At 36.5% G+C, this 60,884-nt stretch overlaps 3 protein-coding genes across 5 annotated transcripts in view; all 3 read left to right on the plus strand.

Annotated features, from left to right (window-relative positions):
• para (sodium voltage-gated channel paralytic) overlaps nt 1–6,893 on the plus strand; it is a 45,622-nt gene extending 38,729 nt beyond the window's left edge. Inside the window, exons 28-30 of the mRNA XM_018545876.1 lie at nt 3,142–3,412; nt 4,791–5,095; nt 5,381–6,893. Coding sequence (XP_018401378.1) covers nt 3,142–3,412; nt 4,791–5,095; nt 5,381–6,166 — 1,362 coding nt within the window. The 3' untranslated portion in view covers nt 6,167–6,893. The remainder of the gene's footprint in view (nt 1–3,141; nt 3,413–4,790; nt 5,096–5,380) is intronic.
• A 15,249-nt stretch (nt 6,894–22,142) lies between these two features.
• On the plus strand, nt 22,143–26,591 carry LOC108778636 (uncharacterized). The gene has a single exon (XM_018545861.1). The coding sequence runs from the start codon at nt 22,175–22,177 to the stop codon at nt 26,144–26,146; it is 3,972 nt and encodes a 1,323-aa protein (XP_018401363.1). The 5' UTR covers nt 22,143–22,174; the 3' UTR covers nt 26,147–26,591.
• Nucleotides 26,592–28,766: 2,175 nt separating this feature from the next.
• Nucleotides 28,767–54,940, plus strand: Acsl (Acyl-CoA synthetase long-chain). 3 transcript variants are annotated; one of them, XM_018545856.1, is made up of 8 exons: nt 28,767–28,929; nt 51,225–51,579; nt 51,792–52,160; nt 52,528–52,923; nt 53,158–53,470; nt 53,552–53,815; nt 53,928–54,203; nt 54,313–54,940. In XM_018545856.1, the coding sequence occupies exons 2-8, from the start codon at nt 51,229–51,231 to the stop codon at nt 54,465–54,467; spliced, it is 2,124 nt and encodes a 707-aa protein (XP_018401358.1). In that variant the 5' UTR covers nt 28,767–28,929; nt 51,225–51,228; the 3' UTR covers nt 54,468–54,940. The 3 variants fall into 3 exon arrangements, with proteins under 3 accessions (XP_018401358.1, XP_018401359.1, XP_018401357.1); XM_018545857.1 differs by lacking the exon at nt 28,767–28,929 and adding an exon at nt 34,624–34,948; XM_018545855.1 differs by lacking the exon at nt 28,767–28,929 and adding an exon at nt 45,335–45,831.
• Nucleotides 54,941–60,884: the final 5,944 nt, after the last annotated feature.

Consider the following 60,884-nt stretch of genomic DNA (forward strand, 5'->3'; position numbering starts at 1 on the left):
CATTATATAATATTATACGAGTACAATATTTCTATTGTATTGTAAATAGCTCACGGTCGAAATTATTTGAAATTAATCACACAACCGATTAATTTTGCAAAAATAATAAATAATATATATTGTAAATGTTACATTACTCTCACTTCAGGATTGCTCTGCCATGCCGATGCTCGATCCGTCCTCTTCAATCTTGCTTCTTCTTTCGAATTCTATCAAATGTTTCTTTCGGCACACACTCGCGAGAATTTTATTACAATCGTATAAGTACACATCAATCGACAATACGCGATACTTTTCACGGCACTGCCGACGCTAATCGTGCGCAACTTGTACTTGTAAACAGCGAGAATAACGTTCAGCACAGCCGGCGCGCGGATTAACATAACGACGACTCCCCGCACGGCAAAGTAAATTCGAAGATCGCGCGGCCAACTTCAGGCGTCACTTCTAGCCGCGGCGATGCTGCACCTACTGCTCCTAGTTTCACTTTCGTACATCTTCCGCGTCGTGAATAACAGGCTGTGATAAGCGCATAATTGTTTTTCAGAACAATTACGCCGCTTATAATATTGTAAGATTTATAACATATTAATAAGTCAATAAACTGTGAGATTTGAAATCAAAGAATATCCGCGAGATGCATTGTCGGGAAATATGATTATTGCTTTGTCGATCGTTGGGGTGATCCAATTTCGATCGAAGAAACCTCGCGAAATACGCGTCGTAACGTTTCACTCAAAATACAAACGACGAACTTACTAATATGTGGTTAATAAATATCAGATGCAAGATTAATCAGAGGTATAGTTACTGATTTAAACGCGTTGTATATCACCGCTTGACTCGAAATCGGTCCGTTCTATACCCGCGGCCATTTGTGAATAACCGACAAATTAGAAAGTGAAGTTGGCAACTTCCATTGAATACCAAACGCGGTGGACCGTTTCAAAAATATACAACAAATGAAATTCGAGAATTCACGCGCGATACATTCCGAATGCAGTTCCACGAAATTTAACAAATAATCATATTTATGGCTTTTCATTGCTCGACTTATTCGTTCCGATTCGTATATATCACTTCAGGCTTTCGCTCCGCGGAGACTTTAAATTATATATTCAAAGCGCGATGTAAAATTCAACGCGGATTGCACGCGACTAAAATATCGTTGTAGAAATAACTGTCGCGCCCACAGGTACCACTGCTGAACGACGATAATTTATGATTCCTGTCTACTTTCGCTTCGATAATTGCTCCAAATAAACAGATATCGTGCGAGGCTGCTTCAATACACGAATACGAAGCCGCGTCGACCGCGACACGCGTATAGGAATCGTTAATCGAAAGTTAAACGACGCACGGTTGATGTCTGTTAAGTATTGGTACAAAGTAATTGCGTTTGAAGCTTTGTCATACCAACTGCGATCGCGTTTCGAGAGATAACACGACGTGGGCGACGCGCCACAGCTGGCCAGTCCGCCCGAATGTCGGCGCGCGAATGGAATGGAAGCGTGATAGGGTAGTGACCTTACATTCGCGCCGTTACACCACGTGCCGCGGCATGTAAACAGATTCGAAGGTCGCCAACCGATCCGTCGATTGCAAATTTTAATATTGGAAAGAATATATGAAACGCGATACATACATCGAATATTTTATTCCTTGCGTTCCATATTATATATTATTTAGTTTCAACGAATAGATCGTTATACATTATTTCTCGCTTCGTCTTATAACTTGTTAGCCATCGCTTGACGATTTATTTCGTACAGCGAGAATGTTTGAAAGTCTAATGGTTTCCTACAATATAAGCTGTTATAGTCCGGGAGACGATGACACTAAAATGATCTTGATTTGTTACCGCTTGAAATCGTTATAATTCATGAGGGAAACGCGAGTATGGCAAACCTCCCGCGGTTTTAAAATTGATAATGTGTGATTAAAAAATTTGTTGCTTTTTTCGCCTAATATGTTACCTGCTGGCATATGTTTCTAGTGGTATAGTTTACATCAAAAAAACCAATCGGTAGGTGCGTTTCTGTGGATCGAAGGGGCCGTTAAACTAAAGTGGTAAATTTTAAAACTGCGGGAGTTTTGCCGTACTTACGTTTTCTTCATCTTTATTTAATAAATAATGAATTATGAAACAAATCAAGACCATTTTAGTGTCATCATCTCCCGGACTATTACTTTTAAATCTGTTCTACAATCATAGTTAATTTTTTTTTTTTATTTAACTGTAGTTGGTCAATTTTTTACGACTTGCGACTTAATTATAAAACAAGCTTTAAGTTGTAAGTTCTAAATTGTAAGAAATTAATTAATCATAATTGAATGTGAGAAGAATAATCGATTATGGGGAATCAATTTCTTTTTTTAGCTTAAGACTTAAAAAAAAAAAATTTGCTAGGTTATTTATATATTCTTTATCTTTACAATACTAACTTTTATTCAACAAGGTGTAATTTTGTAATAACAAATTTTTACTATGAAAAAGCGTAAAAATTACTTTATATTATTGTTTTCAAAAAAATGGTTATAGCATTTAAACTTATAATTACACGGTCCGCTGCAGCTTCTACCACATTATAGTAATTTTAAATATAAAATTTTCTCCGTGTAATCTCCTCTTACGGATAGGATGAGCTCTTTTAGGGTTTCTAACGTGTGTCAAATTCAGTATTCGCAAAGTGAGCTCCACCAAGGGCCTTTGCTGCAGAGTGGGCTCCTACAGAGCCTCTGTCACTTTATCTGCAAAGTGAGCTTCTTCAGGGTCTCTATTGCAGAGTGAGGTCATTCAGGCCCTCTGCGTTGAATATCACACCATTTATACATTGTGTATCCCACATAATTATTTTAAGATTTCGACAAAACTTTTGCCAAACCTGTGTATCTAGCTATACGCATTTTTAGTTACTTTAATAAAATTGTACTTTCCATATATTGTTATATACTGCTTTACTCTAAATGTTTAAATCTCGAAATATAGGCAAAACTGCAAAATTTTGGTGTTAAAAAAACCATATCCTACAATTGTAGCGACGTATAATTTGTATGACAGTTTAGTTCAATACTTAAACATATAATAAGAAAAAATGAAGACATGCATAAATCGACGTAATATTTGTTTACTGTTTACAGTGGCGGCCGCAGGCAATAGTGTTTGAAATAGTGACGGACAAAAAGTTCGATATGATAATCATGCTGTTCATCGGGCTGAACATGCTCACGATGACGATGGACCATTATCAGCAGAGCGAAACCTTCGGCAAAGTTCTGGACTATCTCAATATGATATTCATTGTGATATTCACCAGCGAGTGTCTCATGAAGATCTTCGCTCTTCGCTACCACTATTTCAAGGAGCCATGGAATCTCTTTGATTTTGTTGTTGTTATATTGTCAATATTAGGTAATGTAATGTAATGGTTGCTCCAGTCGTATGACCCGAGTGAAACAAAAGTGAAATATGAAAAAGGGCCGGGCCTGTTAGCTTTTCTTCTTGCTACTCGATTCAGAAGAATGATATTATATTCGCCTCTATAGTATACTCTTAGACTAGTATTCTATCTCACGAACGAGGACAATCGGCATGCCACGCTGTTATAGTTTTCTCTGCTATATTTTTCACGCACTTTTTAGACTATTTTTTTTTCTCAATCAAGCGGACAGGCCTAACGTTTCGCTCGTGTCTCAACGACTGATGGATATCATTACGTTACGTAGCCTTACATTGATGTTGAATTTATTTCCCACCGTGCCAATCCTGTTCCGATACCTTATTCGTGCCCTATCCAAATGTTGTTGGTGTGCAGAGTCGAATTGCCGTGCTTTCAGCGTTACTTTGTATCATGTTTAAAATGAAAATCTCGATAAAAGTAGGACAAAGTAGTTATTCAGAGTTAATGATAAATTAATTATTATTTATAAATTATGATTAATTGAAAAACTTTAAATTGAAAATAATTATCACAACGTAACGCTTTCCACGAGCCATTCGACATATTGATGTTGCAACAATCATTAATTGAAGTTTTCTGGTAAGATCGGGTCTGTATAAAATAGAAACTTTTTAGGATTTCGCTTATTACCAGAATATATAGATTTTATAGAATATTTCTATTTTCGAATGACAGTAGTGAGAAATTTTGAACATATTCAAAATTTATCTTTTATAAAGCACCGCATAAATTTAATTAAATTACGATAGAGAGAGCTTCTATATTTCAATTAATTTTCATATACGCTTTCTATGATTTAAGATTTCTAGTCGAAGTTTAAAAAAATCTAGTCTCTAAGTCCTTAGAACACGCATGAATTTTTTAATAATCTTTTATTTTCGATACAATCTCTACCGCACATATTTCCTAGAAGTGAAAAACAGAGTGTTATCAAATATGCTCGTGTTTCGCGAGAATTTATTTATTTTCTGTTGAAAAGAAAAATACGATTTTTAGATATTATTTTTTTGTATGACGTAACAGTCTGTTAGAAAAATACTAATGATTTATATAGGAAAGTACACTTGAAGTCCTATGACTTTCTGAATCGCACCCTCTTTTTACTAACTACATAATTACTAGTTATATAATTAGATTATCCAACCGCATGATCCAACCCAAACCAATTAGTCCGCGCGATGATGCATGATACTTTCATAAATTATGAATGAATTAAGTATATCATTTATGTGCCATAAGTGACGTCACCGCACCCTCGCTTAGTCCTTTATGTTAATTTGAGCTTGAAGAATCTCAGAGTTGCTGAAATATAAATTTTCATTCCGACAGGTCTGGTGCTCAGCGACATTATTGAGAAATATTTCGTGTCGCCAACTTTGCTTCGTGTAGTGAGAGTGGCAAAAGTCGGTCGTGTGCTTCGACTCGTAAAAGGTGCCAAGGGTATCCGAACCCTTCTCTTCGCCCTGGCGATGTCGTTGCCAGCCCTCTTCAACATTTGCCTACTGCTGTTTTTGGTGATGTTTATCTTCGCAATATTCGGAATGTCTTTCTTCATGCACGTCAAAGACAAGAGCGGACTGGACGACGTGTACAATTTCAAGACTTTCGGGCAGTCGATGATACTGCTATTTCAGGTAACTAAGTTATATATCGATCAATTTGAGCTTTTATATAAAAATTTTATACATTTATCATTTTAATATCATATCATAAAATCTATCTCCCAACATTAACTTAAAATCTTACAAGTGAATGGAAAAAAGTTTTTGTTAAGTTGATATTAAAACGTTAATATTAAAAGCAAGGATTTGTCGTTTTAAATTATCTATTAAGAATTCCATCATCAATTATAATTATGTAATATCGTGTAATGTATGATATAATTACAATAATGTGTAATAATGTGTATTGTGGCACAGATGTCAACCTCGGCTGGTTGGGACAGTGTTCTCGACGGTATAATAAACGAGGAGGACTGCCAGGAGCCGAACAACGAGATCGGCTACCCGGGCAACTGCGGATCCTCGACGATCGGGATCGCTTACCTGCTCTCGTATCTCGTGATCAGCTTCTTGATCGTCATCAACATGTACATCGCCGTGATCCTCGAGAATTACTCGCAGGCCACCGAGGACGTGCAGGAAGGTCTGACGGACGACGACTACGACATGTACTACGAGATTTGGCAGCAGTTTGATCCGGATGGCACGCAATACATCAGATACGACCAGCTGTCGGACTTCTTAGATGTATTGGAGCCCCCGTTGCAGATACATAAGCCCAACAAATATAAGATCGTGTCGATGGATATCCCCATATGTAAGGGAGACCTTATGTTTTGCGTGGATATCCTCGATGCCCTCACCAAGGACTTTTTCGCACGGAAGGGCAATCCGATTGAAGAGACGGGCGATCTGGGCGAGGTCCAGGCTCGGCCCGACGAGGCCGGTTACGACCCGGTCTCGTCCACTTTGTGGCGACAACGCGAGGAATACTGTGCCCGTCTTATACAGAATGCCTGGCGGAAGCACAAGCAGCAGCGTCTTGGCGGACCGAACGAGGAGAGCGACGACCCGGATACGGATCTGTGCGTCCGGCAGACCAAGGTGCTCGTCGAGAGCGACGGCTATATCACGAAGAACGGTCACCGCGTTGTCATACACAGCCGATCGCCGAGCGTCACTTCGAAAACCGCGGACGTCTGATCGCCATCGTCGTCGTCGCCGCCGCCGCCGTTGCAGCTACCGTCGTCGCTATCGCCGCCACCGCCGCCGTCCGTGCGCCGCAAATCGCTCCTCCGCAGCAGCCGCAGCAGGAGCAAGAGCAGCAGTAGCAGCAGCAGCAGCATCGTCGACGACGATTATCAATCATTATTAGCCGCTCGCACTGCTCGCGCGGAGTAGTGGCCGGGCGGGCACCTCGCGTGTGCTCCTCCATCGACAGCCTTATAGTTGTATAAAATAACATTCCTCCAACGAGTTGCCTTTAAATCAACTTTAAACAAATTATGACCGTTGGGAGAGAGGAAGAAGAGAAAGAAAGCGAGAGAAAGAGAGAGAGAGAGATACGTCGCTAGTTAAAGACAAGCGTCCGTGCACAAGGAGACTGCGACGAGATCCATAATATATCGGTTTCAGAATATCGGGAGTGTGCCACTTCTTGTCGATTGACCGTCGCCGGATATTGCGGCTTTCGAATATCGGATTTTATTTTTGTCGTGCCGTCCGGATCAACGGGAGGAGGGCGAGCAAGAAGAAGAGGAGAAGCCGAGAAGACGAAGAGGAGCAACGAGGAGGTCGAAGCGTCGCGACGTCCTCTCCAAGCCAACTTCCCCACACACCGAGACTTGTGAGGGTGTAACGTCGTGACGCGGGAATACCCGAGATCTCGTGAGATCTTTTCGCCTTTGTTCCTCGTCGTTCGAACACCATTGAAGAGCGTTGACGGCGACCCGTGCGTCGAGGCGGCGCGCGAGCGGATTAGGCAGCGCGACCTCTTGTCTACACCATCTTGTAATCACGTTAGCTCAATCTCGCGAATCTCAATATCCGCCGTTTGGATTTTTTACACCGTTTTACAGCAGTACCCAGCCTATCCATCCTCGCGACGCCTTGAACGCCTTACTGTTGTCGAGCATCGTCGCGGCGACATTCGCTTTGAAAAAATGATATGTAATCGTAGGCTAGCAGAAATGAAGGGAACACAGCGCGAAAGGACGATGGTGACAATGACGATAACGATGATAATAATGATGATGATTATGATGATGATGATGATGATGATGATGATGATGATGATGATGATGATGATGATGATGATGATGATGATGATGATGATGATGATGATGATGATGATGATGATGATGATGATATGATGATGATGATATGATGATACTGACGTGCGATGATTACTTTCGATTAATGTCGAAGAAGCGAAAAGAAAAGACGAGCGAAGAAAAGTTTGCAAGTGAAAGAGGACTCATTCTCTCGTGAAATAAAATGTACGCGCGGGTAGTAGCTAACTACATTCGCTCAGCTTACATCTCTCGCGGAACGGTGCGCGAACGCTTGATCGCGCCGCTTTGATTCCACAACCCTCTCTCCCGCCCTTTCCAGCCCCCCCTGTTTCTTCTCGTCGGAAGGGCCCGCGTGCATCAGGTACGCAAGTACTGGCCACTTCACGCGACGCGAATGTGACTCCCCGAGTGTTCGCCCTTGTGAAATACACCCTTTCAAAAATAATTCCCCCAATCCCGCGCGAAACATATCCCGGGGTTAATATCTTGTGCTTTCCAGCTATAGCGACACAATAGACGAGAGCTTAGAGTCTTGCATAACGCATAATGCATAAGAAAATTAATCACAACGGAAGTCCTTTATTTCCTCCCTTTCCATGAAATGGAAAACTCTGATTGTTTGATTTTTCATGGACCCCTTCTACAATAAGCCGATAATTATCTAAGCTGTAGATCTTAAGCCGCAAAAAATTTACCAATTGCAGTTGATTGTTCTTCTCACATTCAACTGCGATTGGTTAATTTGTTACGGTTTAAGACTTAAAGTTTAAGTAACGGCTTATTGTAGAAAGCTCATTATGCATTATACGTTGTGTAAAGGTCTGTACTCCGCCCTTAACACAGGGATTACTTCATCTTTGTTTAACATGGCAAACAACAAGGATGTAATGATTCATTATGTTACATTATGTCTATGCGTCTCTCGCTGGAAAACATCCATCGACTCACGTTTCGGCGACGAGTCCTCGCGTTTCTCTGCCGTGTTCTGGTTTTTTTTTTTTTTTTACGATCACGTATTGTCATATGTGCGAAATTTTTTCCATCCTGGTGGAGGAGATTCGTTATATCTCGTCGTTCCTCTTTTTCTTCTCTTTGATTCTTCTCTCTCACCGCGGATTTAATCTCTATCTAATACTCGCCTGTCTGTGCCTCCGCTCTTTCGCCGCCCTTCCTATACTTCCCTTTCGACCCTTCCGCATTGCGATCCAATCGCAATTAAATATCAAGAACGTGCGTATTGGCTTTAAAAAGTAATAATCAATAAAAAGATAAGAAGAGAGAAAGGCGACGTCCTTCAATTTTCTTGATGAATGGCTGAAAGGGACGGAGAGGGGGGGGGAGGGGGCGCGATTCCGCAGATTCATCATCAGCTAGATATTTACACATTTGCAAAACTTACACGCAGTCTTACACGATGTAGTATAAACGCGCTTCGGAATAAATGAATTAATACATTCTAGTGTATCGTTATTCGAATAATCGCAATCGATCGCCGCGCGCGTAAACCCGTCTCGCATCGCAAATCCCGCGACATACCGAGGATACTTTAAATAGAGTTGTTGTAATTATATTATTATTATTGTAATTATTATATATATTGTGTATATGGTGCACAGTACGGAGCTTGCGCGAATTTTGTTCGCGAATTTCGATTCGGCTGACGACTTTTTTAATTATAAAGAGATACTTAATGTTATGTAAAATAATTCGCTCCGAAATATATTGCTGTTTCAGTACCGAAGGTTTTTCACTTCTAGTTTCTGAAGTCGTGTATCTTTGTAAGCCTGGAGCAACGCAGGAAAAGTGTTATTGGAGAAGAAGGCTTCTGCGTAGAAAGAGCCCTTCTACGAGGAAAAAGTATCGTTGGATCGCACAGTATTTTTTGCTAATCAGACAAAGAAAAAAATCCTACATTGTGCCTTTGAATAACAGCAATTTAAGCAGTTTCGGTTTCCCCGTGCGATACTGCAGCGTTAAACAAAACCAATCTCGACGATCCCGAGGGACGTTATCGCGCGCATCGTCGAAATTGTTCGCTTTGTTCCCCGTCGTGAAAGCAAAACGTAACCTTCGCTTCTTGCTTCTCGGTACCGAGGTATTTTTAACGCCGTCGGCGTTCCCGCCGCGGCAGATGTCAATAAACGCAGAATTAGACGGGTTTACGCACAAGACTTCGCGCGGAATCGCGTACAGATCTACGTCGACTTACCGCTTCTCAGTGATCGTTTTTTTTCAATCGACAGTTACTACAGTGGAAAGAATACACGTTCAGTGGTTTATTTCTTTAAATTCGTGCCCATGTCAGACTAGAGATTGAGGCTGAATTTAATCAAAATCGAAAGAAAGAAACCCAAATATTACCTTCTAAATTCTTTGAAGTTGAATCTTACCCTAAGAGTGAAAACTGAACCAATCATGAAAAGGAACAATTCAATTTTCAACCTTTATAAATGAGATTTAAAAGTTAAAGTAAGTTTAGACATAAAGAAACTTTACTTTGACTTTACTTTAATTGGATTTATTCTCAATCTCAATTTCTAGTCAAACATTTAATCTAAATTTCAATTTTAACCTCTCTATCTATGTATATATTCCGATTTGGGGACATTTCCTTTATACGACATCTGTCTGAAAATTTAATTCCCTCGTTGACCCAACCAGAATATGAAATTATTATAACATCAAAATGATTATTAAAATTACTTTTTATTTAGTCAAAATTCATTTTAACGTCAAAATGACGTTATTATGAACTGTTGTTCTGCTTGGGGAAGGGATCGAGGGACAGATATAGTCTTTCAGTTTCGTCAAGACATGCTCGTGCTAATTTATGATGTATTCTTTCTATCGTGATCGTTAGCCCGCAGTCGTCGTCGCGATTCCGCCACGAAGCAAGTACCAATCATTTCGCCTTCGCGCAACCTACACCTACAGATCACTAAAGCAAATTTTGAACGTGTGTTAAAACGATTTATACACGGAGCATCAGAGTTTTATTACAACGCGTGACGACGATGACGACACTGCTGACTTTGCAACGGCCATGTTCGTAAGAGATACCAATTATATATACACGTGTATATAGGAGAGAAAGAGACAAACGTTGTATGTACGTGCAGGATGAGACGTGCAGAGCGTCCGCGCGTCTTTCTTCCTTTGACATTTTATTAGTCGCTCGAATAAAATTGCTGCTCTAAGCATTTACCCTCGAACGCTGCATTTTTCTTCGGATTCTGGCTATTATTTTCTCTAGAATGTCGATCGGAAGACAATTCTACGCGAGCGCGTCTCGCCTCGCACGCACGCACGCACGCACGCACGAGCGAACATTCGTCGTCGTATATAACGAATTAACGAGAGCGTTATCGCAGTCACGCAGCGGCGTAAGCTTAAGTAGGCGGCGAGATAAAACAAAAATATAAGAGAAAAAGATATATATATATATATACATATATGTATGCGTGTGTGTGTATTCAGTACGGATTGCGCGATCGTTATTTTTCTACGTCTGCATCTGCGATCTCCGCGTATAAAGTCGGTAGCGCGGAAGAACCCAGGTAAAACACAGTCGTCATTATGGTGCTTCCAGTAAGCGACACAATGATCCTGTCAACTTTGTTAAATATTGGCGAATAGCAAGAATGTAATAATGTTATTGTGTTACACTGTGTCATTTGTATCTCTTGCTGGAAAGCAACCAATTATAATCATAATGATCGTGATGTAAGAAGATCGGGTGAATTAATGTAAAAAAAAAGAAGGTGCAGTCGTTCCAGATAATGACGACATTTATGAGCAATCAGAAATTGGCTCTAAATTGTACAAGCCAATGTAAAGTCGCTACTAGAAATTTGTCCTAATTATATTCAGCTGTCATTATGCGTCATGTCACACCTAGTCTTCTTACGTCATGACAATATATCATAGGACGTCATTACAATGTCATTTGATACTTCAAAATGAACTTATAAGTGACAAATAAGGTCACGATGACGTCGTTATGATATTATTATGACTTGTGTGTTCTACTTGGGAAAGGAACACGGCGGGATAGACAACTGGAGGGTCAAGAGGGACAATGACAAGTGCTGTGCTGTTGTTAGCACTTGAGAGGCGACTACGTTTACTAACAGGAAGTCGACGTGTGGGAGGGTGACGATCGCTGAAATTCGAAGAGAGAGAGAGAATGAAAGAGGGAAAGAATGTTTTCTCGCTGGTCGAGAATGCGAGTGATGAGCTTCGTAATTCGCTCGGCGGCAGAGGCCTTTAAGGATGAGGACGGCGACGGACCCTGATAACGAGAACAAAGGCCGTGTTCAGTAGACGTTGTGGTGACGCAACAGTCTTGATGCAATTGAATGTGATTGGTGGATTTACGAGCGGGACGTAACGAGGATAGAGGATTTAGATGCCATCGTTATGAGTTTGTCTCGCTGCATAGTATAGTCTATTCAGTATAGTCGAACTACGGGTAGGAATACGATACGAATATACACTGTGGAATAAAAGTCTGGTTGCATTTACCTTTTGAGGACCGGATTTCTCTCCAACAAAAAAAACTTATTTTGTTCTTGAGAGTTTTTAAGATCACTGAATTTGATTCTGGCTTGAAATTACAAAATTCAAACTTCAAAAGAGTCACCTGATATTATTGTGAAACTCAGTTTTAGGAGAATCGCTTGATCGTTGAATTTAAATGTTGTCTGAAAATACTGAATTTCAAAAGAATAATCTCCAATGAAGAAGGATCTAGTATCACAGAGCTTATCATCAGAGTTTAGGTTCTATTTGCGAAGTACACTGTTAATGAGCTTCAAAAGCTCGATGACTTCGCGATAAAAAATTCCTTGAAACTGAGTTTTATATAATTATCAGATTATTTTTTCTATCTCTGAATTAAAAAATGAAAATTTTATTTTTGATCTCGGATTCGAATAAAACACGAAATTATTATATATAGGCCAAGTTTCATGAAAATCGAGCGAGCAGTTTACAAAAGGGTATGGCCTCAAAAGGAGTCGCCAGTCCACAAAGGATTAATTAGAATTCTGATCACCATATAAATACAAATAGTCGAACATTCCAATCAAGCGGATCATTTCTAGTCAAGCAGAAATTTAATTACGTTAATCAGAATTCTGATTGGTATGATCAGAATACCCTTTGTTCGTACAACCAGAACATTTTTTCAGTGTATGAGTGGAAATATACGAAATATATCTATCCATTTAAAAAAAATTAGTTTCTGATTTATAAAATTAGACATTTAATTTTATAGAATATGTGGTGTGTTTACGCTTTGAAATTTATATGCGTTTCTCAGCGACGTAAAAATAAAAAAAATATATAAAACGTCAAGGATATATTTCTATATTTTTATCTGATGTTCTTGCTGTTATTTCCGTCAATCAGATTCGATTCAAACCGACTGTTGGATCTTCTGAACGCAGCCAGTAATGACAGAGACAGTATTAATAACGATAATAATAACATTGCGATGACGATGACAACAACGACGACTAAACATCGAAGCGCAAGGATGTCGTTGCAAATGACACAAAATATTTCGAAACTAACGCGTCAGAAACAAAAGACGTTCGCTATTCCACAAACGACGAACCAGGATGAGCACCATCTGAAAATTATTGTACAAATAATTCAACATTATCCTACTGACGTCGAGTTCTCGCTTTGACGAAGCTTCTAGGCGAGCTTTGTCCGACATTAATGTCCTCGTAGCTTTTCTACGTATACCTTATAACTGCAAATTCACGAATCTCTCGTCGCGACGCGCGATTTATCCGACGATTTCACATCGCCGAGTCTGAGACTCCTAATCTGAAATCGTATTGCTTAAATTAAAAAAGAAAAAAAAAACGTACCGCTAAAATTAAACGTTAAATTTCAAGAAATATATCTATTTATGGAAAAAGAGTAAAACATAATGCAAATCGACACGAAGGGCACACGTCGTCAATTCTGAATTTTCTCGAGACACATTTTGCCGCTTTTAAGATTGCGTTTCGCCGCGGTAAACGTTGCTTTCGCTCCGCGTTGGAGGAACCGAACGATCGGAGGGAAGTATTTTTTTTTATATCGCGCGCATCTCTCTTGTAAAAATAGCTCTTCTCTCGCACGGCACGGCGCGTGCGTATTCACGCGCGTGTGGATGCTGCGCGCGCCCCGCATCTCGTTCCGTTCGGGGACGGTCATCGTTCTCCGTTGCGTTTCGTATCGCCGGCCTTCCCCCCCCTCGGTTTCCGAGCGATCGTTCGATCGGGTTTCGCGCCATCGACGTTTGTCCCTCTCGGAATCGCGGCGTCCTGAAAACGCACGACGGACGACGACGACGCGTAAAAAAGAATAGTCGAAGACCTCGCTGGATAATCGCATCGGGATAAGAGACTTGTAGCGTCTCAGAGTTTTTTTGAACATGGCCGGAGACGCTACCGCGTCTCCTGATTCTTGTACAAATACCACGAAAATATCCGATGGTCCGTCCGGCTCCCTGTTCCATACCTATACGAGACTAGTCAAAATGATGTTTTTTTTTTTTCGTTACAAAGTTTGACTATTTATCGACGTTGAGATTCAAATAATATAGTTACTTTAATTTTTTGTCGACTTTTTACGTGTGTTTCTACTTGGGCCCTTCCTCTTCAATTTGGCCTCCCCTCCGATGTTGTAATATGTGCAAATAATTCGATAATAATCAAATCGCTTGTACTCGTAACAGTATATATATTTTCGATACTACATTTTCGTCAAAATGTGGGCAATCTGTACATACCAAGGATCGATAAAGAATAATGCAAGGGAACCTGTCACGTACAAATCTACATGGCGACAGACGTTGGTTAAAATGAACCGACGTTTAATGCCAGAAGTATAGCGGCCATTATTGACCGTTTTTATTTTTTAAATAATATAATTTACCTACAATGATATTTTTATTTTTAATATATAAATTATATATAATACAATAATAATAATAATAATAATAATAATCTTTTTTAGATAATATTACATTTCTTATCTAAAGAATAGAGTTTAAAAATTGTTTAACAACTGTGTTCTTTACACTGACAAAACATTTAGCTTTTCACTTTCTTTAGTGATGTAGATTTATACGGGATAGGCGACGAACACAAAGCTGAACGGCCGTGATCTCCGGAAACGCCTCCTTCGTTCGGAGACATCACCCAGGTTCTGCCGTGTATCACCTTATTCTTGCTTGAACATTGAATGAAGAACAAGGATAAGACGATACGCGGGGGCACTCGGGTGACGTTTCTGAACGTAGCCCTTGACGATTAGCATCGTGAGTGCATCGTCCTTCCCCGGTGGAGGCGTGCGACGGAGAGACGCGGAGAGATAAAGGCGAATTTACAAGGCGGTTTTCGCTTTTCATGATCGTCTCGAATGAGTCATCCAAAGTGAAGAGGCGGAAAAAATGAATCACGCGAGGAGAACGACGAAACGAGTAAAGGCATCTTCTATTTCTGCACACTTTGCTCCATCATATACATATGATAGATCCGTCTCACGACGCGCATTCAACGCTGACTCATCCCGAATCCGTCGGGACGCTTCGTAGAATCCAAGCCTGCATAATTATGATTTATAAAAATAACGTAAACACACAGCTGTGATTTTCAGATTTAAAAGATCGTGGAGATTTCGTTGGATCGTGTTAAACGTACGCTGGATAATTCGGTGATCGCATATCCACGCGAACAATCCGTTACGCAATGCGTTCATTTTGAAGGACTCTTTCGAGATAATTTTGGAATGTAGACCGCCGTGAATTCGCTTTAAGCCCATGTCACACTTCGGAAATTAAAAACGGGAGCACAGAATCTTGGGTAACGAATAACGTATAATAAAATAAATCGATCGAAGCCTCCCCCTTCATTTTTTTCCCTTTCTTTAAAATAAAAAAAACTGGTTAATTTTTTATCCATAGATCTGTGCTTCAAAGATTGTGAATTGGAGACATTTAAAATTTCACACGGCACATTTTATCCGATAAGTGTTTTCCAAGAATATATCCTTAGAAGATATTCTTTAAATGTCTTTAAAATGTGAAGGTCTATGGAATTCGATCAGTCAAACAATTTTAATTGCAATCGATTTTGTTCAGTTCGGTTAAACCATAATTTCCAATTCGCAATCCTCAAACTACAAAGCGCAAGTGCGACATGGGCTTTAAGCTGAAGCAGTATTGTTGGCGATGAGTCAATTCGTCGACGGATGGAATGTTAGACGCCGCGCGTTCAATCACGACTTCCCTAATAATTTGATCGCAACGTGTTTATCGGCGATTAGCACTTCGTCCGTGGTTGACTAAATTGAAGGAGTATCGCGAGAGGACTGTCTTACGAAAGATGAGACAATACTCGTCGAAGATGGCGTGAAAATGCGAAAAGTATACAGTGTGGAAAAGCACGTAAACGTTTTCAAGAACTTTTAGAAATGCTTCACGCTGTCTCATTCTTCGATAAACGATTAAATTGATTAATTATATCGCGTATCCATATTGTACAAAATGACTCAGAAATCGATTTGCTTTCGTTTCATCGAGATATATATATATATATATTTCTTATCAATCTTTTCTGTAGATTCTAATATAAACTACGCATTCCCTGATCTTGTCAGTATCTGTGCTAGAAAGAACTGAATCGTATCAGCATCTCTCTTTCTTAAGTCGACACTTCAGAAAAGAAGAGAGCGATATAATTCAAGCTATCTCATTCTTTCTAAACGGGTAATGATAATTTTACAGAAATGCGTTGTTTATTCTTGTTACGTCTAACAGTTTCTACTATTGGACGTTGAATATATATTCATCCAAGTAACAATGTGACATCAAATGACGTCTTAATAACGACTTAAGCGTCAATAACACGTCACCTTGGTACTTTAAAGTGTATAGTTGACAACCTTTCTTCACAAGGCAGTCCTTTCGTGCGCGATCTCGTGAAGGTTGCTTGAGAATCGATTGGTAATATCGCGATAGGAAAGTTTTCATGCGAAATGAAAACACGTTCGTTTGATCAATACGTTGCAATGACGAGGATGGTAACGAGAACGACGAGGACAGTGACGAAGACGACGATTATGACGACGACGACGATGACAACGAAGGCGATGTCACAAAGAGAGAGGGAGATGTAAAGAGTGTGCGTGGTGTGCTTCGTTGATTTCCGTTTAATTCTTTCGAAAATGTATATTAAAAGTATAATCAGCTTTTGCGCGACGACGGCTGTAACATATAACAAACAAAAAAAAAAAAAAGTAATAAAAGGTTCTCCTTCGTTAAGCGAAGTAAGATGAGGTTTGACGTAATTTCTCCGAGGACGATACTGCCGTTACGCATTACACCCATATAAAAAAGAACTAAGTTAACTAATCGTAATTATGCACAAAAATTTTCTTAAACGGATAGCAAAAGAAAAAAAAAAAGTGCTTTGTAGTATCTCGATACTCTCGGATCATTAATCTTACGTCATGAGATAATAAATAATGATATTAATGAAATAAAAAAGTAAATAAATAAATAAATAAATATGAAACAAAGAATTCTATAGAGCGCTGGGCTAAAGCATTGTAAAGTGTCAAGCTACGGAGCCTGTCGGCCAGTATAAATGAACAAGCAACTGCCATGGGTCAAGGCTAGGTAGAAAACGTGCTAAGAAAAAAATTTTAACGAAGAAGCTAGCTGTCGAAGTATTTAAAGAAAAAAAAATCCCAGAAAAAAAAATTCACGCGAAGGATCGTCCATTACAACAAAACAAATCTGCGGTACGTGTGTGTGTGTGTGTACGCGCTCGCGCGTGTCGTGCGGACACGTGGATTCGGGTGCTTGTGACGCGCGCGCGAAAAAAAAAAAAAAACCGAGAAAATACAGAGAAGCTCCATTGAAAATACGACATTCATTATATACTTACACTTTTATTAACAGAATAAATAACAAAAAGGGAAATATATATATATATATATATATAAATATAAATATATGGGTTATTTGCACAATATTATAAATAATTACTATGTTTACTACGATTATTAAATTAAAGAGCAAATATAATAAGAGAATAAAAACTGTTGTTAAATAATTAATACCAAAAAAAAAAAGAGAGAGGGGGATGAGCGCGGGGAAAAAAAAAGAAATAATAATAAAACGATTTACGCTAACGATCGACATTGGGTCAAAATGGAATGCGAAAGGAGGACGCGATGAAATACGAAGATACGACGAGGAAGGGAAAATAAAGAAGAGAAGAAAAAGGAGGAGGATACGATTCGTTTGTTATCGATTAGTTAACGATCCTTACACATTATATTATTGTAATTATATAAAGTAAACGATTATTATCATAATAGTTACAATTAACAAGTTGTTACCGCTTTGTTATACATAATATAATTAATAATAAGATTAAAAAGTAAGCGAATGCATCGTTGATTCGTCCTTTACTTATGTAGATACTAAACAAAAAAAAAATACGATCGACTATATTGTTTTCAATGTCTTCACCGTATCTCTTCGTTTGCTACCCGATTTCATTTCGTTGTCGAAGATTCGGTATTGTCGGCTTACCTCGCCTGGCCACAATATAAATACACACGTTTTACAGAGATATTTTCAATAAACGAAAAAGCTTAACACTCACACAGTTGTATTTGTTCATTTTATTGTACCCCAAGAGATTCTAATCATCTCGTATATGTATTAATGAGAATGAACGTGACAGTGACAATACTTTGTTTTGTCAGATGTACATACTTGTCTTATCTCTCTTCAAGATTAGATATTTAACTCTAGAGTTATTTAAAGAAAAACTTATCAGTTTTAAGCAAATTAGGACATTAGAGTTCTGGGAAAAACATACTGCAGAAATATGCAAAAAAGCTTAGTAATATTTACTTTTATTTAACATTGTTGTTTCGCAATTGTTTAGAAGTAGATAAATTATACAAAGTAACTTCTTATTGAAGAAAAAAAAATGAATGCAAGAAGCTCAACTATAATCATTTATCACCAAATATAATAACTAAATATAAACTAAATATAATCACCAAATATAGATTAATATTAACTTTATCTCAATTTAATTTACTCGTTATTCTTTTTTAATTCTTGGAACTAGAGAGAGATAAAAAGTTAATTGAACAAAAAACGATTAAACTGTGTTAGTAAATAAGGCCCAGTTCCATTTCAATGTAAGATTGATTTCAATCTTTATTTAATGTACTTGTTTCTTAGAATTAGAAAAAGATAAATAATTTCTAACTCTTAGAATTAGAAAAGGAATAGAAAAATAAATAGTAAATTAAACCAAAATTAAAGTTAAACATACATTGATAGAAACATTGATGAGAATATAAAGCTCGAATCCACTAAAGTAAGATTAACTTTAATCTCGGTTCTATTTCCTGTTAATTTTTTCTAATTTTTCAAACCAGAAGAAGATAAGAAGTATAAGTTAAAAATAGAGATTAAAGTTAATCTACAATATCATAAGTTGAGATAGAAAATAGACATAAGGTCCGACTCCAGAAATAAAAGATAAATTTCGCAATCATGGTTTAACACATTATTTATCTTTTTCTAATTCTAAGAATCAGAAAAAATAAAGAGTAAATTAAATCGACCAGATTAAAGTTAACAATAGATCTGTTCTTTTTGACTGCGAACTTTCGCACTAGAGTTGCATATATCTTTCTTCCTTTTCCCTCCAGGAAAACGAGAAAGGTGCAAGAGAACCTCAGCCAGAAAGAACAGGCCTATTATTATGTTAGTCGAAAAAAGAACAAGTCCCGCATGTCATTATCACCCGAATATAGGATTCTACCCAGCCGACTCCGAGACGTGGAGGGAATGCGGCGGGAAACGTCTGTATCATACAGACTGCATGTATACGGTATATGTTATACCCTCAGTCGTGTGGCCGGTGGCGACGCGTGGGTGTCCGCCTGAGGATTTTTACAAAGATCACGCGTGGAGAACGAGCGAGCCGAGCCGAGCGAGCATGGGTGGGGTTCCGAGGACGAATCGCTGCTTCGCTGACTTCGTTCCTCTCCTCGTAAGTTCGGTGCGAGCCGTGCGAGCAGCCGGTCTGGTACCGTCGCGTCCGTCGTGCCTTTTACGAGCGTTGGCGCGACGCTCGCCGTGTAATGGCCGTTCGGTGTGTGCCGTTGCGAGTCGGATACGGACTTCCTCCTGCGTAAGATGGACGTTTCGAGGTCACTCGGGCCTTCCCGCTGCTTCTGAGAGAGCTGTCGAATCCAGTGAAATCGGAGCGGTAAAAGAGATAGAGAGAGAGAGAGGGAGAGGCGTCCGCGCGACGGTGACGCTGTCAAAGATCGTTCGAGGGTGCGAGAGGTGCGATCGAGACGACCGTCGTTATCGCTCGATTATGAACCGTCCGGACAACAACGAGCACTGACCTCGCCTTGTTCCGCATGCAGCTGAACGCGTCGCCGTGGCTTCGATGAACGAGTACCCGCCGCTCGTCGTGACTCGTTATTCGCGACTTGGCGCCCTTGGCGGATCCGGGAAGAAGTCACACGTCGATTTCGACATCGGAGGTTAGTGCACGGCACAGCAGGCGATGGTGTATTTATAATCGGAGCGAGTGAGCGCGGACGAGTTTTATCGCGGGGGCTCCGACGTTTTCTAAGAACGTCGAGCCGAGCAATCGAACACCTACAGATGTGTTGCGTGCGTGAAAGACGCGTCCTCGGATACCTCGCGAGGTGGATTTTCCGTTGAGAAGAACGTTCGATTATTCTGACACAAATGAGACCCGAAGAACGGTAGCACCGAACACGTGGTCGGCAAGTTTGTATTGTACTCGGTGAATGTGTTCATTGAATACAATATGTGGGAACCTGTGAAACTTTAATAACGCCTTACACTTTCTATATTCTTCTCGTTAAGTATTCAGTGCGTTTATGATTTCCGCAATTAACATTACAAATTACATTAAGAAGCATTGATGGTATCTAGAACTGTCGAAGGTGCCAATTTTTCCTACAATTTTCTTACCTCTGTTTTCAGTCGATGAAGGGTTTAGTTTGATATTATTCTTCTCAGTACGCACATTAAGCCTGCACATTTCTATTCTTTGAAAAGAAAACACTATAGAAACACCTGGCTACATAATAGCAGAACTGGGCGTGTATTTAAAATACTTTTATTTGAAAAACAGTATTTGTAAGACAATTATATTGTGTTTTGTATTTCAGTGGAGTACACATGAAAATAATCTGCATTTTATAATTTACGGAAGTATATAAAAGTATTTTACATTTTGTAACATTGACGAATTTACCATCCTTAAAAAACAGTTATTCGATTAACATTTCCATGATTGATCTCTGCAGGATTATATCAAGATATAGATAATTAATAATTAAAAAATTAATTTTCTGTTTTTTTTCTTCTTTTTACTCCTTTAACTTTAAAATTAATTTATTTAGTCTGGAAATTTATATATCTTGACATGAAAAGGACGAGTTCAATTGTAACTCATAGAAACAAGATTGAATTTAATTGGGACAAGAAATGCGAAACACTTTAAAATTTGATTTATTGTTACGAAATACAAATGAACTTGGACAATAATATGTAATGATTCAACGATTGACAAAGTAACATGAAACATTAAGTATTATCTTAAGAGAATTTAAATTCTCAAATATTGACTTGCGCATATGATGCCTTTTAATTGTATATTATATTAATTTTAAATAAATTTTTTAACTATTATTATTGTATACTGAAGATGGCCAAATTTAGGGCCGAAACGTCTATGTACTTTTAATTAAATTGTTATAAATAATTTAGTTACAGATAATTTGCTCTAACAAAACCTAGTGTGTGGTATATGCTCGACCTTTCTTATTGTTTATATTTTGTATTTCAGTATTAATAATAAAAGATTGAAAGTATTTTGTATTTTAAATGTTGAGATATTGACGATTAATGTTATTATTTAAATTATAAACTACATGAAGCTTTTAACCTTTCAATTTTAAATACAAAATATGTAATACTTTCATGTACACCGCTGAAATATAAAATATAAAATTTACTTTTATTGCAAAAAAACTGTGTTTTAAATAAAAGTATTATAAATACTTGCCCAGCTCTGCGTAATAGTCCTTATCCATTTCATTTTTTATTTAAAAAATGAAATACACAATTACTTTTTAAAGATGTTAAGTACTATAAATAATTTTTATGTATTTGTGAAGAAATTAACTAAACAATCCAGCGTGTATTAAAAGCATTTTGAAGTCATTTTGACATTATTTTGATACCATATTGACTTGCTCTGCTTGAGATTCTGCACTATACATTTAATAGTATAAAAAAGAAAAAAGTTGAATATTAGCATAGCCAAAATGACATGATTCTAGTGTTAATTTGTGAAATTAATGTAGTAATTTTGGTTTCTGAAATAAAATTGTTAAATTTAAGTTTAATACTCTCTCTCATTAAAACGAATTATAATACATTATTGCGTAGAAATTCTCTCTCAATTATAAATTAAATTAATATTTTTATACCCGGTGAATGAATTCGTAGAATGTATAGGAACGTACAAAACTTTAATTCAAATTTTAGTAACGTTTCATACTATCTATATTCTTTTGTTAAATATTCACTGCATTTATTTCGATTTCCTCAATTAACATTACAAATTACTGTTTTGAATTTATGAATGTAGTAATTCGATGTAATAATTTTTGTTTCTAAAATAAAATGATTGAATTTATGCTTTGACATCCCCAGTGGAATGTATTATAATGTATCATTGCGTGGAAATTGAAAATTGTGAGAATTAACAAAATATTTTTCTTTCAGATATTTTAACACTAAGGAAATTTGGTGATATCTACTATGGAGAAAAAGGGATTGCGCAAAAAAGATATGTTGAGGATGGACGGTCTCCTGCCTCCAACCCGGCGTTTACCAGTTTGTGATGCAGTACCCAGTGCCTCGGATAAGAAAAAGGATAAGAAATGGTCTATAGGTGGAATTCTGCGACGAATATCTTCGATAAAGGACTACGACAGTTCCTCTAATGATGAAGAGATCGTCTACTGCAAAAAAGCACCGAGGAAGCCTGCAAAATTCAACAAGCAAGTCGATGGTGTCGTTCTTCATTCGATAGAAAATAATTTGGAGCACGATAAATTGATGAGAGTCGAAAATAATATTCGCCATGTAAAGGAATCCTGTCGAGACTCGTTACATTCACGTAGTAGCGACGGTTCGTTAGATGGCTTTGGCAAAAAGTCCCGAAAGAACAAACTGAAAGCTCGAGCCGAAGCAAAGAGGGATCATCTGTGCGCGGGCAGCAGTTCCGATGAGGATTGTAACAGATCTAGCAGTTCGCTGAACAAATTTCACGCGGATAGCACGCAGAATGGCCAGAGAGGTAATAATGTGTGCAGTAGGAAAACTCGCGCTGCTCGAACGGAGCGTTACATCAAGCGCTTATCTCGAGACGAGGGCAATGGCAGCGGTGATACTTTGAACGAGCTATATAGCAAAAGGTGTTCCTCAGACTATATCGAAGATAAGGAACGCGCTGTTTACGCTGATACGAACGGACTGTGTCGCCCGCCCATACATCCACGTCGATCGGTCGCGTATTCAAACAGTCGCGTGTATCCAATTAAAAAATCCTCCGCGGAAAGTCTGCGAGATGCGGAACGCGTGAACTTGCAGCATCTCGAAATTTTCGGCGACATCAGGAGATATTCTACAGGTCAATACATCACGGATTTGAATCAGAACAACACTTACGGGAAGATCTCGCGACATCACAGCGGCGACGTGTACACGGACAGCCGTCGAGCTGGAAACTTCTTTACATATCCCGCAAAAAACGCGTGTCATTACTCGGAATCGTTCGATTGTGTCGTCGATCGCCAATTAATCAATCCGGACAATCAGCCACCCGAGCCACCCCCGAGGGATCCTCGTTATCGCTCGTTCGGCTACAGTTCCTATCCGATGAACAGACACCAAAATGTGCCAAATTACTTTAAACAAGAAGACAATAAGACGAACGTTGCAAGCGGAATGTCGAGACCCGACTGGAGAAACTTTCGATCGTACGGATCAAACAATAAGATTGTCTGGCGCGATACGATGGAATTTAAACCAAGAAATTCGATGTCGAGTCCGAAAACGGAATTCCGTAATTCGTTGGAGCGTATAAATAATAAATATAACTCGAGCTATCACCGCGCGAACGAGTCGGCTTACAAGGAAATCGAAACGACGAGACGCAGAAACATTCGCAACGATCAGCTCAATCGCATCGACGCGAATTACCACGTATACAAGGCTAGGAATAAATCAGCGAACATCTGTGAAACGAATAAACATCACGAGGCAATTTCATCGCGCTTGTCTGCGTCCGATTGGTCATCTGGAAGACCTCCTTGTGAGCAAGATAATTTGCATATCATTACTTTCTCGACCTATGACGTCGATAATTGCGCTGAGAGGAGCAAAAAGGAAGACAACACAGGAGTAACACCGACGGACGAAGCTTTGGAAAGACGCAGAAGCTCGAAGAACCTTGAAGAAGCTCTGTCCGAACTGGAAGCGATATACAACAGCCTTCGCCTCGGGGACGAGGATTTGTTGGATCGCGCGGAACGCCGAAGCATGGAGGAGTACAATCAGAAACTAAGTAAAAGTGAGCTCGACGCGACTGTGATCGCTGCAGATTCGCCGGATAGGACGAAGGATGACATGGCTTACCGGAGGATGCATCCCAAGGAGAGACCTACATCACTCTCGGACATCGCGGGACAATCGACTCTATCCAGCATAAGTTATCTCATCGCCTCACCTGTCCTCTCGCGAAGGGACTCGGCGGATGATCTTGTGCGCTTGCCAGCGACCTATCCGTCTCGTCGAGACGAGCCGGACGTGACTCGCGACGACGTGCTCTTCCGCAGTATAAATCATGCCAACAATACTCTTCGAATAATCGATCCGCAGCCACCGTTCGGTATACCGCTCGGGCCGGTCAGTGCGGCGACCGAGAGCGATTACCTGCACACGACGCCGACGAAATCGGAACAGCCGCGCTCGTCGTACATACCGCAATGTGAGCCTGACGTGATCACGGACGATTTGGCTTACAGGGCCCTTAGGAAGGATGTTGCGACGCGGAACGTCACGGAGAGTAAGAGCGACGTCTCGAGATCGGAACAGTTGGAGGCCGCTACTCGCAGCAAGAAACGCGCCGTTAGATCGCTATCAGCCAATCTTTATGGACTGATCAATCACGATCGAATTCACCTGCAACGCGAGCATAGTCTCGACGCTATCAAAGATGAAATCCAAGTTGTTACGAGGAACTCGGCTGCGACGTCCGAGCGACCGGAATATTTCAGGCGCGTTGTGAGCGACGGCGAGCTGTCTGATAACGATGCGCATAGGTGGAAAGAACTGGCAGTTAAAAGTGATATCGATATCAACGGCAACCATCCGGCGGTGGGCGCGTATCGGAAGAAGCTGTGTGCCTACGTATCACCGGAAACGACCACGCGGGAATGTCCCAAGAAGGAGAAGGAGTCGGGTGTCACAGAGCTATCCGACGTCATGCTGTCTTCAAAGGCCATCCTGAACGACGGATTTTGGCACGAGTACCTACATTCGGATTCCAACGTTTCGGCAGCCAATAACGGTCGCAACACGGAGACGGACTTTACCGCGTACAGTCGCCTCTGCCAAGATTTAGTTAATTTGATAAAAGGCGACGATGACGCGGCATCACCGAACGCAATCGAATCGCCGAAGGTGGACGATTCTGTCGTTGCTGATAAGTCTAACGGCTTCGACGCCAAATTCGAGATCAACGAACCTCCGGCGAGCGTACGCGTACGCTCTCTGGGTAGTCATTACTTAGGATCGCAGTTTGCCAACGACGAGCGGAATGTCGAGAGCGAGAAAACGACGAGCCCGACCGATTCGAATTCCACGAGGTCTTTGTCGGACTCGACGCCAGCAGCCAACAACCTTGATTTCTATCTTCGCGTGGCGGACGAAAACGTCAAGCTGATCGCCGAGGCTTTCGGCAACGTGGCCGACCAACTGCGCGACAGTCGTCTCTCTACCCTGAAGAATTCTTCAGTGTCTCATGGCTCCGAGATCGAGGACCGAAGCGGTAGCGTGCGGAGTAGCTCCACGCCGTACAGTCAAGATGAACCAACGAGCGACGATCGGCCTATCGTTAGTCCGAGACTCGAGGAGACTGTCTGTATAGCGTCTTCGAAACGCGATTCCTTGATGAACGACGACGGGGACCAAGGTAACGCCAGCCAGCTCGAGGACGCTTCTACCGACGACGCGGAGCTGGACTTGTCCAGGGCCGTTCGCGATCTGCAACTCGCCGCGGCCAGTCTCTACGAGCACGAGAAGGAGATCGAGAATCTGGGTAGCAGATACGGGAGAATCCGCGACGCGACGCCGTTGTTTGCCGCCGCCGTGAGCAACGCGGACGAGAGCGAGGACGACAGCGCGGTCCACAAGATCGATCTGATCGTCGACGGGCTGAGGCAGGAACGGGAACGCGATCAGGAGGAGACCGTGGTGCTGCCTAGCGGAATCGAGGCGCGTCGCGGAGACGCGCCAAGCGAGGGTAGCGAAGGTGAGCGCACAATGTGCGAGCTTGTTGATCGCACGAGATCGCGCCGCGCGGGGAACGACGTGTACGTTTCCTGTGTCACTAACCCCTTAACCGTCCCGGTAACGACGTACACCACGCTCTTGCTCGCTTGTCTCCTTGCATTGCTTTTAGCGATCGTAGCGGCGGCCGTGAGGGGCCGTCCGGCCGATCATTAGCGCGAATGGGATTTTCTGTGTTCTCTGTGTGTGTTTTGCGACTGTATACGAGGACCGCGTATACCGTTTCACCGCGCCATCGTCCTCGTATCGACGGCAATGCCTCTAATCCTGTGTGTTCATTTGCAAATGTTACTAATGTCGCAGGTCTCCAGGCGTTCGCTCGTTCGCAGTGACGATCGCTCGAGCTGGACGTGGTCGGCAGTGGTAGGGTGATGACACGAGGCAGTTTGATTTTTTGTAAGATAATAAATGAGAGAATACTTAGGGGGAGAGAGAGAGAGAGAGAGAGAGAGAGAGAGAGAGAGAAAGAGCGAGGGAGGCAGTTGCCGCGGGCTGTTTGAGGCACATCGACTTGTTGTTGTTGCTCTTGTTATTACATATGTTGTTGGTTTTAATAAAGTTTAAATGTTAATCCTGCCCATAATGTTACTGTAATTTTACTGCGCGTAAATACATATGTCCTCGCAATCTGTGATGCAATCCATTCCACGCGGCACGCATCGTGGAAATGCTCGGAATGGATTCCGATCGGGATTATTTTATTTCCTCTACAAAAGAATATAGAGAACAATTGAACAATTCCGATTAGAATCTATTCCGAATAATTTTACGATGCGTCCTTATCGGATGTTCTGATTCCTTTTTCGATGTTAATCATTAATGTTTGTTTGCGTTATTTCAATATAATGTTTATCAGATTCAGAAATTATAAAAGAAATATTAGATCGTAGGGACTCACACGTTTCTCTTCGATAACTCTAATATTGAAGATTCTTGAGTTTTTATTTTTTATATGAATACAAAGTGTTCGATAGGAAGAAAGAGAACATTAAAAAAATAACTCTAGATGATAAAGTAAGATGAAACCGTGAATAACAGATTTGTGAATTTTTGGCTTCGTTTTTTAATTATAAATATTTAAACATTATGTGCATATTTACGTGAATATTTAAACTTTCAGAATTGTAAAATGAAGAATAAAACAATTTCGATGGAGGCTTTGTTTTTTAATGGAAAATGTCTAAATATTTATGTGCTTTAGACATGAATATTTAAATTTTTACACTGTTTACTTGAGTATTAAAATTTATGATTACAAAATAAAACCGGATTTGCAATTTTGTTATTCATGATTTTCGTCTTTATCAACTAGAATTATTACTTAAAATTTTCCCTTATCTTTTATTGAACTGTATACGTATACTGCGTTATTTCAATTTCGTTACAGTATTTATCAGGAATACAAAAATTAAAAGAAATATTAAATCGTAAAAATTTGCATTATTTTTCGATAGATAAGATTATATAGATGTTTGTTGAGTCTATTTTTTATGTATTATTTATATTACGTTATTTTAATTTCGATGCAATATTTATCAGGTGCAGAAATTAAATGAAATATTGAATCGTAAAGATTCGCATTATTTTTCATATGACATTATCAGAAAAGTTCTTCATATTATTTTTTATATTTTATGCGTGCATTGCGTTACATCAATTTTGTTAAAATATTTATCAGATACAGAAATTATGTATTATTTACTTGTAATATTTCGTTGTATAATTTCGTTATAATATTTACAAAAATTAAAAGAAGAATTTAGTTATACACTGAGCAAAAAAATTATTCATTTCACTATAAAACAATTAATTTGTTTTCATCTTTCGATATTTAAGGCAAATATAATATGTTTGATTTTTAAATTTATATTCTTCGTAAAAAAAAAACTAAATTAATTGAGTTAAACGAACAATTTTTTTCTCAGTGTTGAAACTCTAGTTACTTTTCGATGAAGAATATTTTATTCGTTTCTCAGTTTTATTTTATATGTATATACATGTAATGTAATAAAAATATTTATATACTATATATAATATTACATCATGCAAACAATTCAAGTTTTGTTATTCCATCTTTTTTCTAAAATTATTACCGCTATACATTTTTATAGAGTTGAAATGTGCTTTATTTTTTGTCATCTTCCAGATAGTTCATGCCGACCACGAAACACGAATACCTTTAATCTGTATGCATGAATGTCAGCACTTTTTTCGATTAATATTTAACCGTAATCCCAAAACGCAACGTTCCGAGAAAACCGATCATACGTTCGATTGAATTTTTTTTCACATAGATATAATATGCGTGTACGATAAACTGTTTGCGCCGTCGATAAATATATACCTGCAGCAAATACATCTCTGCTCTTCTGGTAAAAAAAAACTCGCCGTTTAAATAAAGAGCGCGCGAGAACGAACGACGTTGAATCTTAGCGAAGTGCGCTTCCATCAATTTTAGAGCCACGGCTGGCGGACCCGTCCATTTGCTGGATTTCGCGATTCGGTCGACGGTGGGAAAAAAAATCGCGAGCCCGCCTCGTGCCATCGATCGCCGGTGCATCGCGTCAGCGTGAAATTCGTGCGAACGTAGCGCGCGCGAGTTTCAAGTTATCGATCGGCGGGCCGGCGCGCGTGACGTCACCGAGGATCACGCCACATCCCCGCCCACTACTTCTCGCCGTCCGATTGGCTCGCGCGCAGGCCGGCTGTCTATATTGAGATCTCGCGACCCGCGTAGCCGGCTGTACCGAGTCGGACTTGCCAACGGCTCGTGAGTTTCAGTGCGTCCACGACGTGCGTTTGTAACGTATAGATAGTGCGATGAGTCCCGTCTGACAATCGACGCACGTTGCACGTCCTGGAACGAGTTGATTCGCAGATCATTCGGCCGAGCGTTTTCAGCAGCGAGAGCGCCGTAACTCTCTTTAAGCGTAAATCAGGTACGTAATCCGGCGGACGGATATTCCTGCCTCGCGAAAGTTGAACGAAGTCTGTTACGCGCCCAGGAAGCTACGGGTTTGTTGATATCGTGTCATTTTGCGCGAGTTTAAACGAACGCACGGATGCTTCGTCCTCGATTCCGACACCTCTCGTTTGTGTACTAACGATGTTTACTAATATAAAAAAAAAAAAAAACTTGAAGCGTCCACGCGCACTCTCGAGTTATGACGAGCGAAGATTGGATTGTTTACTCTTTTAACGTGTACGTATATTACCGTATGGAATGTATGAAACAGATACGTATCTTCGTACATGACGTGTATACGGAAAGGTAGATTACTGTAGGTAGATCCGATAGCGATAATTGCTTGAAATTCGCGCGTTATTCGCGTAGATTGTTCAGAGATGACGTAGGTATAAAATGCACGTTTCTTGATCTTGACATCTGTCAGAAAGAATCGATTTTAAGTTTCTCAGCATCTTTCGATAGAGAGAGAGAGAGAGAGAGAGAGAGAGAGAGAAAGTGAGCGAGCGATGTGATTAATCTTTTCTAAACTAATAATTAATGACAACTGACAAAAAAAAAAGATGCGCGTTTTATTGTTATTAGCTCCCCTCTCATTTTTACCAATTAGATTAAATTTATAATTAAGAGAGTTAATTACCCTCTTTATCTTTCTCTAATTTAAAAAATTAAAATAAATTAAACCAAGATTCTCGAAGTTAATCTACATTGATAGAAGTAGACATCGTAGGTCTATTTTGTACAGCTGGACCAATGCATACTTTTGGAACTTCAAACCAAAGTATGTAAGTATGTTTCCTATTTGGCGAAAGTTCGAAAAAAAAATCGAATGCATTCTATTGTGGAAAAAAAAGTCCTGTGACTATTGTGTGCAATTCCCCGTGTAAACAAATGACGCGCGTAATCGTTCCCCGCTTGAGTATCGTTTTTTTTTGCAGGTGATTTAAAATTTACTTCGTAATGCGGTATTTTTGGAACACGCCGCGAGCGCTACGTTTTGACCGACACGTGCGACTCCGTAAGTGACCGGCGCGACCATATTGCGGCCCGCAAAGAGGCCACGACCGATGCAGTACGATAATGGAGAGAGAGAGAGAAAGAGAAAGAATAGCAGGGCATCCGTTCGAGAAAATCATCTACCGTTGACTTGACTGATATTTTATTTGCTGCACGACGAATTTTTCGAGCGTATTGATTAATGACTACGAGATAGACGGGCTTCCAGAAAATCTAGAGCATCTCTATTCTACCGTCAGTTAATATGATTGAAGAATGTGTCGTACGATAAATAAAATATTAGTTTATTTATGCCCGTGGCACATTTTCATATTATACAATGTTATGCATTTTTTATTTGATTGCCTGCGTTTTAGTAAATTAATAGAAATTCTACGTGAATTCTGGGTGATGCAATTCTATTTATTAAAACGTAAACAATTTAGCAGGAAAAAATACGTCTTGTGCCGCTGGCAGGCTTTTGTTTGTTTAATTTTGATCTCGATTTAATTTTTCTCTCTCGCTCCCGATTGGTCATCTCCAAATTCTCCTTTGTATCTTCACTGTTCATTTTTATCAATATAGATTAACATCAAACGTTTTATTGTACTCTTTGCTTTTTCTTATTCTTGCAATCGGAAAAAGATAAAAACTATAGAGATTAAAGTTAATTCTAGAATCATCGAAGATGCCAAATGATAATTTCTTACTCTTGTTTTTGGTTAGTAAAAAGTTATTTTTGTTATTATTTATTATTTATTATATATTATTAAAACTATTTTCGTATTATTATTATATATATACATATTTTCAAGATTTTGTCCTGTATATCTAACACAAAAAAGAAAAAGAGTTGAAATAATATCAGAGTAAAAATGGCATCATCCGCAATTTAATCAATATTGGCAGAAGTGGACAGTAAAACCACAAAGGAGAATTTTAAGCATAAAAGTATACACACGAGAAAACAGATTTGTTTTACTCTTTTATTTTAACGATATATAATTTTTCAATGAGACGTTCTGATTACCGAAGACTTTAAATTCTTCAAAGAAATCCGCGAAACTCTCGATCGTATCGAAAACAGTGTTTGTTTATTTATTAGCGCAAGTACTTTTGACACTGTTCTTCAATGTCGACTCGATGTTTGGCAAGAGTCAGATGTATGTTATTGCCGTTTGCTGAATATTTCACAGATTTCACAGTACGTCATATTTATACACTGTTTAGCGAAAACCAAACGCGCTTACACATTCACTTTCGAAACGTAATCGAGGATGAGACAGCAGTGAAAATCGAAGGTCTGTTTTCTGTAGCTGAACTAACGTACACTTTTGGAACTTAACGTGAGATAGGTAGATGTTTGACATTTGTCGAAAGCGAGAAAGGGCGCTCTAGTGCAGTTCATTGCAGGAACAGCAGGCAGATAAAAAATCGACCGAATTTTTTAATTAATCGTTTTACAAGGAAAAGAATTTAAAGTGAAGCGCGCATCTCTTCGTACTATGAAGGTAGCCTTTTCACAACGCGTGTTTGGAAACTCGAGATCGTAAAGCAAATCTAATTAGGCTTCGTCTTTCAGTCTAAGGTTTTTATTTAGTCTTTTAAGCCGGTATTTATAATCAGTTGTTAAATTTGAAACTCTGTTAAGTACCGTTTTAAAATGTTATAAGATAATTACAGAGTCATATGAGCACCTTGAGATATTATTTAAGACGGTCTTGAAATAAGATCGCTTTTAGTATATGATAATAAAACGTTGCAACCAAGGTTGCAACACTTTTTTAGTCCCTCTAACTGCAGTATATACATATACACACTAAAAATTTTCACTTTTCACGTGAGAAGAAAAGTACATCGATCGATATCCTAGGACCTGGATTAAAGGATTAAAATAAAAGACGAAATCTAATTATAGATTTGTTTTCAGTGGAAAAGTAAACATTTTTGACAATTCATATACACTCAAAAGTTTCACTTCACACACGTTTCCGCTCTGGAAAAAAAAAAAGTTACATGAATGAGATCTCCAGGATCTTTTATTTTTACGACCCGTTAAAGCACCGTCTAATCGGCCGAAGAAAAAGGAAAACCACATGACCGAGAAAAGCCATGTCACGCCACGCCGACAGGAGACGCTCGCAGCGTCCCATCGATCCCGCTAGTTTCAGGCTGCAAGATGGCCGCGGCGTTGATCACCAGGTCGGTTCGTGTCCCGCAACGCCGTCAGTGCGTACGGATACCTGAAGCCGGTCGCGTGGTACGCGTGTGATTACAACGGAGTATTCGCGCGCGGGAACGAACGTCCGGTGGCGCAGATCCGGTGAATCGGCGGTGCGATGACGTCGCTCGAGCGTCATTGAGGATAGATCGCGTCTCGTAGGGAAACCCAGAGGCTGCGGGGTACACTCTTCCCGCACGTGACGTGCAAGTTCCGTGACAGTGGAATCCTTCGCCGCACGAGACATTTAACTACGACCTAAGAATGTAAGCGACGCTTCCGTGATGCTTTCGATATACAGGGTGATCCGGGGAGAAGCGCTTCGCCGGTTTATTTTAACACTGATTTCAAAGAGCAGACGTGGTTAGGTTATTTGACTGTGTGAATCGATGGTGTTTGATTTTTTAATTGGAAGAGTTTTTTTTCTGTATATGTATAATTTGACAACTAACGCACGACGGATTTTGTATAATTTATTTTATTTATATACATATAGATTTTACGGTGTTTATTATTCGATGAGAATATTCTCTGGTATTCTGTTTTGTTGTGATTATGATTGAAATTTGAATACTTGGCTGTGATAAAGATTGAGAAAGTCATATTACAAAAATTGATTGACAAATTACAGCTCTGATTAAATATATATATCGACCTTCTCGATGCAGGTAAACAATAACGATGTGTTGTGGAAACTCGTATGTGCTGACGATGCTATTTGTCCGTAATGTTTCATTACGAATCCTTTATATTATGATTTTCAACAAATTAACGGTAAATACTAACGCGGTGAGAATGAAATACTAATTAGACGTTATAATTTGAACTTTGCTCCAAACGTTTGGCAGATTATTAGAGATAATCAGCTTAATGTTTAGTTCTTCACATAAACAAATAAACATCCAATATATGAATAGGAAAATTAAACGCGCTAGAATGAAATGCTACTTAAATGCTTTAAATCAGTATAAAATAGAATAAGTTTCCTTCGGAACGTAAAGTTTTTTTAACGATCTTAGCATAATTAGCAATTTTGCAATAGGTATATCGTTAGAATTTACTTAGCGCTGATTGGAGACTATTTAGAAGTCCTGTTTCTTTTTTTTAACTAAGCTCCTCGTTTACCTTTTTTTCTCCAACGTGAAAAGAGAAAGAGAAAAAAACAAACCGTGCCAGAAGTTTAGCTAAAAAGAATAGGTTTTAGATGTGGGTCACGGGTTTCCTTTATAGTGTGCTTTCTAGAATCCGTCGACGAAAGAACTGCGTTTCTTCCTCGTTCTGTATAAAGGCTGATGACGTTGCAGCGTGAGCAGGCGGATCTCGGGTTACGCGTTTCTCTCTGGCTTTTAGCGTGGCGCAGTATTATTGGCGTATTCGGACTTGACTGTACAATACTCTAGATCATTTGGGACGTGGAAGCCGGAGCACACGCTCCGATCGTGAGGACATTCAGGCGCTGACCTGGTTGGCATGTGTTACTATTACTGTGGTGAATGGGCACATCGATTATTTGATTGTCTTTCGATTATCATGTTTTCACTTAATCCGATTAATAAGCACCACGTGATACGATAACATGACGCAAAGTTCATTATACGAAACGTGGAATTATTGCTAATCGTGCTATTTTAAAAGCGATAATCTCAAATAATCTGTTATCAGTTTTATCACAAATTTTATATGCTTTTCTCGTAGATCTTTGAGCGTAAATGGTTAATTTGGAGGAAAAAGATTAGCAATTTTTTTCGGAGCATAAAATTTTGTAACGTTGTAGCATTTATAATCAGCGATTTTGTAATAGCAATAAAATATAGTTGAAGGTCAAAACGAATATATAAAAGGAAGATGTTGATTTAATATTTTTTAACTAAATTTTTTTGAAACATCTCTCTTCTACACTCGTTTTGACGGGTCCTTGAATTATATTTTATTACTTCGCCAGAACCGAGCTTTGAGTTTAATTCAATCTTGTAATATGTTAAAAATTTATAATAATGCTGGTTGAGGATTATCTTGACGAGGGGTCACAAGTTTCCTTTGGAATTAACCTTGGTATAATTAACTCTTTAGAATTCGCCGGCAAAAGATTCCTCACTTGGGATGTGATTCGTGCAAGTGTAAGCGTATTCGTCCGAGATCGCTTCGAGATCCCATTATCGAGAGGCTTTCGAAAGTTCATCCGGGAGTGTGGACTTGGGAAAGCAGGACGTGTGTCGGATTCATTCGCGGATTTCCCCCGTATCTCCGACGTATCTCATCCCGGGTTCGCGAACAGCTGTCCCGGCGCCTCGTGCGCACGTCACTTCCACCTCCGATCGTCGCGTGGCGTTATCGGGCGAAATCCCAGGGTCCACGCGCGGGCCGGTCCGCGACCAAAGATCAAAGGTAGTCGGGATGCTTGATGTGTATCACGGTGTGTCGGCGCGGCACGAATTCAGTCGTTCGTCGACCGTCTCGAAGCGCGCCTTCCGAGATCTCTTCTCCTCGCTTTTTACGCTACACGCACACCCTGTCCCTTATTCCTCGGTGCCACGTACACGGCACACCCGCGGATGAGAACGTGGTGGAGAAGTGCGACGCAGACAGCAAGCGGATCACACGCACACGCGGGACACACCACATCATTCTTCACACCGACACTCCTGAATCGCGCGTATAGTGATAATTTCCTCTCCCGCGATCGCGCGGTGGGAAAAGCGACAGCCGGCTGGAAGTGATCTCGGTGAGCAGGAAGGTAGCGAGGAGGAACCGGTCGTTTTGTCACGAAACTCGTTAGGTGAGCCTATTTGTATTGTTGGCGCTTGTTACGAATAATCGCCCACCTGTGGGTGTCAGCAGCTTGGAATTTGTCGCGCATTTTTCATCGTTATGGACACACCGTGAGGCTAATATTTCATTTATTCACTGAAAAAAATTTACCAAGTCTTAATGCAATACATTTTTTTTTGGATAGTATTGACTAAACATTTACTCTCGAGAAATAAATATTTATTAAAAATGAAAAATAATACCAGGAATCCAATAACATGGAGAATTTCCACAAAATTGGTTTATAAAAAATATTTAAATCAAATTTATTATTGTTGTATTGAATTCGTGTATGTTTACATTATGTAAATATTTGCCTGAACTAATTTAAACAAATATTAAAAAGAAAATAGTAATTTTTTAAATGTTGTGCATGTCAAATTTTTCAAGTCTGTCGATTGGCAACAAGATTGGAAACTCCAGAATTTTTTATGTTTTTTTTTATAATCAATTAATATGTTTGAAAACTTTGTCGTTCACTGAGAAAAATTTCTGATTGAAAATGAAGGGTCATATCGATTAGAATTTTGGTTATTTTAACAAAAATTATAATAAGTTCAATCAGGAAATTCTGATTGCTCATTTTCAACCAAAATCCCAATTGACACAATTATATATATGTATATATTGATATATATATTTTTTTTTCAGAATACGAAAAATGAAATATTGGTCTGACATTTACGAACAACGTTGTAAATCAATGTTAAATTCCCCATTCGTTTTCGCAGAATTTAAGCGCTACACTTCGTGGAAATTGATAAATTTGCGATTTGTTTGACCGGATTAATTGACACTGTTTCGCTGATATCGGGCGGAAGTAACGTTTCTCTGAAGGACTTATCGTTATTCCTCTCTTCATCAATGCGTTTGTTGTCGATTCCGAGTCAACTAACTTGTAATAAACTTTCTGATTGCCTCAACCAGTGAGGAATCATATCATAATGTTTCCCATTTAGCCGTTATCAATTCGCAGGCTTCTTATTATCAATTTGCGGCAGACTGATCGATTTTGTAAATTCACGGTCAACATCGAACGAGGTCGACGGCGATCGTGTCGATTGACGTCTTTATCAATGAATGAAGGATTTACGCAAACGACAATGGCGCTGCGCCAGTTTACAAATGTTTATTCGATCTTGCAGCTCAAAACGCATACCGGTATAAAGAATTGATAAATAGAATTAAAATTTTGCACATTCGTCATTCCTCGGCGTTAACTTGTTTATGAGAGATTTTGCAATTTAAATGTGTCCAAACACAATGATTGAAGTTCAAGATTTATATTGGTTTGTTGTTAATATTTATGTGATAATAATTTCGACATTCTACGCACTAACGTTGTAATCAATAATCAATTGGCGGGATAATGTGTAACCTTGGTTCTTTTTACACGTACATAACAGATTGCATATGTATACACTTTTTTAACGTAATAAAACAAAAGAAGATGAGTAATTTTTGTGTGTACGATAATTAACTTATTTTATTTTAACAATAAAATAAAGAATGACATTTCTCATTGGTGTTTTACTTCTCATTGTTCTTATATCTTTTAGAAAATAATATCCATTTGAGAAAAGAAATATCATCTTTCTTATAAATACTAATTAGAATACTGTCAGTATTTATTTAACATTCTTTTTATATTAGTTTTTATTTTGAATAACTGTGAGTCACCTTTGCTTACATTTAAATATACATGAAGTTGTGCGAGATAGCGGCAGACATTAGCGATGTTAATTTTTAATGTGTTAGGAATAGCACGTGTATTTACCACATAATATAAACGTCACGTAAAATACTCATAAAGTGTTCCTTTATTTTTTTTTGTTTTAATTCCAATGAATTTTGGGAGATGATTTATTTGCTGATTTATGACATTCTGTTTTGCGAACATTTTTATCTATTTTGAAGACTAAGTAAATTTGTTGTAAATACCGTCGAGTATTAACGAGCTGCGAGTCGCGAGATTAAGTGTGACGCGTAGTGTATATTCAAGCCAGACGGACGTGGATGATCGCCTAGACGGAAACAATCCGTAAAGTAGTGCATGGTGGTTTCATCGTTGGCCGTGCACGAGGTTATTAATAATGGCGATGTAGCGTGAAATCTTCCCCCTCGAGGTCTCTCTTCCGTCGATTCTCTTCCGCTTTTGCTGCGATAAAAAGGTTTTTTTTTTTTTTTTTTTCAGATCAGCACGATTATGGGACCAAATTGCTCTTCTCGGTAAACGTATAATCGCGCACAAATCGTCACATCCTGATTCCGAACGCGAGAATTTAATATACACTCCGTTAACGTTTCCTCATCGAACGGTCTCTATTCAGGTCACGTGTAATCTAAGCATAAAAAAGTGTAATATCTATTTTTAACTGGAAGATTATATTAATATGGAAACGCATACATGAACATTTAGCGCATACATTTAATGCAACCCGTTTTGAATAAGCAACACAGATTTTTCTTCGTTCAAATTGTATCAAGTTATGTGTTTTCTATATGCAAACAAAATATAGCAATTCTTAAGAAGCCTCAGCAATGAATTGGCATTCTGGTGGCACGATTTGTAGTCCATACGGTGGCTGACCTGGATATCTCTCTCTCTTCGTATATAATTTCGATACTACCTACTTTAAAAATTCTTCGTGTTCGTGTCTAGGAATGCAGTTAGGAACTATCGCATTTTTCTTCAAAGCGAAAATTTTACATTTTACACAAATAATCGAACAAAAAATTTCGAAAAATTTTTAAACTCGTAGATTATATAGATTACATTTATAAGACCATTTTTTATTTTCGGTCCGGTTTCATTAGTGTAGATTAATTTTGATTTGATTTATTTTTTATCTTTTTCTAATTCTTAGAACTAGAAAAAGATAGTGAATTAAATAGACATTAAGTTAATTTTATTGGTACAAAAAACACTGAGAGAAAAGTATTTATGATTACATGTTATTATAATTATGATTATTATTGCTTATAACATTAATAATAATCAATAAAAATAATTAATAAAAATTTATTGTTTATCAATTGTACGGTCGTAAAAATTATTCTAGTATTTATTAATAATAATCATACGTATATTTCTATCAACAAATATATATATATATATATTTATTGATGATAATTGCAATTATTATAATTCAACTATAATAATTTATAGTTATTTTTTGGAAGACAAACATGTCTAAACTTGAACTTTTCTGACTTTTCTGAGCTTAAACATTTCTCTTAGTGTAGTAAAAATGGACATTGCTTTTCTTCTGATCGTTGTTTTCATGTTGTTTTTCTAGGAACTTGTAAGGATTCTTCTATAAATCGTACACTCGAACGTGATTCTCGCTCAGCCTTAGATCACTTGTGTTTATTGTGATCTAGTTGGACGGTGAATTAAAGAGTATAGAATCCTGGATTTCTCTGGATTATCGACTTTACAATTGATCCAATCTAACATTCAGCAGCAATTCAGTTTATAAACGCATTGCATGTGTAGCGTGTTAAATCAGATATTTGCAGCGAGAAGGGAATTTTCTCTCGCAGTTCAATCGCGATAATAAACTGGTGCGGATAATCTGCACTTTAACGATTTAATTAATTCGTCGCATTCCGTACTCCGCCACTTTTGCGCTGGCGAGATCGTCACGATGATCATTGATAGTAAACTTACGTAACCATAGGAAGCGGAATAATTTACGAGATCAAATATGACTAATTAATATTATATCAATTAAAAAAACGTATGATAAATTATTTATAAATCTTGATTTTTTTGTTTTGCACTGAGGAAGTATTTTATCAGAATAAACTCTTATAAAATATATTATTATGCATTGTATCGCCTTTAAACATTGGCTTTGTGTACACTTAATTGGTATAATCTGTGAGATATACTATAGATACGCGCGACACAAACACAATTTTCTATCCTTGAAAATATTGATCGCCCACCGTGAGAGTGATGGGCTCTTTCATCAATTATTATTGTCAGGGTGCTATCAATGCGATCCTTGTAAGATCGGTGATACAATCAATCACGTCAATGTGTTCAAAATTTTGAGAGTCATTAATCATGCATAACAAAAAGATGAAAATGTTATTTTAACGAGATATCTAAGTAACTCAAGAAATATTAATGATATATATTAAATTATGCTTTTATTATTAATTATCTTAATTATAGTACTTATTTGAATTTTAATTAAAGGAAAAAGACTCATTTGGTGTTACTTTAATTTATTCTATTATTTGCGCGAATCGCGTTCTCTCTCATTATCATATTCTGATTCAGGATGGTTTAGTCATTACATAAACTGCGCGGTAAATTATTATGTAAACACCGGTTCGAAATCCATCTTTCTTCACGTGTGAAGCAATGTCATTAAATACTGAATATCTTTTATTCGTATTTTCTTTCTATTCATACAAGTACCCCTGTAGAAAATCTTCATTATTAAATATTGACTTAATGAAATTATTACAATCATATTTGAAATATAACAATTATTTGATTTTACGAATATTTTTTAGATGGTACAATATGTTTTATTCATGCTCTTTTTTGAAAAATTATATAAATCAATTTTTAATGTAAAATAACCTTAGATTTATTATTAAGGAGTAAGAAATAATTTAATCTATTATACATACGCGGATAAATTTTCATTATATGTCAAACATTATAAAAGTTTTAGATTTATCTGAAATGTGTTAATACGTAATGATTTAAGAAATATATTTAATTTATAGTTTGTATATAATCTTTTTTTTTTGTAGTATGAAGTATAAATCATTTAATAAATAATTCATGATTGTTTCTTTTGACATAGATAAAAAATAGCTCTCCAAGAGAAATATACACATCGATGGCATTGACAAAGAAATTAGAAAAGGATCAATAAAGATGGGTTTTTGATAAAAAAAATAAACCTTTCTTTGACGGTCAAGTACTTCACGGAAAATGATGGCTCTGACATATGTTAAAGTACATATAGTATATATGCAGGGATATTTTTAGGGAAGTTTGATCTTGCGCGGACAATATTTAGAATATTAGAATATGAAACGCATCTTGATTCGCTCTAAAGTTTATAACCCATAAAATGGAAATTAAAAAATGATTACTACTGCATTACTGCTATGAATTTTTCAATGACTAATCTTACTAATGATTATTCCTCTGGATAAATTATTTTTGAAAAAAAAAAACCATTTCAGGGCCTTATAAGCCATGGATAGAAAAAAAATAAAATGACACACTTTAAGACTGATCGGTAATAAGTTCAAAAAACTCATCTTATTGACCCTTCTACTTTATCGTTAACATAAATTTGTAGGGAATTGTGAATTCAGTATCCGATTCAGGCCCGTAATTGACGATTGAGAATTGTTTTTCAACCAGTTAGAGCAAAGTAATCGGCGACTGCATTGCTCTGATTGGTCGAAAAGTAATTAATCGTCAATCACAATCGCGCAATCGCCAGTGTGATTACGACTTTAAGCATATGAAAATATTTATATTATCATATGAATATTATTATTATATATTAAATAATCGTTTTTAGATATATTTATACTTTTGAATATCTTTCCATTAGTCCAACAAAAGTAACAACGAATGTTACTGCATTTGACTCGGGTTAAGTTACAATCCTTAGAAGCTTGTTAACGGTGTCGAATTATCTTGCATATGCGATTGTGTCACGTTTGCTAAATGCGTCGTGAAGGACGGGTCATCCGTGTGATATGAGTGCATCGCAGCTTATTTCTATGTGCTTAAAGGTACGTGTGCGTGCTCGAAAATTAGGTCAGTGGCGTTAATGTCGATATCCGTTTTGTCGAAGTTTAACCAAGATTGTTTCATAGCATATCACGAAAGGGCAAATAGTATTCATTCGTGACTCTCTGAAGACATTTGTGATTGATAGAAGAAACCTGATAATTTTAGTAGATTGAAGAAAAGTTTATTCTGTGTGTTTACAAGAAAAGATACACTTTAATAAATCCAGAAAGTCAAGGGAAAGAGCCATTGAGGGTGCGAGCGAAATTTTTTTTAGGTCACACAGATATCAAAAAATGGAATATTAAATAGTTCTTTAAACCGTTACATTGAAAAAGTGTTATTTACTATAAATATATAATTTATAAAACGTTTCATTTTAAATTATATTAACAAAAAGAATATAATATAAGAATATAATGAAATTTGTTCCTTTTTATATTTAGAAGTTCCTTAAATTAAAAATTACTTTTGGAATATTAAAAATATATATAATATTTTGCTATAATTATTTTTTAAAGAAGACTCCAAGGGAGTCATGGCTCCCTTATGGATCCGCTAGTGAAGGTGCAGGAATGTGAATGTAATCGGTGACGTAAACGACAGTAGTTCTCTAAAGAGGGCAATGCCTTTTTGTAATTCCCAGAGACATGTGATGAATGATTCATAGGAACAGTCGTGTTAACGCTCAACATAATATATTTTAAAGGAAGTCCGTGCCTTTTTTATGGCTATTTCTTGTGATTATTCTGTTATTAATATGCAACATTTCAATCCTTTCATTTTTAGATTGTTTTTAATATCGAAGTGTAAACATTTTGGATTTTTTCCTGATTAACTTAAGCTTTAAAGTAAATTATTTTTCATGATTTTTTTAAGTATGAATATATTTAACTATTTTTATCAATTCATAAATTAGTATTATGAAGGCTATTAATTTTTTATTAATAAATAACTGTATGGATATATTGCTAGTGAATGTAAACATTATAAGAATAACTCGCGTCGCTTTGATCTTTGTCCAAAACAATAATAACAAGGAAACGTGACGCTTACATTACGAATAAAGTTAAAAGTTGAAATAAGCACTATTATTCACATTGACTTTAATTACATCTGGCAATTTATGATTGTTAAGTGTCGGAAAAAGCATAATTGATCGCAACGTGTCGCGAGTGTGCATCGTGATAATACCCTGATGAATGAAGGCTAGCCACGAATACAAGTAATGACGCAACGCGTGAAATAGTGCCAGTAGACGGAGCTTTATCGGTATTACGAGTATTACGACGTCCTTTCTGCACGTCATACGATATCGAACTTCGGACTCGCCCATGAAACGACCGCGTGGAAAGAAGCCCAGAAATCTTGTCGCGAAAGTCACATCGCGCAGAACTTGATTACTCAATGTTTTGAAACATAATTATACTTGTCGGACTTTAACCCTTGGAAGACAGGCCGGTATTGAATTTAACCTTTTCTCCCATTTGTTAGCGCGTGTTGGCGATTGCTCACGCGACGCATAAAAATTTGACGTTGTATAATTGTTAATTGAAACCCCAATTTTTCATGCCTTTCTATCAGTAGTTTTTTTAACGCTTCATGTCATTATATTTATATGAACATATTTTAATATTATTGACTCTTTCAGAAAAGTAAACAAAACGGACTCCGAGACGTTTCGTAAGCCCTGACATTTTGTGAATTCAGATTCTTATTCGTTCTACGACGAATCCTTGCCGTATTGTGAAATGTCTGCATTCGTGAAGGATTCCTCGATATCGTCGTCTATAATAATTTGTTTGTCACGTTCAGATTTTTGAAGTTCGTAACTAGATTTGTTCGCGTTGCTTGAAATTCGTAAATATTTTTGCATGTAAAATGAGATAAATATACACTGTAAAAAAATAAAATGTTAATTTTAACTCAAAAGACATTGAGTGGATTTTTTGAGACATGCGAAAATGTTAAAATTAACATTTTATTTTTTACAGTGTATAAGGTATATTTAGGTGTTGAAGGGAGAGAAAGTGAAAATTCTAACAATAAGTGCAAGCAAGGCGAACAGACCTGTTAATATACCCCAAAATTTATTACACATTAGTTGTTTATTTCCGATTGCGGAGAAATAAAGTTGTGTGGCAATAAATTTCACGTAATCTCCTAAAGCGGATTGAATTTGAACGGCGTCACCATTGTCCTCGTTCTTTGCACCATCAATTCTTATCGCGAATCTCAATAGTTATCTACGTCAAGCAACGTGAACTTTGGATCGTGTAGTCTTGCAAAACTGCTTGAGTACAAGGTGCGCTTTCTTGTGATATTTATAACATCTACTTCGTTTATATTTATGTGTCTTTTGGTTGTAAAGATATAAAACTTGTACCAATTAGGTGTGATACCAGTGGATTGAGTGGACAAATGTTTTTGTTTGCGATTTTTATCTTCCTGTCATTACGTTATCTCAGTTACATAGTCCTCAATGATCATCTTATTTGTCCGTGTCGTATTATACGCAAAACATCGAGATTTTTTTTTTTTTTATATAAATCCGATAATTTTTGACCAGTTGCTCTTTGCACCTTAGTGTCGAAGATAAGAATTCACGCGTGATGCAAATCGAAACGCGAGTCGAAAAGCAATTGGTATGAAAAAGAATCGGCATTTGGATTCTACGTACATTGAGAAAAAATATACTAAATTTTAACAGATATTTATTTGAATTATACTAATTTAACGTGTATTTATCATAAATAAATATTTACTAAATTAAACGATTACAAATTGAAATTATAGACCAATGAGAATAAGTTAATAGAAATTTATCTGTATCTCGTTTTCGCTGTAATTTTTATACACAATAAAAATAATAATAATAATAATAAAATAATTCTATGTTCGGTCAAAACTAATTTTAACGCTTAATAATGCTAGATGCAAATTTTTGCAAATATATTCCATTATTAAATTAAAAAAAAATGATACTTAAATTAATGATTTCGTACCAAATGGTATTCGTTTACGTTTAATAAATATTTAGCTGGTACTTCGTACAAAATCCATTAAAATTTGGTACACTCTTCTGTCAATGTACGGGCATTAGAATGTGAAACCGAATTTTGCGCCGCAGGGGTTGAACCTCGAAAGTCGAAACTGATCGCCGTCATCGCGCGTCGCGTTTCGACTGCAACGCGTGCATTCCGCCGCGAATTAACACGTGCACGCGTGCATCGGGGGCAAAGTGCACTTGACCGAGTCAGTTACCGCGCGGTTAACGGACCGCGAACACACCGCAGCGGGATAACTTGCGGATGACTTCGAGGAATTCTTCGCAAACGCGACATTTCCTTTACTGGAAAACAGTAGTAGGGAATTCGTTTAATTGCCGTCTCCCTTGGGTTTTACGTTGCGTAAACGCACGTATCCCAGAACACTTATACGAGACGTAAATGAAACAGCTCTGGCTAAGCTTACTCATCGTTTACTAAATAGGCAAAGCCGCGTGACAGATGTCAATCTGACCCATTAAGTAGTAACGTGATTACTTTTTATCGTACGAAGATTGATCACGCGTTTGTAGATTCTTTTAAATTAAGAGTTTTGTGCGATTTGATTATACCTGATTTTATTAACTTATATTCAGTCGAGTCTTTCGATTTGCGTTATTCGTGCGTGTTAAATATTTCACTAGTTTTTCTTTTTTTACATTATTCGCACACATCATAGTTTTATATATGCAGCGGTTCGACTTGACACGTACATATTTATATATTGTAACATCTTAATTTATTATTGCATAATACAAATTTATTATATAAATATACAATCTTATTTCCTGCACATAGTATATTTTAAACGAACACATTTTGCGGCGTTAAATGTTATTATTTGTAAAATTTTTAAACGTAGAGATATACTTCTTGACGACATTGAATAAGTTCCTGCAAACTTTAAAATGCATTTTATCATCTTTATTCAAATTTACTACAATTTATAGTTTAGCAAATACCTTTTTGAAATTGTCACAAAACTAATTCTCCATATAACAACACTTAAATACTTTAAAATATGTAAAGATAAGATAGAGAATATATTTCGATAGCTATCATTTATGTAAAAATAAGTTGCACTTCTAATGATATTAACGAGTAACTCTTCATTTACACACGTTTTTAATGATCGACGAGCACTGATAACGCCATGATTGGAGATTCTCAAATAAGAGATGGAATCCGTCATATATTCAGGACGCTGCTTAAAATAGAATAAAATAGATTATGCATTAGATAGAGACCGATATACACTGCTAGTACTGGAAATGTATATTGTAGTTCGCGTTACATACATATTATAGATTTTCAGTACTGCAGGCAGTGTATATCGGAACATGATTAAAATAAGATATGTGCTTATCTATTTTACACATCTACCTTATTCTATCTTAAGCACCATCCTGAAAATGATAGACTATAGTTAAATTGTCTAAGGCTGGTATTCATAGTCCATTCTTATTTCAAGACCGTCTTAAGATGCTAATATATATGGTTCTCTGATTAATTCATGACATCTTAAGACTGTACTCAAGACAGTCTTACATATAAGAATCGATTATGAATACCGACCTTAAAGTTGCGTTATTCGCTACCAGTATTGAAAATCTTTAGTACACGTCACGTGCATTATAAATTTTTAGCAGAGGCAGCTTAAACGGCGTCTAATCTTTTACTTGAGCATCCTTAGCCACGATAGTCATACATAAGACCGGGAGAACGATCGAGAAGCCTTCTTGACATATCTGCCAAAGACGAGTCGATTTCGAGCCTTCGAGAGCTCCTACCTTCGCCAAGTCGAGGACCGTTTCGGCGACGAAGAGCGTACTCGAATGCATCGCATGCACCTCGGAGAGATCCTCACTAACTTTTATCGACTTTGGGAATGTGGTTTTTCTTGCAGTGTCGATTAATCCGCATCGCGCACAGAGAAGCACCCCGCCGGGTGAAGTGTTGATCTTGGAAGAGTAAGAACGACCGGATAGAGAAAACCGCCACCATGATCGTGGACGATAAACAGTGAGTCGTAGTGTAAACGCACCGGATATGCCGCTGCGTAGCTCGTAGACATATGGAGCCCTGCACCGCTATGCATCGCGCATCGTCGTTCGCTGCATACGCCCGCATGAGCTCTCTTTGCTGTATTTTCTATTTCCGCTTGTACTATTACGACTCTCTACGCCCCCGGATGCGAGTGGCCCACGATGTTAAATTAAACGCGCTGTGGGCCTTTGCTCGTAGGACTTCCTGAAACGCATCCGACGCGAGCTCTTCCATTTATTTTGCCTTGCCGTAATGCTCAAGCACGTTTCTTTCTTTACGATCCCCTTCTATATGTTGCAATTTAAGTCGCATATTATTTATAGCCGTATTTTTTCCCTCGTTATTTATACAGCTGCAATCTTCTCGTATTGATATTTTTGTCACACTTATTTTTAATTTTCTTATCGTCGCAAAATTCCGTGGAGTACTTTGCAATTTAGCCGCTAATTAAACGGCGGTGGTTATTATTTTATCTATTTCTATCGCTTCAATTTAGTATCTGTCTTTTATTCTTAGCATGACGATTTTGTTCTCGATGTATCGGCATGAAATATATATCATAGTTAGATATGATACAATAGTATTGTATATCGTAATATTTAAGTATTTTGTAAAATGTGGTCATGTGATTTTAATCTCTCGTTCAAATTTGTAAAAATGTAGAATATATTACATAAATTGAATTTAAAATCACATTATCACGTTTAGCATTGAATAGAACGTACGTTTCGTAAGTATATCTTTTCTATTTCTCGTTGGAGAAATAATCAAATCAGCTATCGTACAAAAACGATAGCTAAGAATTTGAACAGTCGGTATTATTACAAGGTCGATTGTGATCTTTATTGAAAAAATATTGAGTGAGGAATTTTTTTTAAATAATATTACGCCTGAATTATACATAAGTTTCTCAACGTGATTATATACCTAATATTTAGATTGAAATCTAAGTATAATATTTCTGCGTAGCTTATAAATTTTATCTATGATAGCATTTTTACGTAGTTTTTAGATTTTTTTTTTATAAATTCTGTATTCTTCATAATGATATGTATTAGTTTTGCAAAAAATATATAAGTATTATATTATTACAACTATTAAGTAAACATTATATTATTACAAACTATAGATTTAACCCATATCGATTTATGTTCATATCGATTTATGTTCAAGGAAAAAGCCAAGGTACGAAGATATTTAATGGATTCTCCTACTCTCTTCTTTGTGTTTCAATTTTTAATGAATACACGATTGGAGACCGTGTTTGATTGTGAGTTCGGTTGTAGATCGGTAGTAAGGTATCATTATTTTAACATTATGGCTGCATAAATGATGCGGAACTTTTCCACTCGAATGCCAAAAGCAAATTGGAATAAAAATATAACTTATTATCTCTTAATGCAGATGAGAGAACAATCCTAATAGACTTCTTATCAGACTAATGAGCTATAATGAGTTTATTTTATTTTTTTTACTGTTATACTTCTATATTGTTATATGTCATATTTTTTTGTCATGTCCTATATTTTTTTAAAGATTAATAATTCATTTTTAAAAATAAATTTTTTTATCTCGTAATACTTTTATGTACAATTTAAAATTCTGTGGATATGTATTTTCGAGTGTTCGTTAGACGCATTGCAAAGAGAATAAAAAAATACAACGTAATTCAAATTGATGCTGTGTTCATTTTGTTGGACTTTCTCGCGACCTCGAGGGGAAAAGCTTTATTCGACTCACGGGAATTTGCGATAAATCGGTGGAAAAAAAAAAAACAGCGAGAGAACTCTTCAGCGGACGATGTACTCCGGTATTTGACCGTGAGACGCCTGTTACCGCACAGTTGGCCCCCTTCGTCCCTCGTCAACTTCCGCTTTAAGCACGAGACCCTTTGGACACATACTCGACCGCAGATAAGACCCGAGAGACCGGTTGGTTCCATTCGTTCGCTGCGTGCAACGTGAACTCGCGACGTTCAAAGTCCGTAACGATATTGAAATCTCGATTGCGTGTTCTCTCGGTGTGTCTTCTCCTACACTTTGATCTTTATCTTCCACTATCGTACATAGTGTCTTACAGAATCATCAGTTTTATCATAGAATTATATAAATGACTCAAATTGTAAGACAATAATTTTTCTCACATTTTCAAATTAAAATAATTGAGTTGTGAAATACGATACGTGAAAGTTATAGTTGATCGCAAAAATAAGGCTATGTTTATAATTTAATTTTAACATACTCTCTCTAACATCTTTGATGAGATTTTATTTTTAAAGCGATCGTTTTTTTTTTAAATCTGTTTTTTTCTTTAATCAAAGAAATTTAATCGTTTCTGTATCGATTATATGTACGGATTTTTATAAAACCTTCAAAAACCGTTTAAAGACTAGCTTTAGACATCAATACTTTTGCCCTATTTCCCTATTTTCCTTCTACTTATAGACTTATAAATTCTACAATTATGAAGGTGCTGTCTTTCTTATATGACTCTTAATGTAGATTTAATTTCAAGTGTTCCACATCCTTATGTATATTTCATGTTGTTATATATTATGTATTCCATATTTTATTTTTTTGATACTCTAATGATGATAACAAGGACGTTCATTGCTAATTGGTATAGCATAGATGTGACGTTTTAATTACTCTTAGATCATATAGTGATTTTTTTTTATTTCTTTTGCAATGCGTTTAACGTTTACTTCATTATAGGAAACACATCACATATGAACTTTGAATTATCTGTGTTTATATTTGCAAGAGCATTATATTTTTACATATATTAATAATAATGAGATATAAAAATACATAATTATAATTAGCGGTCAGATGACCGTGTCGCAAATCAACAACATAAAGTAAAAGATTAATGATGATGAAACTAAGTCACTATATATGTATGATAATAAGAAACGAATTAACATGGGTTTTCAAAATCCTTATTAAAATTAATTTATCTGTATAAAATTAATAGCGAAATAACTAAAGTATTTTATAAACTGTGTGTGACGTAATGTCAATCAAAGTTTGCCTCAGATCTGTCATTTTAAGTTGAATCACAAGAACTGCAGAACGTGACGTAACTCGCATTTGCTTCTTGCATTATGTTGCCGTCTAACCGCTATACCTACATACGATCAATAGTATAAGCAAAATCAGAAGAAACTTGATTAATAACAATATTGTAGTGTGAAGTAACTATTGATCTAACTATACCTAAGGAGAAAAAGGCGGCATAAGTGCGACGCATAATAAAGTTCAGAGATGGTTGGTATATCGTGAATAGAATATGGCGCAATCAATAGTAGAATAAAAAGGTATCAACGGATATGCAAGTCCACTGATCTAAATTGACTTCGTCCGCAGATTGATATTTTATCGGAACCAGACTTGACCTCGCGAAACATGTGATCGAAGTGGACTTGAAATTAACTTTTTGCAATTGTTGAAAGTTTGTTTTTGTTGAAATAGGACTATTTCTTTAGATCTCAAAATATAATCCGATCAGTACGAAGAAATTTCCAACTGTCGCAAAATAAATTTTGCTGATCGCGGCCATTTATATATTTTGTATAATGATCACTCTTTCATGCAGTATTACAATAATATAAATCTTTCGTAACTACATAAATTATTTGATAAATTAAGATGAGAAAAAAATTGGTAAAATGTTTCCTATACATTTCACTAATTCTCTTAGAACAGGCAAGATCCTTTTTAAATATTTAAATAAGAGATTAGATTAACATTCAAATATATCTTATCATAAAAAAAATACCGCCAACGTGTAAAATATTTTATTAACTGACTGAAAATCAATAACTGTGTATATATATATATGTGTGATATATGTCACACAAGACATTAAAGGAGATGTAATTGAACAACTTTTACATTTTTGTTGCTCGAGAAATACTATATTTTTTATTAGGTTTGGGAAGCGACAGTGTGGTATTCTGGCACCTCCAGGCGACGCTAGAGAGACAAACTAATTAAATGATATGCCTTTCTAGTTCTTCGCTTCAGTAGGAGTACAATTGCGTTCTTATAATTGTTGATGTATACTATAGATATGTATGATTGAATTTGTATCCTATTGCTTCAATAGCTTATTATCGTATCACTTATCGATCTTGATAGATATGTCGTGTCTATAAGAGCGCTTCCTTTTTTTTTACGCACGTAGCATGATAAGTGTTGTTATAATATCTGTGACCACGCTGCTAAAATAGATAAATGGCGCTAATTCGTCGAAGTCTACGAAAGACTTAATTCTGATGATTAAATATTGCTTATCGGTCGCTTATACACGAGATAGTTTATAATCGTTATTGATTCGAATTGTTTGCAAGACGCATGATTCCGATCGATAGCCTTTTTACTCTTTCGCTTGAAAACTGCTTATTCGAGTAGATAATTCGCTTGCTACGGATAAGCAGAATGAGATATTGTTGATATCCGATAATATCGCGAAAATGTAGATAATTATAATTAATAATATTCAAAATTTATATTTTTTTACTTTAAGAATTAAAGTACAACAATCGAATCATATAAATGTATAAATTATATGATTACAAAATTTTTTTTTCAAGGGATATGAAAATAAAAAGATCTAGATTTACTTATTTATCATAGAGTTTTGCACTTGTTATAATTTCTTTGCGTCCAAATTTCACAAGAGAAGAGAAGCACGGAATATTATTTTTGATTAACGAACTGATGTCTAAATCAATATAAAAATATAAATAGAGCCAAATTAATTTAACGAATTATTTTAATTCATATATTAATACAAATTCAGACGTTTCGACTCCGATCGGGTCATTTTCAATGATACAATTATTTTACTTAAAATTAAATTGACATTATTTTTATACAATCTTCATATTGTAACACTTATCATTGCAAAAGTAAATAGGATAAAAAATTACTTTTGCAATGATACGTGTTCAATTTTGACAGCTGCAAATTATCTTATTTTATTACTCCAAATATATTTTATAATAAATTGACAGAGGATATTTACACATGGACAGATCACAAATTTTTATTTTATTTTTGACAAGGATCAAAGATAAAACACATATAAATATGAGTGTTCAAATTTAATGCACAGAATCCATGATTTTCAACAATATGAAGATTGTGTAAAAATAATGTTAATTTAATTTTAAGTAAAATAATTGTATCATTGAAAATAACCCGATCGGAGTCGAAACGTCTGAATTTGTATTAATATATGAATTAAAATAATTCGTTAAATTAATTTGGCTCCTATTTATATTTTTATATTGTTTTATATATATTGAGCCTTCTTATTATTTTTTATATTTTTTGATGTCTAAATATTTCTTTATTTAACAGGGAAATGGAAGGTTTCTGGATCTACGGCGCGATCCACGCGATCAAGGCTCTGTCGTACGTGTACGACTTGCTGACCTTCCCCGTGTATCTCATACTTCAGCGACCATGGGAGAAGCGTAAGGCCTCGAGGAGGATCAAGGCCCGTCCAATCTCCAAAGATGATAACCAGATCACTTACAGAAGCGTCGATTCCCCAAAATCGATGCATATCATGCTCGAACGTGAAAAGGTTGATACTCTGGAAAAGGTACTTCTTTGTGTTGTCAAAATGTACGGCGATAAGAAGTGTCTTGGTACCAGACAAATCTTAGCAGAGGAAGATGAGCCTCAACCTAACGGCAGAATCTTCAAAAAGGTGATATGTCAGATATTTAAATATAAATCATTCATTAGTATCTCTTAATGTGAAAAATTGTTATTTTTTTGTATTAATAAATATAAATGAAAGAGAAAATCATAGAAAAAGAACTTTTTAGGCTGAATCTCAACATATCTATATAAATTTCTTTATTTAATGTTAATATGAAAGAGAAACTAATTAATCATGGAATTCTGTCTCTTTTCCAGTATAAAATGGGAGAGTACAAATGGAAGTCATTTAACGAAGTCGAAAAATTGGCCTCTTCTTTCGGTCGAGGTTTGGTAGAACTCGGTATGAAACCACGTAATAATATTGTTATCTTTGCCGAGACAAGAGCGGAATGGATGATAGCGGCACACGGATGTTTCAAACAGAATTTCACCGTGGTTACGATCTACGCGACTTTAGGCGATGAGGCTATTGCTCATGGTATCAACGAAACCGAAGTAGATACTGTCATTACCAGCCATGAACTTCTGCCAAAATTCAAGCGTCTATTAGATATGGTACCGGAAATCAAGAGAATTATTTATATGGAAGATCAACTCAAACCGACTAGCACCAAAGGTTACAAGGTATATTTTAGTTTAAATATTCAGTATTAGTTTTTAATATGAATTCGCGTTTAAATGAGTTTTTATGCGTTAAAAGAATATATAAAATTTTTAATCAAACTTTTTGTAATTACGTAATTGTGTTAGTGAAGTGATTGCGAAAATTAATTAATAATTCAAATAACCGGTTATTTTGCGCGCCACTTGAATCTGTTGATATTATTTTTCTTCTGAAAACTTGTTTTGCCTAATAGCTGTGGCATTGACTTTGATTGACTGTGATTATGTTATTACGTAATGTGTGGTTGATGTCACTTATGATCAGTAGTTTTCACTTTCTTAGTTTTTTTTTTTTTTAGGTAACCGTTACTATTTATTTTTATTTCAGGATGGAGTGCAATTATTACCCTTCACCGATGTTATCAAGATGGGCAATAAGTCAAGTGCGAGTGCTAACTCTCCGAAGAATGATGACACCGCTATAATTATGTATACGTCTGGTTCGACTGGAGTGCCGAAAGGCGTCCTTCTTTCTCACAAAAATATCATTAGCACTCTAAAAGCATTTTCCGATGCTGTAGAGATCAGATCAGACGACGTTTTTCTCGGTTTCTTGCCATTGGCTCATGTCTTCGAGCTACTGGCTGAGAGCGTGTGTCTTTTAACCGGAGTTCCTATCGGTTATAGCTCACCGCTTACATTAATCGATTCGAGTAGTAAGATTCAGAGAGGATCGAAGGGTGATGCTTCCGTCCTACATCCAACTTGCTTAACTGCAGTACCGGTGAGTATCTTTGCAAATCATTCAATTTCTTATTAGCTGTTTTGCTTAAAAAAAATTGTTTATCTCTTAATCGTTAAGTTATTCAGAACATATACCAAGTCTGTATAAATAAAAAATATTTTAATAAATGAAAAAATATATCAACATCTTTTTTAAAACAAATTATCAAATTTTGTTTCTAATTTTAATATAATTTTTTAAGTAGCACTAATACAAATATAAAAATTGTTTCAGCTTATTCTCGATCGAATCTCTAAAGGAATAAACGAGAAAGTGAAAAAATCTGGTCCATTTAGGCAAGCTATATTTAATTTTGCGTATGAATACAAACTGAAGTGGACGAAACGAGGCTATGAAACACCTCTTTTCGACAAGTATATCTTTGGAGCCGCGAAGCAAGTACTTGGTGGCCGTGTTAGACTTGTGCTCTCTGGAGGAGCTCCACTCAGTCCGGATACTCATAATCAAGTAAAACTTTGCCTATGCGTCACTGTAACTCAAGGATACGGACTCACAGAAACGACTTCTTGCGCAACTGTTATGGACAGTATGTATTTCTGAATCGCAATGCTTATTCGATGTTCATGTTATCGTATTTAAGTTGTCACGACGTACATTTTTCTTTCAGCGTACGATAGAACTACTGGAAGAGTGGGAGCACCCACTACAGTTTGCGATATCCGATTAGAGAATTGGGAAGAGGCTGGTTATCGAGTCAAAGATCATCCACACCCCAGAGGAGAGATCGTGATCGGTGGTGACATAGTTTCCGCGGGTTACTATAAATTACCGGACAAAACGAAAGAAGACTTCTTCCAAGAGGACGGCAGACAATGGTTCCGAACAGGTGATATCGGCGAAATTCATGCAGATGGTTCCATCAAAATTATTGGTACGTCTCAAAAATTATAATGAATATATCTTTTTATTCTTATGAGATATATAATACCTGTATTAGTTATTATTTTTGGTATTTCTCTGATGATGCATGTTTATTTGTGTAGATCGAAAGAAGGACTTGGTTAAATTACAACTCGGCGAATATGTTTCTTTGGGTAAAGTTGAAGCAGAGTTAAAGACTTGTCCTGTCGTAGAAAATATATGCGTCTATGGCGATGCGAATAAAGCGTACACAGTGGCATTGGTTGTACCTAACCAACATTACTTAGAAGAAATTGCTAGTAATCTAGGCATAATTGGAAAGAATCTTGAGGAACTCTGTAACAATCCACAGATTGAGAAAGCGGTACTTCAAGAACTTGTTGAGCAAGCGAGGAAATGTATGTTTTTGCATATCTTTGTGATTTTAATTTTTAACTATTTATTATTATTATTTTATTGTCAATCGATAAATTTGTTATTATTCAACTGTCTTTTTATCGTTCGTAGGTAAGCTCCAAAGGTTTGAAATACCCGGTGCGGTTAAGTTGTGTGCAGAGCAATGGTCACCTGATATGGGTCTGGTCACCGCGGCATTCAAACTCAAGAGGAAAGCGGTTCAGGAACGTTATCAACATGAAATTAACAGGATGTACGCCTCGTGATGTTCCGCCATAGGATGCACTAAATGTTGCGTATAATGGGGATCTAAATCTAAGAAATCACCTTGTCCAACAGACGGTACCTCGATAATTCATAGATATGTATAAACATTGTCATGAACTCATATTTTGCGCTGGTCACGGGATACGTGCCAAGCTCGTGGCAATCGCGTGTGCAATGATAATCAAAAGATCTCTGCATTCTTCGAGTGATTTTCTCGATTCTATCATCTGAATAATGATCCGCCGATCGCATGTTTGATCACATCAAATTGTTAAATCACTTGATTGAACCGACACGCTCATTTGTAGAACGCCGAGATTTTTTGATCTAAAAATGAAAGTATCGCTTTTTTAAGACATTTTTTCATCAGGTCTTCCGAGCGCGATAAATTTTTTGCAATTTTACATCGATATCGATATCGATATCATACGAAACCGATGTGATTTCTTATATATCACTATTCATTTTACGTATTGCATTATCTACGATAAATGGATAGTGTAAAGTTATACCGTAGCATGATATTGATTAAAAAAACAATAATACAAGACAATTTTCCTGTGAGAAAATTGTTGTCGTCTTATTCCCTCTACTTTGCTGTCATTTTTCATTATGTCAATCAATTCATCGCGCCTGTATTTTAGTAGTGCACCTATCTAATTGTTGGTGTTAATGAACCAGTTACGTTATCTTTGCGAACGAGCTGGTATCGATAAAATTCACAACTCGTATGGTGTACTTACTTTAAGTGTTATTCCAAATTATCGTTCGGTCTTCGAAAGGGACAGAATGTTTGTAAAGGATCTTCTTGGAGAGTTTTTCGTTTTCTTATAAATGCCATGTACACATAGAGAAGAAACGAAAAAATAAGGCTGTTTTGGCACGTATAGATCAATTTCAATAAGGCAATTTTAATAATAATATTGTGTAAATTACAATTTCTCTGTCATCAATACTACCACTTAACATTATACTCTTCTACCGTCTGTCTAGTAATTCGTCGTACTTCTGCCTACTTTTCGAAATATTCAAACATCACAATATTTCTCCCAGCAACAGAGAGAGAATATTTTTGTGTATATGTATATGTGCGAGTGTATGTACCAAGGGTGTTTGATTTTCATTGTTGTATGCTTGTATGCACATATATGTCGATAAGAAAAGATTAGGAAGTAAAACGTATGTGAGCTTATAAAAAAATCATGTTTTGCAAACATATAATTGTTCTTTACTGTTAATTTTCTATACGCATGTCTTTCTCTGGCGGTTCGAGTCGTACGACTGAATTTATATACATTTCGAGAGGCAGAATTGTATATTTAAAATATTTATTTTAAGACATCTTAAAATACATCTTGCTTTTTTTTATTTATTTGAATAAATAAAATTTTGTTATGGACGCCAGGAAGCCAATTTCCAAAATTTATCACGTAATTTACATATTTTGTTAATACTGTATGTTTCTTAAATATAATTAATATATAATGTAATATACATATATATAATATTATACCGATTGTATATTTTTTTTAAACATAAGTAGATTCTCAAAGACTCCTTATTATTCAAAAAAGAAATCGAGTAAAAATAGGATTCAGACGCGATAATTATTGCGCAACTTTTGATATATAAATTTAACACAAAATTCTTTATTAAATAACGATCTTACATGTTTCGACTCATTTTTAAGTTCTCTTCAGAGTCACATTTAAAACTATATTTACAATATATGCGCAGTAATTAATTTATCATAGTGAGCTACTTTCTCATAATTAAAGGAACTTCAATATTGAAACATTATAATACTAGTAATAAACAAAAATAAGTTAAAGGAAATAAATTGTAGAAAATCAATTGAAGGAATTGATGTCAATGAAAAGAAGGGAAAGAAGCTCGCTACTACAAAAGTCCACTATATTGCAAACAATCAATTATATTAACAAATTGGAAAAATTGAAGGACTAAGGGGCAGTTATAAAATAAAGCACTTTAATTTAAAAACATAAAGATAGTAATAATAACGAACGTTTCGACGCCGATTGGGTCATTCTCAATGTTTTATCAATGTATTATCAGTATTATAAAATTTTTCACACACAATATTGAGGTTCCTTTAATTATGAGGAAGTGATTCACTATGACAAATTAGTTACTGCGCATATATTGTAAATACAGTTTTAAATATGTCTTTGAAGATGGCTAAAAAATGAGCCAAAACATGTAAGATCGTTATTTAATAAAGAATTTTGTGTCTTTATATATTAAATTGCGCAATAATTACCGCACCTGAGTCTTATTGCCATTTTTTACTTAATTTCTTTTTTGTATATTTTTTTATTTGCATATTCGTGTAATTTCAACATATTAATACGAGCCGACAGAGGAAACAGCGCAGTGTCCAAGAAACATGTACATTTTGCCGCGTAAAATGCGCGATGTATAGCAATTATGTTTAATATGTACGTTTACACAAACATAAAAGCTTAATATTTTTTTTCTGTTTTGTTTCACAAGAATGAAAATAGCGGGAGGTAATGTCAAGTAATAATCAAGTAAGAACGTGAAATGACGAGCGCTCATGAGAGCTAATGATCAGAGGCAGCTCACCTTTCTTTTTTTTTTTCACCATGAGAGTTCCTGCGATAGCTAAGTGTATGAGAGCTGGTACTAATCTTTATTAATTATTAAGCGCTGTACATTACTTAAGTAGGCATGGTCAATTGTTTGGTGTTATGACATCAAAGATATAATTATTATTAATATGATTATTAGCAATTATCGTTATTTGAAAATAATTTGCAAATAAATGTACAAAGGTGTATACCACTGATTTAAACGTCATTGCGAAATCTGTTTTTTATTATCACTTATTCCATTTCCCAGATATGAGCTACGATCTTTATTATTCCTATTAATTGAAAAAATACAAACGCCTTAATAAATTTTTTAATTTCTTTACCCCCTACTGTCACATATGTCACAATAAGTTTGCAGTAGTTTACTTTGCAGAAAAATTGTTCTTAGAGAAATCACGAGTCTTTTCAAAGAAACGATAGTATATTCGAAATATCCAATCTGTTTAATTAATAAAAATGTGCAGGGAAGAAAATACGACATGAGAAGTGAGTACAGTATAATAGTTTATTCATTACAAATAAAGAAGTCATTAATACATTGATCTATCAAGTTGGTCATTTGCAGTAGTATGGAACCTACTTTCTATAGATGTATAATAGATATATAAACTATCAAGTGTATACGATTGTGTGCGTAGTGCCGCGCGTTTTAAGTACACACTATATTAAAATCTGTAAAATATACATTTACATACACATGCCTATACATAAACTGCGCGCCACTATGTGCGGAACGAGAACAATTCTCTCGACAATTGTAAAATACAAACATACATGTATGTACGTCTAAAGTTCACAAGACAGCGAATCGCAAGAAACATCTTTACGTGCGAGGTCACCGGTCATCAAGACAGTTCGAATTAATAATTTCGCCAATGACAATCGTATCTTCCTCATTCTCTCGATTGATTAAACGCGAAATAGGAACCACTTGTTCATAACGCGTGTACTTTATACAATGGCCAACTTTTCGTTTTCTCGAAGTAAATATACATATAAACACATAAAGCTTGCTCCAAAACAAATAACGAGTCGTAAGCTTATATTAGATTGTAATATAATCATTGCAACTTTCGGAGAATAATTTATTAATATATACATTTTTACATGTATAGGAACGCCTACGATAAATTTCGATCTTTATAAGATCGTTATTTATTTTTAATTGAACAGAATTTGTACACTGATTATATCGTGTGATACTATTTATGTATCAACTGCGACTGATGAGGAAAACAGTGTTATTAATAACATTCTTTTTTTATATGTCAAGGTGTAAGACATAGATATAAATTGTGCGTTGACCGTCATGTATTTTCATTAGATGACAGAAATTATTACGCATTTAAAGAAGCGTAATATTTTTATTATCTTTTGATAACCGGCCTCTTCGCACTTGCCAAATTTTTTTTACGATATCTACACAACATTTTTTAGTTGCGTCACATCAATATAACTTTCTAACACATAAAAAGAGTGTTTTCCAAGACTGTTGGTCACGAAATATCTTTAAAATTATGTTGTATTTATTTAATACACATTTTTTACACGTATGAGAACATCTAAATTTGTGAATAGATAAATTTGCAATCGATCTTTAGAAGACCGTAATTTGCCTTTAATTTTTAACAGTAAGTATCTTGTTACGCGGAACTCCGTGACTTCAATTTCGTAAAGAACATACTTTGGAAAAAAAAAACCCGTTCTAACAGCACAAGTATCCTTTACTTTTATAGTAAGCTCCTCTAAAGGTCGATATCTTTTTAAATTGAGGCCCGAGTTTAATCTCAGTTCAGAAGTACATTCTAGACTTTGGTCAGGATTCTTACGTTATATGGAATTAATCGTAGACGACTTGCGGATTACGTAGGTAAGTACCCCGTTAATTACGTAGAGATGCACGAACGAAGTTGAAATTATCTAATGAGAGTACAATCTACGCGATAGAGAAAGTCGTTTGGACGTATTACGGCGATCGTAAGTAAATGCCTGGCCTGCGATAAGCTACGTGCTCGAAGTCGCTTTCGATCTTTGGCTCTCGTTTCAACTAAAAATATTTTCTTGCGACAAACACACTTTATGATCATTCAATTTATAGTGTCGTGAGGTATCGTTGAATAATGCGATTTGCACCACGAAAGTATATCGGTGGAAATTAATCTTTCAGTATCGTCAGATATAGAGATGCTATGTACTCTCAGGATTTCTTTCAGGTCCAGTAAAATCTGTAGCTTAGATCGTATTAAAGAGTAGTAATTTTAAACTGTAAATTATTGGCCTTAGGAAAAAGCCCTTTCCAATAAAACGCGTCTCTTTAATAATTGATAATTTTTCTTTCAAGTAATAAACATCGATATTAATTCTCCGGAGCTGACGTCAAAATCTATAACAGTTAACTGATATTGGATCTGTGAGATTCATTTAATATACGTTAATTAAAAGGAAATTAATTGAAAGACAAATTAATTTTAAGGAACCAAAATGATATCAATCGTATAAAAAATAATTAATACTAAATTTATTTTAATAACAGTAATTTAAATTTGCAGATGTAAAAAATAATTTGAAATTAATTAAAAAATATTAACTGTACTCCAGGAACTGAAATGATGTAAATTATATAAAAAAGGAGCGAATACTAGGTTCATTTCAGTAAAATAATTCAAATTTGCAAATGTAACATAAAGAATGTAATTGAGTGGATTCAATAGACTCGCGTCGGCTCCGTTAAAGAAATAGTTATATTTCGAAACATAATTAAAACTTTTAATAGCATAATTAAAATTGTTCAGAAATTGTTCGCGTTACAAACAAGCCGGAATACGTTTCGTAGAAAACATATAATATGTTCAATGGAAATGCATGACGCCTTGATTAGCGTCAGCTGCAAGAGACGGCCCAATAGTATGAAATGTTATCAAAGTATCGAGCAAAGTAAGAACGCAAACCATCTCCGAAAGAGAGTTAAGCGATTTTTCTCCAGCTGATACCGCAGAGGAAGCAGGAAGCACGAGATTGAAACTTTATCGCATCGCAACACGTTATACGATATAAATGAATATCGAAGTTTCGGTAGATAACGAAGTTAATTACGGTAAACGACGTAAAAGAATTATCCATGCTTTAGAATTATTCAGCTCAAGATTTTATCGACCGCTTGCCAATAATGCCAGAGCTGCATCTAGAGCCTCACGTTCAAGAGAAAGGGGTATAAAGATTCGTTTAATAATCATTAATAAGATCTGCTCCGGCTTCTATTTTACGGCACGATAAACGATCGCGTGATCCGTGAAAACGCTCGTAATACGTAATAGTCGTAAATCACCGCACCTTCATTTGGAGCAAGAATTTTCTACTTGAGAGCACTTTGATGGGACTTCCATTTGTCCCAAGGTAAAACGTTGGATGAGTAATGAAAACGATTCCGGGCGATATCATTCGCATTCGTGATGAGAATATATCCAGACAATTATCTGAAAGGCATCGGAGAGACGTGTGAAAAACATCTTAATCTTTTAAGACGACTTCTTTCCTTCGCGTTACTCGACCGAATAATTGGCGCACGGATTAAAATCTTTGTAGACCTTGTCGACACTTTCAACATTGACGACTCTTATGTGAAATGCATTTACAATTAAGTATATTGCAACTGTTATAAGCGCATTAATTTTGCTTATCAATTGTACGTATATTTTGCACGAAAAATATTCCTAATAAATTATGTATTATTCGTAAATCTTTCAAAAAATATTTATTTGCGGCAAAAATAGATGAATTAAA

The sequence above is a fragment of the Cyphomyrmex costatus genome, unplaced genomic scaffold, assembly GCF_001594065.2.
Source record: "Cyphomyrmex costatus isolate MS0001 unplaced genomic scaffold, Ccosl1.0 scaffold505, whole genome shotgun sequence".
Classification (NCBI taxonomy): Eukaryota; Metazoa; Arthropoda; class Insecta; order Hymenoptera; family Formicidae; genus Cyphomyrmex; species Cyphomyrmex costatus.

Bases quoted from the DNA above. Each gene is read 5' to 3' on its own strand.
- LOC108778636 (XM_018545861.1), top strand. From the start codon at position 22,175: ATGGAGAAAAAGGGATTGCGCAAAAAAGATATGTTGAGGATGGACGGT.
- Acsl (XM_018545855.1), top strand. From the start codon at position 45,812: ATGATCGTGGACGATAAACA. The intron at 52,161-52,527 runs GTATATTTTAGT...TTTTTATTTCAG, and splicing joins CTAGCACCAAAGGTTACAAG to GATGGAGTGCAATTATTACC. The intron at 53,816-53,927 runs GTACGTCTCAAA...TTATTTGTGTAG, and splicing joins TGGTTCCATCAAAATTATTG to ATCGAAAGAAGGACTTGGTT.